Genomic DNA, 72,089 nt, shown 5'->3' with positions numbered 1-72,089 from the left:
GAGGAAAGTGTTAGACCGTGCTCGTGAAGTGAACTTGAGACGGAATCCTGAAAAGTGCAAATTCCGCCTAAATGAGGTGAGCTATGTTGGACATATTTTCACAAGCAAGGGACTACAACCTGACCCTGCTAAAACAAAAGCAATCACAGAAATGCTGCCGCCAGACAATGTTACTGCACTTCAGCGCTTCCTGGGTATGATCAACTATTTAGGAAAATTCATACCAAACCTCAGTGAGTTGTCTGCACCCCTGCGTGAGCTAACCTGTAAAAACACAGAGTGGTGCTGGTTTAAACAGCATCAGGATGCTTCCGAAGATCTGAAGCACAGGATTTCCAGTCCACCTACCTTGAAATACTATGACGTCCAGAAACCCGTCACACTCACCTGTGATGCTTCCCAGTTTGGACTCGGAGCTGCGTGTCTTCAAGAAGATGCACATGTCGCGTACGCTTCTCGCACTCTGACGCAAACAGAAGTGCGTTACACATAGATTGAAAAGAGCTTCTGGCTGTGGTATTCGCATGCACCAAATTCAATGACTACATATATGGTAAACAAATTCACATTGAAACGGACCACCAGCCATTGGTTACCATCCTTAACAAGCCTATCCACAGAGCTCCAGCAAGGCTGCAACGCATGATGCTACGATTGCAGAAATACAACTTCACAATCACATACAAGAAAGGAAAACATATGTTCGTTGCTGACACATTGTCACGTTCCCCCAGAGACTCACCAGACGAACACGCTGATGACAGAGCTGACTTCGAGGTCATGTCAATTCAACACATCTCATCTTCCAGACTGAAAGAGCTTTAAACTCACACAACACAAGATCCGACCCTTCAACGGCTCTGCAGTATTATCAAGTCAGGATGGCCCTCTAGCCAATCAAAGCTGCCAGCAGAAATTTGTGAGTATTTTCCGTTCAGGGATGAGCTCACCGTCGATGAAGATGTGCTCATGAAGGGGTCGAGAACAGTTGTTCCAGAATCATTGCGCAGCGAGTATATCACTATAATTCACAGAGGTCACCCCGGCCTTGATGCAACTAAACGCAGGGCCCGAGGCATTGTGTTCTGGCCTTCTCTTAACAAAGACTTTGAAAAGGAGGTACTGTCGTGCTCCGTCTGTAATAGTATGAAGCCCCATCAACAAAAAGAGCCTCTTCACTTACACGGCATCCCTGAACTTCCGTGGTCAAGTGTGGCTACAGATATATTTGAGTGTAATGGTCAACATTATCTCGTACTAGTTGGCTCCTTTTCAAGATGGTTCGAAATTGATCTGCTTTGTGACCTGTCCTCCAGTACAGTGATTACAAAACTCAAAAGGCACTTTGCAGTTCATGGGAGTCCACACAAAGTCTTTTCAGACAATGGTACCCAATTTTCAAGCCAACGGTTCAAAGAATTTGCTGCTGCCTGGGATTTTATACACACTACCAGTAGCCCTGAGTATCGACAAGCTAACGGGCTAGCCGAGAGGGCAGTGCGGAGTGTGTAGTGTATTTTCGTCCGTCATGGATCTGAGGAATCACACTGTCTCAGGGTTCTGTTTCCATAAGAAAGATTTTATTTTCAAGAGAAAATAAAACCGAGAAAGCTCTGCAGAACAGTCTGTCGAGTCTGTGTCGGTTCTCTATTTTATACAGTGCTTCTGAAGGCGTGCCCATGTTCAATACATTTCGTACATATGATTCTGTTTATCAACTCTTCTACTTTTATGGCTGTCTCCAGCTTGCTTTTAGGATGTAGAATTTATTTTAAGTGAAACGAGGAGGCCTAATCATATATTTTGTCTTATGTCAAAACAGTGTGTCCAACTTTACTATATGCTGTATTTTGGTAATGTGTGCACCAAGGAGGTCTGATCATATATTTTGTCTAATGTCCAAATAGAGTGTGCAGATGCACCATATACTATCCCCCTGCACTCTCTGCACATTCCATTCTCAGGCAGGCCTCTACATACAGTCAAATGCATGATTATAACAGTAGAATAACTTGATACATAAATGGCTAGAGTCACATTGATTATGCCTGATTAGTTTACATATTGACCAATAAAAATCTTCCACATTCTCCCCTTTGAGACTTAAAAGTCTCACATTTGATTATTTTTATTCAGAGTGCTACTCCACAATCAGTCATATTAGTTACACTACCTAGTGACTAAATAAGTCACATTGTATTATCACCAGTGACTAGATTATGAAATTCCACTCTGAGTGATTACTGGACCAAACATCTCATGTCAGCTGATTGTGAACTAAATTATTTTAGCTGTGGAAGGGCACATTTTGTGTAGGATAACATGAACCTTTGATGTTAGACTCTACTTAGCGTAGACCTGGTATCTAGATGTGTCTGAGTGGCGCCGATACAGGATGGCTGCCTCCGTGACGTGCTCTGCAGTTGTTTTTGTGTTTTTGTTAGTTTGTCCTGTCTTTAGTTATATTCCTGCAATCAGTTTCACCAGGGACGAATTGCTGGATATTCGGCAACACACATCTCCCGATATTTCACCGGTTTTCGACTATTCTGATGTTTTGCTGGACATTCTTGTCGGCGGAGCGGCTGCGCTGATCACACGCTTCAAGAGGACGCGCAGACGGGGAAAAAGAGCTGGCGCGCTCGTGAGACTCAGAAAACGCAGATTTCGAACGCCGTTGCCTAGCATCCATCTGGCAAATCTCCGCACTCTACCCAACAAAACGGACGAACTGCTTCTGCTCTCTCGGACAAATAAAGATTTCTCTCACTCTGCTGCTCTGTGTTTCACGGAAACTTGGCTGAATGACACCATACCGGACAGCGCGCTCCATCTGCCGGACTTTCAGCTGTTTAGAGCGGATCGCGACGCAGAATCAATGGGTAAATCGCGCGGCGGCGGGACATGCTTTTACATCAATGAACGGTGGTGTACAGATGTAACTGTGTTAAAGAAGACGTGCTGCTCAAATCTCGAAACGCTCTTCATTAACTGCAAGCCGTTCTATTCGCCGCGGGAGTTTCACTCGTTCATTCTGGTTAGTGTTTACATCCCTCCTCAAGCGCACGTGAGCTCACTGAGCGGATCACAGAGACAGAACAACAACACCCAGACTCTGTTTTAATCATTCTTGGGGACTTTAATAAAGCCAATCTCTCCCGTGAACTGCCAAAATACAGACAGCATGTTACATGTCCCACCAGAGACAGTAATATATTGGATCACTGTTACACAACAATAAAGGATGCATTTCACTCTGTTCCACGAGCAGCTTTGGGACGTTCTGATCACCTTCTGGTTCATCTTATACCGACCTACAAGCAGAAACTAAAATCAGCCAAACCTGTATTAAGGACTGTAAAAAGATGGACTAATGAAGCAGAGCAAGATTTACAATCTTGTTTTGACCTCACTGATTGGAGTGTTTTTGAAGCTGCTTCCACCGATCTGGATGAACTCACAGAGACCGTAACATCATATATCAGTTTCTGTGAGGATATGTGTATTCCTACCAAGACTCAACTAAATTACAACAATGACAAACCGTGGTTCACTGCAAAACTCAGACAGCTCCGTCAGGCCAAAGAAGATGCTTACGTGAAGGGGGACAATGTCGTGTATAAACAGGCTAAATACACACTGGAAAAGGAGATCAAAGTGGCAAAGAGGAATTATTCTGAAAAAATAAGGACTCAGTTCACTTCGAACGACTCCGCATCAGTGTGGAAAAGCCTTAAGAAGATCACCAATTACAAGACACCACCCCCCAGCACTGTGGAGAATCAACGACTGGCAGACGATCTGAATGAGTTTTACTGCAGGTTTGAAAGAGCACCCATCACCTGCCCTGAACACCTCCCCACACAACCATTCACACCATTCACAGCTCCTGCAACCCACCCTGAACACCTCTCCAATCAACCGCTCTCACCATTCACAACTCCTGCAACCAACCCTGAATGCCTCTCCAAACAACTGTTCACACCACTCACAACTCCTGCAACCCACCCTGAACACCTCTCCAATCAAGCGCTCTCACCATTCACACCTCCTGCATCCCCCCTCTCCCCCACACCTGCAATACAGATCAGCAAGGATGCGGTGCGCCAGGTCTTCCGGAAGCAGAAAAGGAAAAAAGCACCAGGCCCAGATTGCGTTACACCAGCCTGTCTGAAATCCTGTGCTGACCAGCTGGCCCCCATCTTCACAAAGATCTTCAACAGATCGCTGGAGCTGTGCGAAGTCCCTTCATGCTTCAAACGCTCCACCATCATCCCCATCCCCAAGAAACCCAAAATTACAGGACTAAATGACTACAGGCCTGTGGCTCTAACGTCTGTAGTCATGAAGTCATTTGAAAAACTGGTGCTGGCCCACCTGAAAGACATCACTGGACCCTTGCTAGATCCTCTTCAGTTTGCCTACAGAGCAAACAGGTCTGTGGACGATGCAGTAAACATCGGACTGCATTATGTTCTGCAACACCTAGACAGACCGGGGACTTATGGGAGGATCCTGTTTGTGGACTTCAGCTCTGCCTTCAACACGATCATCCCAAACCTCCTCTTGCCCAAACTAACTCAGCTCTCCGTGCCCACCTCCGTCTGTCAGTGGATCAACAGCTTCCTGACAGACAGGCAGCAGCTAGTGAGACTGGGAAAATACACATCCAGCACCCGTACAATCAGCACCGGAGCTCCCCAGGGCTGCGTTCTCTCCCCACTGCTCTTCTCCCTATACACTAATGACTGCACATCTAAGGACCCCTCTGTCAAGCTCCTGAAGTTTGCAGATGACACCACACTCATCGGCCTCATTCAGGACGGTGACGAGTCTGCTTACAGACAGGAGGTTAAAGAGCTGGCTGTCTGGTGCAGTCTCAACAACCTGGAGCTTAACACGCTCAAAACAGTGGAGATGATCGTGGACTTCAGGAGAAACCCCCCTGCACTCCCCCCACTCACCATCATGAACAGCACTGTGACTGCAGTGGAGTCATTCAGGTTCCTGGGCACCACTATCTCTCAGGACCTGAAGTGGGACATTCACATTGACTCCATTGTGAAAAAGGCCCAGCAGAGGTTGTACTTCCTTCGCCAGCTGAGGAAGTTTAACCTGCCACAGGATCTGCTGAAACAGTTCTACTCCACCATCATCGAATCCATCCTCTGCACTTCAGTAACTGTCTGGTTCAGCTCAGCTTCTAAATCTGACCTCAGAAGACTACAGACGGTAGTCCGGACTGCTGAGCGAATTATCGGTACAACCCTCCCATCTATTCAAGAACTGTACTTATCCAGAGTGAGCAAAAGGGCTGTTAAAATCACTCTGGACCCCTCACATCCAGCACACTCCCTCTTTGAACTGTTGCCATCTGGTCGACGCTACAGAGCACTGAGCACCAGAACGACCAGACACAGGAACAGTTTCTTCCCTCAGGCAATCCATCTTATGAACAGCTGATAATAACTGTGGGACACACTTTTTTATAACCTTTTTTGTAACTTTACTCTTTTTGTTCTTCGATTTAGTTACTAACGAGAGTTTATCATCACATAGATCAATTATTATTTAATGAACTTAAGCACATAATCTACTATATTTTAGGTGATTTATTCTGTGGCACTTTATAACAAATAAATCCAAAGGAAAGACAAAAGAAACATTGTCTTTGATTTCACACACACACATCAAAAAAACAAAACAAAAATCAAATCAAGGTTCTTATCTGATATGAAGTTCTGTCCTGAGAAAAAGATGAAGCTATGCAACCTAAAAAAAAAAAACATTGAGTGCGTTGAAATTGGTTTCCAAAAAAAAAAAACATTGAGTACGTTGAAATTCTCTCTTCTTTAGAATTGTCCTTTCAGACTGGAGAAAACAAAACAGACAAATCCACTCCACCACAAAAAAACCTTTTTAACCAATAGACTACCCAATTCACCCTAAGACGCATGGTAAATGAATAGTTCTTAACACTGAGCTTAAAACCCTAAGGTTTCTCAATGAATCCAAGTCTTCTAAGGTAGCCTGCAAAAAACATGTGCTCCCCCTAGCCCCAAACTGATTTTTTTTCATCAAGCACGGTGAGTAATGGCTTCTCCTATCATTGTTTCTTGCACCTCTTGCCACATGTATAGTTTATCTATCTCTGCTGATGAGGGATTCACATGTGATAAATGCAGGGAAATAGTTAGGCTGACAGAGAAGATTTCAGAATTAGAGAAACGCATCCAAACTTTAATTGAGGACAGTAAGAATGTTAGGGCTCTAGATACGGCTTTGGATGCGTCTAGCTCAGGGATTCCTGTACATTGTTCGGTTCCGGAAACAGAGCCCCAGCAGCAGGGCAACTGGGTGACGGTGAGGCAGCGTAGTCGTGGGTCAAAACACCGCTCTTCTGTTCCGATCAAAACATTAAACAGGTTCTCCCCACTCAGTGATGCACCCACTGAGAAACCTGATGAAAGTGCTCTAGTTATTGGTGATTCTATTGTACGGAACGTGAATATAGAGACACCAGCCACCATAGTCAAATGTTTACCGGGAGCCAGAGCGCCTGACATCTTGGCAAATTTAAAAGTGCTGGCTAATGCTAAACGTAAATACAGTAAGATTGTTATTCATGCCGGCGCTAATGATGTTCGACTTCGCCAGTCGGAGATCACTAAAAATAACATTAAAGAGGTGTGTGAACTTGCAAGCACGATGTCAGACACTGTAATATGCTCTGGTCCCCTCCCTGCTTACCGTGGTGATGAGATGCATAGCAGATTGTCATCACTCAATGGCTGGATGTCTAAGTGGTGCCCACAGAATAACATAGGTTTCATAGACAACTGGACGAGCTTTTGGGGCAGACCTGACCTGCTTAAAAGAGATGGTCTTCATCCCTCCTGGGGTGGCGCCACTCTTCTCTCTAGAAATTTGGCAAATAGTCTTAGTGTTTATACTTGACTAACTGGGGCCCAGGTCAGGAAGCAGACAGACTGGCTAAACCAACCGTCTGCTAGCCGCCTCCCGTCACAGAGGTCAGTTAATTCTCAGCACATAGAGACTTTTTCACCTAGATATCACACTATAGAGACTGTGTCTGTTCCCCGAACTAGAAAAAACAAAAAACGTCCAAACCAAGTTAAGATTAACAATTTAATTGAGGTTAACAAATAAAAAACAGAGGCAATATGGATAAACAAATGAAAAAGCTTGGCTTATTGAATATCAGATCCCTTTCTACAAAAACACTTTTTGTAAATAATATGATCACTGATCATAATATAGATGTACTCTGTTTGACAGAAACCTGGCTAAAACCTGATGATTACATTATTTTAAATGAGTCCACCCCCCAAGATTACTGTTATAAACATGAGCCGCGTCTAAAAGGCAAAGGTGGAGGTGTTGCTTCAATTTATAACAACGTTTTCAGGATCTCTCAGAGAGCAGGCTTCAAGTATAACTCATTTGAAGTAATGGTGCTTCATATAACATTATCCAGAGAAACAAATGTTAATGATAAATCCTCTGTTATGTTTGTACTGGCTACTGTATACAGGCCACCAGGGCACCATACAGACTTTATTAAAGAGTTTGGTGATTTTACATCCGAGTTAGTTCTGGCTGCAGATAAAGTCTTAATAGTTGGTGATTTTAATATCCATGTCGATAATGAAAAAGATGCATTGGGATTAGCATTTATAGACATTCTGAACTCTATTGGTGTTAGACAACACGTTTCAGGACCTACTCATTGTCGAAATCATACTCTAGATTTAATACTGTCACATGGAATTGATGTTGATGGTGTCGAAATTATTCAGCCAAGTGATGATATCTCAGATCATAATTTAGTTTTGTGCAAACTTCATATAGCCAAAATTGTAAATCCTACTTCTTGTTACAAGTATGGAAGAACCATCACTTCTAACACAAAAGACTGCTTTTTAAGTTATCTTCCTGATGTATCCAAGTTCCTTAGCATATCCAAAACTTCAGAACTTGATGATGTGACAGAAACTATGGACTCTCTCTTTTCTAGCACTTTAAATACAGTTGCTCCTTTACGCTTAAGGAAGGTTAAGGAAAACAGTTTGACACCATGGTATAATGAGCATACTCGCACCCTAAAGAGAGCAGGCCGAAAAATGGAGCGCAGCTGGAGGAAAACAAAACTAGAGGTATTTCGTATTGCTTGGCGGGAAAGTAACATATCCTACAGAAAAGCATTAAAAACTGCTAGATCCGATTACTTTTCTTCTCTTTTAGAAGAAAACAAACATAACCCCAGGTATTTATTCAATACAGTGGCTAAATTAACGAAAAATAAAGCCTCAACAAGTGTTGACATTTCCCAACATCACAGCAGTAATGACTTTATGAACTACTTTACTTCTAAAATCGATACTATTAGAGATAAAATTGCAACCATTCAGCCGTCAGCTACAGTATCACATCAGACAGTGCACTATAGACCCCCTGAGGAACAGTTCCACTCATTCTCTACTATAGGCGAGGAAGAATTGTATAAACTTGTTAAATCATCTAAACCAACAACATGTATGTTAGACCCTATACCATCTAAGCTCCTAAAAGAGGTGCTTTCAGAAGTCATAGATCCTCTTCTGACTATTATTAATTCCTCATTGTCATTAGGATATGTCCCCAAAACCTTCAAACTGGCTGTTATTAAGCCTCTCATCAAAAAACCACAGCTTGACCCCAAAGAACTAGTTAATTATAGACCAATCTCGAATCTCCCTTTTCTGTCCAAGATACTAGAAAAGGTGGTATCCTCACAATTATATTCCTTCTTAGAGAAAAATGGTATATGTGAGGATTTCCAGTCAGGATTTAGACCGTATCATAGTTCTGAGACTGCTCTCCTTAGAGTTACAAATGATCTGCTCTTATCATCTGATCGTGGGTGTATCTCTCTATTAGTTTTATTGGATCTTAGTGCTGCGTTTGACACAATTGACCACAACATTCTTTTGCATAGACTTGAACACTTTGTTGGCATTAATGGAAGGGCATTAGCATGGTTTAAATCGTACTTATATGACCGCCATCAGTTCGTAGCAGTGAATGAAGATGTATCCTATCGATCACAAGTGCAGTATGGAGTACCTCAAGGCTCAGTACTAGGGCCGCTACTCTTCACGCTTTATATGTTACCCTTGGGAGATATCATCAGGAAACATGGTGTTAGCTTTCACTGTTATGCTGATGATACTCAACTCTAAATTTCTTCGCAGCCCGGTGTAACACATCAATTTGAAAAACTAATGGATTGCATAGTCGATATAAAAAACTGGATGACGAGTAATTTCTTACTGCTAAATTCTGAAAAAACAGGTGTTAATTATAGGACCTAAAAACTCCGCTTGTAATAACCTAGAACACTGTCTAAGACTTGATGGTTGCTCTGTCAATTCTTCGTCATCAGTTAGGAACCTAGGTGTGCTATTTGATCGCAATCTTTCCTTAGAAAGCCACGTTTCTAGCATTTGTAAAACTGCATTTTTCCATCTCAAAAATATATCTAAATTACGGCCTGTGCTCTCAATGTCAAATGCAGAAATGTTAATCCATGCTTTTATGACCTCAAGGTTAGATTATTGTAATGCTTTATTGGGTGGTTGTTCTGCACGCTTAGTAAACAAACTACAGCTAGTCCAAAATGCAGCAGCAAGAGTTCTTACTAGAACCAGGAAGTATGACCATATTAGCCCGGTCCTGTCAACACTGCACTGGCTCCCTATCAAGCATCGCATAGATTTTAAAATATTGCTTATTACCTATAAAGCCCTGAATGGTTTAGCACCTCAGTATTTGAATGAGCTCCTTTTACATTATAATCCTCTACGTCCGCTACATTCTCAAAACTCAGGCAATTTGATAATACCTAGAATATCAAAATCAACCGCGGGCGGCAGATCCTTTTCCTATTTGGCTCCTAAACTCTGGAATAACCTACCTAACATTGTTCGGGAGGCAGACACACTCTTGCAGTTTAAATCTAGATTAAAGACCCATCTCTTTAACCTGGCATACACATAACATACTAATATGCTTTTATTATCCAAATCCGTTAAAGGATTTTTAGGCTGCATTAATTAAGTAAACCGGAACCGGAAACACTTCCCATAACACCCTATGTACTTGCTACATCATTAGAAGAATGGCATCTACGCTAATATTTGTCTGTTTCTCTCTTGTTCCGAGGTCACATGTAGGACCTCTACATCCCTTAAAGACAGCGGAGACCAGGACAACTAGAGCCCCAGATACAGATCCCCTGTAAAGACCTTGTCTCAGAGGAGCACCAGGACAAGACCACAGGAAACAGATGATTCTTCTGCACAATCTGACTTTGCTGCAGCCTGGAATTGAACTACTGGTTTCGTCTGGTCAGAGGAGAACTGGCCCCCCAACTGAGCCTGGTTTCTCCCAAGGTTTTTTTCTCCATTCTGTCACCGATGGAGTTTCGGTTCCTTGCCGCTGTCGCCTCTGGCTTGCTTAGTTGGGGACACTTCATCTACAGCGATATCGTTGACTTGATTGCAAATAAATGCACAGACACTGTTTGATTGAACGGAGATGACATGGCTGAGTTCGGTGGTGAACTGCCTTTGGCTGTCATTTTTTCATTATTGACACTGTTTTCCTAATGAATGTTGTTCAGTTGCTTTGACGCAATGTATTTTGTTTAAAGCGCTATATAAATAAAGGTGACTTTGACTTTGACTTTGACACACTACACTATTTATTTTATATACACTACACTTTTTATCCAACACACATACTTAGCGTACACGTAAATCTTTTGCACATAATATACATGTACATACTGGAACACACTACACTACTTATATTTATATTATATATACAAATACACTTATTTATCCAACACACATACTTAGCGTACAGTTAAAATTTTTCCACATAATATACATGTACATACATAAATGCTAATTTTAATATACCTGCCATACATTGTCAATTTGTATATTGTCAATCCTTACCCACCTATTTGTATTTTTTTGTATTTTTTATTCCTTATTGTGTTTTTTGTTCTGTCGCTGTTATGTTGCACTGCGGAGCTCTGTCACGAAAACAAATTCCTCGTATGTGTGAACATACCTGGCAATAAAGCTCATTCTGATTCTGATTCTGATTCCACACAGTTTCTAGATGTCATGCAGCTGGGCAACATCAGCCACCATAAAGCTTAGTTTAACACCACTGTATAAACCTCTTTTTCCTTCTTTCCTTTCTTTCTTCAAAATCGAATAGATTGATTTGTTTAGAATATTAGGCCTAGGTATTGGGCATTTGAGAGAGCCAATTATAATTTCTCAAATATCATGTGTTTGTCTAATTTAAAGTTTAGTCAACTACTTTTTTGTTATTGCTCATGAGCAACTCTGAGAATCGGATTGGAGATCTCTGCATAATCTAGGATCCATGGCCATCAACATTTCCATCTTGTTATCCCCAGTGATGACAGTATATGTGATTTCATGACTTTGGAAATAATTTTTTATTCATTGTTATTTTATTCAGTTTTACCTTAGAAAATGACCTTTAAACAAAATGGAGTGACCAATATTTCTATTTTCTCAAAGCTCCATGTTTATCTGATTGGTGAGTCAAGTACTCACTTCTGTCTGTCAAAATAATTTTTTCTTTAAGATATAAGGCTGGACTGGAACCTATTGAAAAGCAGATTGAGAGAGTTAGTTAAAACACTGAATCTAAAGAAGTGCTGTGAGACCAGTGAATAATCAAAATGAAAGCATAGTAAATAAGATAATTAAATAAAATAATTAACATTTGAAGCAGTCTCTATAGTGTTGATTGAATATGCAGCACCTGTGCACTGAAGGGATGGAAGTCCTTCTGGTGACATCATCAGCCTGGGTTGTTGCACTGGGTCGTCAGTCTGTGATGGCACTCAAAGACCTGATGTTGTGGTGTACGGTCTCCATTGTTTCTCTGCTTCTTCTCAGTCTGGCTTCTGGTTGCTTTCTGCCAGAGTTTTGCATCTCATAATGTTCTTTTCAACCTCAGGAAAAGTCTCAAGTGAAAGATTCACCTTTTCCTGCTTTGCTTCAGTCTTTCTCCATGCTGAAGATTGCTCTCCTCTTCCAGGAGGGTATAGCGTCCATCAGCCCCTCCCTCTTCTTCTCTCTGCAGCTGTGTTTGCTGTTTTGCCATTTCTCGATAGACTCCAGTTCATTGCTCTCCTTTGTCAAGGCGCTGTTCCAGAAGTCATCTGAAAGTTTAACACTCAAAGACTGCATTAATCAAATGTAGCTATGTAACTTCTGACCAAATTGTGTCTTAGCAGTCAGCTCTTTTTCTAATTTTCACTTTTCAACCTCTTCTTTCAGTGGTGCCTTAATAAAAACAAAATCATCTGGTTGAAAACAGCAGTTCTCTTATTCTATGTTAGTAAAGCAAGTTCTTCATTGCAGGAAAATAGCAAGCATTTATTTCTCTTCTTTGCAAGATGCAGAAATCAGCTGCCTTTATTATCTAAGTGTACTGCAATAAAACAAAATAAACCTTCCTTTTATAACAGCATGACATGCATATCGTAAAATAAAGACTTCAATCATAATTTTTCTTCTAAATGTTCATACATGATTCAGAATAATCTGGTATTGGTGAATTAATGCCTAACCAACATAAAATAATTCCTATTATTGTAAATAAAATAATTTAATTTAAATATTTAAGCAACTAGTTCCCTTCCTATTGTAAAATGCCTCTGGCTTTTGAATCAAAATGTCTATTAACTTGGTCACCCAATCTTGCTCTCATTCCGCATTGCACTACACAGGTAATTCTTTTTTATTTTTTATAACTCAAGCCCAATCTCTGAAACTCTGTAATGGATAAACTTTCATACTGTGTCCCAGGGATAACAAGATACAAATTTTAGATGTCTTCACATATTAGATATAAAGTTTTAAGCACATGCATCTTTTAAATTCATATATTAAGACAAGTTATGAAATAATAAATGCATATCTTATTTTAATTAATAGATTATTTTTATATTCTGCACAGTCCCTTTCTTGGAACATTTTTATTTCTTTTTTCTCTAAAACAACCTTCATACAGTTAACTTTATTGTTTTAGGGCTCCTGCACTCATCCTTTCTCAACACCAGCCACACCCGTCTCTGTAACCTAATCACTCTCAAGTGATGGTCCAGGAGGGGAGAGCACCTCTTGCTCCACCAGATATAGAGTCTATTTTCTCACACCAACACAGCCAGTCACACAGACACTTACATTAAAATGTACATAAATACAGAGTACTCTACACTCTCCTGAGTGACCTGTTAGCTCTACTCGCTCTTTCACTGATACACTTCCTCAACAAAGTAAAAATCAGTACTATACAGGATTTTCTGCCTTCCCTAAGGACTTTTTCCGCCTTTCCGTTCAGTCCTCTGTATCTTACATATCGAGGGCTTGGAACCAGAGGGGCGTAAGTGGCATTTGACAAACTTTACAGGAGAGCCAAAACAAAATTTTGACCACACTTCAATCAACTGTATTTATTAACCTTCAACCACAACATTGCAACCACTTACATACTTATACGAGTAAGTTCTTAAGAGAACATATTATAGCATATTAACACAATGAACATATTATAAAACCTTGCAAAATCTTAAAAATATGGCAAGAACATCAAATACGCCTTTTTGGCACCAAACATTTCCAATTCTTCTAAAGAAAAATAGGGCGTATCTGCTGATCAATGCAGAAATGATTGGTAAAAACATTGGTTAAAAACACTCTAACTTCATAACTTTTCATTTTATTTAAAATACTGTATACATAGTCATTTAATTTCATCATTTCAAACTGTTTAACATTTCATTTCTAACCGTTTAATTTCAATTCTCATTTATGAGTTCACATTCATGTCAAACAGTTTAACATTTAATTTCAAACAGTTTAATTTCTCTTGTTTATTACACATTTCACTTTTTAGTTCACTTTAGTTGAACTAAAAAGTTCACTCACTGCCCACTGTCAGAGTGTTATAGAACTCTACATAACAGTGGGGAATACTCCCATTGGTGCACAGGGTGAGTAGGTCTTTTTTCTTTAAGGCACTGATCCCTGGAGGACTTTCATACAATGAGCTGGGGTGTGTGGTTCTGGTGCCGCCTGTTGCCTGTTGTGCCACTGTCAGTTTTCGGAAGTTTGGGGCGGTGAAATCCTACTTGAAGAAAATTGTGTTTGGTTCATCTTTCGTGTAGCGGAACCATTTAATCTTCTGCCAATGAACTGATTGTCCCTCCTCATCTTTTGTTCTGTTTTTGAGTATGTGGTTGGAGAGGGACTTGAAGTCCAGAAAGTCCTTTTGTTCAAGTTCATGTATACTGTATGGGTCATTCCTTCTTGCCATTCTCACAAGTGTGTAGTAGCCATCAGGGGAGTAAATAGAAACTTTTCTTCTTGTAGTTTCCACTGCAGCATGCACACTATCACACTCCATCTGGCTGTGACCAGACTCCATGTATTTATGGTCAATAGTGGAGAGGGTCAGTGAGCTGACAGCACGCAGGCACATCGTGCTAAAGGCAGCATTCCTGTTCTGTCCACCACAAGTATCTGAATAAAGAACTGCATGTTTTACATGTTGACTAAGTTCTTTAAGGTACTTGTAAACACATGTGCTAATCTATGAAGATCCATGGCTGCCTTCCCCCTCATGCCACATGTGTGACGTTCGGGACCCAGTGAGACACAGGAAAAGAGAGATCCCATAGCAGTAGGTTTTATTAGGGTAATCCAAAGAGAAGTGAACAAGCAGGGGTCAAAACCAAAAATCCATCCGAACAAACAAACAAATAAATAAATGGACCGGCGGAGGATCAGGGGGATGGACGGAGGGCCAGGTCCTTAGAGGGAAACAGAGAGAAAGACAAAGACAAGGAACCCAGGAGGGAGGTGGACCGGCGGAGGATCAGGTGGAGGGAAGGAGGGCCAGGTCTATAGATGGAAACAGACAGAAGAGGAAAAAAACAACAACAACAAAACACAAGTTCAGGAAGGACATAACATGAAGCCCACCAGGTCGGAGCAGAAGTCACCGGTGACTTGACTTGACTCTGGAAGGTCAACGGTGACTAGCCCTGACTCTGGAAGGTCAACGGTGACTAGCCCTGACTCTGGAAGGTCAACGGTGACTAGCCCTGACTCTGGAAGTTCAGCGGTGACTAGCCCTGACTCTGGAGGGTCAACGGTGACTAGCCCTGACTCAGGAGGGTCAACGGTGACTAACCCTGACTCAGGAGGGTCCACGAGCACCTGACTTGACTCCGGAGGGTCCACGAGCACCTGACTCGACTCTGGAGGGTCCACGAGCACCTGACTCGACTCTGGAGGGTCCACGAGCACCTGACTCGAATCTGGAGGGTCCATGAGCACCTGACTCGACTCTGGAGGGTCAACGGGAACCTGAGTCGACTCTGGAGGGTCAACGGGAACCTGACTCGAGCACCTGACTCGACTCTGTAGGGTCAATGGGAACCTGAGTCGACTCTGGAGGGTCAACGGGAACCTGACTCTACTCTGGAGGGTCCACGAACACCTGACTCGACTCTGGAGGGTCCACGAGCACCTGACTCGACTCTGGAGAGTCCACGGGAACCTGACTCGACTCTGGAGGGTCCACGGGAACCTGACTCGACTCTGGAGGGTCAACGGGAACCTGACTCGACTCTGGAGGGTCCACGAGCACCTGACTCGACTCTGGAGGGTCCACGAGCACCTGACTCGACTCTGGAGGGTCCACGAGCACCTGACTCGACTCTGGAGGATCCACGAGCACCTGACTTGACTCTGGAGGGTCCACGAGCACCTGACTCGACTCTGGAGGGTCCACGGGAACCTGACTCGACTCTGGAGGGTCCACGGGAACCTGACTCGACTCTGGAGGGTCAACGGGAACCTGATTCGACTCTGGAGGGTCAACGGGAACCTGACTTGACTCTGGAGGGTCAACGGGAACCTGACTCGACTCTGGAGGGTCAACGGGAACCTGACTTGACTCTGGAGTGTCAACTGTGGCTGTCATTCTGTGCAGAGGCGCTGAACAAGCAGCCATCTTGTGCCATGACTCTGGACCGGCGGCCCTCTTGGGCCGTGGCGCTGGACCGGTGGTCATTTTAGGCAGTGGCGCTGGGCCGGCGGCCATCCTGGGCAGTGGCGTTGGGTTCGCGGCCATGTTGTGCTGTGGCGCTGGGCTGGCGGCCATCTTGTGCAGTGGCGCTGGGCTGGCGGCCATCTTGTGCAGTGGCACTGGACTTGCGGCCATCTTGTGCAGCGGCACTGGCTCGGCAGACGTGTGCCTCCTCTCCCCTCTCCCTCCGCAATGGTGAGACGGCGGCTCTGATCCATCCCTCACGAACCCAGGGTCGAAGGGGGGCCATGGTGGAGAGCGATGCCTGACCTACTCGCGACCACTCACTCCTCTGCGACCTCCCCTGGTCCCACGAAAAACGACCAGGCGGGTTCCCTCAAAACCACTCTTTCTGTCCCGCTTGGTGGCTGGGGAGGAAACATCAAAAAACATACCGCTGGATCTTAGTAGATGGAGTCCTTCTGTGACGTTCGGGACCCAGTGAGACACAGGAAAAGAGAGATCCAATAGCACTAGGTTTTATTAGGGTAATCCAAAGAGAAGTTTCGCCCAAAATGCCACTTTTAAAATTGTTTAATGGCTACAAAATGCCAAGCCCTCGATATACAGAGCGGTATCCGAAGGACTTTTCCTCTATAATACATCTGGCTCACGTGTATTGCTGTCCCTTATAGGCCCAGCCCACAATGAACACAGACCATTGCATGCAATGTATTTCTGCCTACACTATCCAGATTAAAATCAGGCCTTTTCCAAAAGTCCTTTCAGTAAACCAAATATGTATATGCAGTTTTTCTTCTGGAAATAAAACCCTCCATTTTTATTTATTTAATTAGTTCTAAATTTGGAAGAGCAGATTTTAAGTGACCTTACCACTCAGAACTGACCGGTCAACAACACACACTAATTATATAAGCAAAAATGCTTACCTTATTCTATGGTGGCCACCACTGTGTGTGTGTTGCTCATCAGTCAGCTCAAAAGCAGTCGTCCACTCTGCTGCTCCTTTCCAGTCCCATCTGGGTCGCCAAATGTAGTGTATTTTCGTCGGCCATGAATCTGAGGAATCACACTGTCTCAGGGTTTTGTTTCCATAAGAAAGATTTTATTCTCAAGAGAAAATAAAACCGAGAAAGCTCTGCAGAACAGTCTGTCGAGTCTGTGTCGGTTCTCTATTTTATACAGTGCTTCTGAAGGCGTGCCCATGTTCAATACATTTCATACATATGGTTCTGTTTATCAACTCTTCTACTTTTATGGCTGTCTCCAGCTTGCTTTTAGGATGTAGAATTTATTCTAAGTGAAACGAGGAGGCCTAATCATATATTTTGTCTTATGTCAAAACAGTGTGTCCAACTTTACTATATGCTGTATTTTGGTAACGTCTGCACCAAGGAGGTCTGATCATATATTTTGTCTAATGTCAAAACAGGACATGCAACTTTACTATATGCTGTATTTTGGTAATGTCTGCACCAAGGAGGTCTGATCATATATTTTGTCTAATGTCCAAATAGAGTGTGCAGATGCACCATATACTATCCCCCTGCACTCTCTGCACAATCCATTCTCAGGCAGGCCTCTACATACAGTCAAATGCATGATTATAACAGTAGAATAACTTGATACATAAATGGCTAGAGTCACATTGATTATGCCTGATTAGTTTACATATTGACCAATAAAAATCTTCCACAAGTGCAAAACATCTAATGGAGAAATCCAAAAGGGATGGCTCGGATGTGTTTCAAAACTTGCTCAACCTCAGAAATGTTCCACGCGATGAGACAGTGGGTTCGCCAGTGGAGAGATTAATGTCGAGGCAGACGCGCACAACTCTGCCAATCAGCAAGTTCATTCTGGTGCCAGCCTCAAAGGACAACGTTGCTGTCAAGACTCAACTCTCAAAAAAGAGACACTGTCAAAAGAGATACTACGACAAGTCCAGCAGAGCTCTCCGGCCACTCATACAAGGTGAGATAGTGAGACTTGCAACTTCTAAAGGCCATAACAGAATCGGACTCGTCAAACAGCTCTGTGATGAACCAAGGTCATATCTTGTGGAGACTGAAGGAAAAGAATACAGACGAAACCGAAGACATATCCTTCCTGTCGCGGAGCCACAGCCACAACGGTTCGAGCACAGCGATGTGACATTTCCCTTTGTCCAGACCCCCTCTGTTGAATCTAAGCACAAATACTCCACTCCAAGTGAAGTCAAAGAACAATGCACCCCACAAGGAGCCGAGAAGAAGCCGCTGAATGAACATTCAACAAGAATTCCTTCCACAATTCCATATGTGACCAGAGCAGGTCGCCTTTGCAAACCAAACCCTAAATACATGGAAAGAAGAAAAAAAGACAGGGGAAACAGTTTAGTTTAGTAACAAAATGTTCAATTTGTAAAGGTAGAGGTTATTTTAAAAAAAAAGAGGTTAAGTGTAAAAAGATTTTTTACTCTCAGCTTAACTAATCTGTTAAATGTGTTGCTTATAAAGATAAAGGCTTTGAGTTAACTTACAATTTAAGGAACTTCGTATGGAACTTTTCATTAAGGAATATCTGTCACAATTAAAGAAGGAGGATGTAGAACAGAGCGCTCTATAGCTTAAATCCAACAGACTAAGTTGTAAAAGCTGGTTTCTACGCATGCGCGAGTATGTGTTACGGTGATGGAGTTATATGCTTGTATGTTGAACTTCTGCATCTCCTCTAGTAAAGTTATATGTTCTTAAACGAACCTTTGCCTTGCCGCTCGTCATTCAACAAATATTTTAGCAAATATGAAACTAAATGCGCTTGTTTAATGGCTACAACAGTATAGTAGGCCTACATACTCTCTATTTGTGCAAATTTCTGCACATTAATTTAATTCTGAATTTTGCACACACAAGTTGAAAGGCATTTGTTCAAATCAAGTTTACGGATAATTGTGCATGCATTTATTAATCATTATGATACTAAAATCCTAACAAATAGGCTATGCTATGTACAAAAAAATCAGATGAGCCCATAACATGATCACATTTACACTTTAAGCATTTTCCTCCCATAGAAAACCATTAGGGCTATAAGAACGCTTACTGTGGCTTAATGCAGATTAGAATGTCCCCTTATTATGTCTTTTTGAAAATTTTCCCCTGAGTGAAACGATCGAGGCTAACAGCAATCTCTTTTTTTTTTTCATTCAGGCAATTAATTTTAGTGACACAGGAGGTGCCGGATCCAATAAAAAGGTTCCAATGTCGAAGGTGACGGAACATGTTCCGGCGTGTTCCGGCTCAAATTAAGCCCTGACTGTGGTGTAACTTGATTAGCAATAATTTCCATTTACATGGTTCCCTAAGAGATGAATGGCGAATCAGTAGACACAAATCCTTTATTACAATTAAAATATTTCTGTTGTGATATGATGCTGGCCCACATCAACGATGTGTTTAAGGTGTTTAATGAGATAACAGGATAATCTGATGCCCGAAGATAAGGGCCAGACAGACTCGAAGACTCCGGATGATGTTCGTGTGCTTCAAGATGCCCAAAATAACAGCTGTATGAAAGCCTCCTAACGCTCATCACTGATGCTGCTTACATTGAAATCTCTTTTAGACTGTTTTCTGAGCACACACATTACGTGTTCAGGCTTTTATCAACTTTTCCGTTAAAACTATCCGTCAGATTTGAACACGGCTTTCTCCCGCAGCTGATGCTCGCCTTGGATTTGGTCTGACGAAGGCAAAAGTAACGTTTCCTCTTTGCGTTTTTTTTGTCTCTAATGAAAGCCCAGAACCTCTGCTTGGTGTTCACTTTGTTTTGATTGTGACAAACTAGTTAACAGCTCGAATTTTGCCCCAAATGTAAGAGAAGGAAACACAAGCGTCAGCGAGCAGCACACACCGAGCGGGGCAGGTTGAGTCTACGAGGTTCTCATGTGTCATTTAAGACCGCAGCGCCGCTCGAGCGCTTTTCATTCAATGCTGAAACCAGACAGAGTTTTTCAGATCCGATCAGAGAGAGACAGAAAGAAATGGCAGAAACCGCCCCAGCCCCCGCTGCTGCCGCCCCGGCCAAAGCGCCCAAGAAGAAGTCCGCTGTGAAAGCCAAGAAAGCAGGTCCAGGCGTCGGCGAGCTGATCGTCAAGGCTGTGTCCGCATCCAAGAAACCCGCTGCCGCTAAGAAGCCCAAAACTTCAGCAGCGAAGAAGCCCGCCGCTAAGAAATCCCCGAAGAAGGTGAAGAAGCCCGCCGCTAAGAAATCCCCGAAGAAGGTGAAGAAACCCGCCGCTAAGAAGGCAGCGAAAGAGCCCCAAGAAGGCCAAGAAACCGGCGACTCCTAAGAAAGCAGCCAAGAGCCCAAAAAAGGCAAAGGCGGCCAAACCAAAAACGGCGAAACCTAAAGCAGCAAAACCTAAAGCCGCCAAGCCTAGAAAGTCAGCTCCCAAGAAGAAATACATCTAACGGTACTGTGTTTCTCAACGGCTCTTTTAAGAGCCAACCACTGACAAAGTAAAGAGCAAAACTCATGTTTCTGAATGATTTGTTATTTCTGGAATCAAATAGCCAAATATGTGACTCAACAAATTTAGTTTAGGTAAAACTCAAGTAATTAATTTGTATTCGCAAGAAATTGATTGAAAATTGCCAAAAAGCTTGTTAGATTTCAAAGCAAACAGTTATCACAGAACGACTAAGGATGTTGATTAACAGTACAGATTAGAATTTATACACAAACCATAATGCTGGAGAAACGTGGCAATTCAAACAACCCCACAAACAATAATGGCAGTGATAAAATTATAATATTACATTAATGGTAATAATACTCTACAGTATCAGATCTGGGGCCTCATTTATAAAGCGTGCGTACGCACAAAACGGGGCTGGAAACGTACGTACGCCAGTTCCCACGCAAAGGTTGTGATCTATAAAAAACAAACTTGACGGGAGAATGTGCGCACCTTTAAGCAAACTTTGAGCCGTGCGTACGCACATTCTGGAGACAAAGGGAATTGGCGACACCGATGGTGAGGTAGTGAACTGAAGTTAGATTGTAGAAAATAAATGTGAGAAGAACGATTATAAGAATTAATGACATTTAATTTTCACTCCATTTCATACGTTATATCCACATTATCATGAAGATTAAATCCAACAGTGTTATTTGTGCCGATTGTTTTAGGCTATATACATCTAGTAAAATCCAAACGTAATTCAAAATGTATTAAAAGTAAAATAAAATAATAATCAGCGCTGCCTTACAGTCACATTGTCCACAACGGGAGCACAGGAGGACATGGCGCGATACATGTGATAGCCTACAGAATAGCATGAAATACCCTTTTATTAGAGAACTGCAGAACACAGTGTAAAAAGGAAATATTTTCCTTAATATACATAGCCTATATCATAAAATGTCAAAGTCTGCAAATACAGTCATGAAGCACAATCGCTACTCATCATCGGTCCTAACTATTACGGTGTTCATTACAAAACCGTCAAGAAGCATGTGTTCACTATAACATCTTCGTCTTAAATTTTCGCCCACAAATTAATTAAGTGATTTTGTCAAGGTGTTAACGATCAGTCTATTTGCTAGAAACATATAAATTCTCCGGTGACCCGGGTATGTAATGCTTCATGATGGCACTCCTGGCACTGTTGGAGGATTACGCTAATGGCAGAATAAGGAGAGAACGAGTTTTCAGGGACCATGATGATTTCCTGGCCCATGATGATGACTGGCTAATAAGCCGATTTAGATTCCCTAGAGCTGTGCTCTTGGATCTATGTGCTGAATTGGGTCCAGTATTAGAGAGGGCAACACGCCGGAACCATGCCATCCCAGTCCAAATACAAGTCCTCACCACTCTGGGGTTCTTGGCAACCGGCTGTTTCCAGCGGGAATTGGCAGACAGGTAAATTAATAATATAAAAAAACTATAAGTAATCCTCAAATTTGTCTCTAAGACCTTTTTGTATATGAAATAATTCTATTGGAATCTATCATCTCACCCTATAGGTCTGGTATATCACAGCCGTCCCTGAGTGCCATAATATCTGTCGTTTTAAATGGTATACTTAATATGGTTAGTCGATACATCAGGTTCCCCTACACTGTGCGAGAACAGGCCGAAATTAAAACGCAATTTGCAGCAATGTCTGGTTTCCCAAATGTAATCGGCGCAATTGACTGCACTCATGTTGCTATAAGGGCACCATCTGAAAATGAATTTGCTTATGTTAATAGAAAGCATGTGCATTCTATTGATGTGCAAATCATATGTGACTCCAACATGACCCTCACAAACATTGTGGCACGCTGGCCTGGTTCAACACATGATTCCTTTATCTTGACACATAGCAGTGTAGGGAACAGACTAAATGCAGGCGCAGTACGTGATGGCTGGCTTCTTGGTGAGTTTAACAATATTAAAAAGTTGAAACTGTAACAATTTTGTTTTTAATATAATTATAACCTGCAGGCGACAGTGGCTACCCCCTGAGACGCTGGCTCCTCACCCCATTTTTAAACCCGCAGAGCGCAGAGGAAACTCATTATAACGAGGTCCACTCTCGTGCCCGCGCAGTTGTGGAGCGTGCCATCGGCATCCTGAAATGCAGATGGCGTGCTCTGGATGCCTCGGGTGGCAGACTTTTATACCATCCAGCAAAAGTGTGCAAGATTGTCAGGGCGTGTGGTGTTTTGCACAATATAGCACTGAGAAACGGTATTCCTCTCCCTCCTGATCTCCCTCTACCCCAGCATTACGACCCCGAGCCACAGCCCCCTGGCCGACAAGAGGGATATCAACGAGGTGCAAGAATCCGTGAGGATGTCATGCGGCGTTTGTAAAGAAAGACAAAACTCAAGGTTCATGTTTTAACTGCATCTTTTAATGATTGTGCAATTTCTTGCATCTCTTCTCTCATCTGCCGTAGCTCATCTGCAACCCTGTTGACAGCGTTTATTGTCTCTCGCTGTAACTGCAGGACTGCGTCAGTGAGTACCCGACCACTTTTGGACGTGCCAGACGCAGAAGGGGCACTGCTTTGAGCCGGACGCTGTGCATCTGCATCTGAGAACCCCTCACCCTGAACCTCCTGTTCATTTACAGCTTCAGACTCCGGAAGGACTGGAGGACAAACAATTGGCAACATTTATCCATTTATCACCCCACACACTCAAATGTACAGCGTTAATGGTTAAAAATCGGTTTAACCTTGCTCCTCTGTGGTTTCAGTCACGTCAGTGTCTCCCTCCTTTTCCGACACAATACCACACACGCTGACCTCCCCAATTATAGCCGCGATTTTGCTGTCCACTGATTTGAGATCAGCTGTACATGGGCCCCCACCAGTTGCAGCCACGCTCTGGCGGTGGGAGGACAGTTTTCTCTTTGCCTCCACCTTGAATGAATGAGAATCTTTATTTCACATATTTTGCATACTGTAAGCACATGTAAATAAAACTTTTTGAAAATCAATATTGCTATTTATATAGGTATATAGCCTAATAAAACACAAATGTAATATGTTGGTAAAAAAAAAATTTGTATACCTTCAGGTCGGACCATTTTTTCTTTAATTCTGCAACTGTCCGTTCTGTCCCACTGACACAATTGACGGCAGAAGCAATACTTTGCCACTCGCACTGCTTCTTTTTATTAGTGACCCCACTGCTATGGCCACCAAATAACACAGTTTTCCGAGCCTCCACCTCCCCTACAAGTGTTTCAATCTCAGTATCTGAGAAATTACGTTTTTTTCCTCTTTTCTCACCTGTCGCCATTATTAAAATTAGGCTAACAGAAATGCACGTTTTCACTTTCTTGGATTAATTAATTGGCGGGTCGCATGCCAGTTTTCCAGGTATATATGGGATTCCACTCTCATTTACATGCTGATCAGCAATCATGAGGTGATTTGCATTGACTATTTATGGTTAAAAATGGGCGTGTACAGGGCGGGATATGAGGCTGGTTCACGTACGCACATCTGCGGGTGATCTGTGATTTATAAAGGGAACATTGCTTACAGGTGTGCGTACGCACGGTTTTATAAATCGGAATATTTTTTGGCGTACGCCATTTTTGGCTTTTGGGCGCACGTAAACTTTTAGTAAAGATCCTACGCATAGTTTTATAAATGAGACCCCTGGTCAGTGTGAACAATAGTGTGTAAAATGTGTAGCACTTTTGGTAGGAACAGCGTATATATCCATTGTTGTACTTATTTGAATTTTCTATCAAACATTTCAGTGATTCAATATCTGGATACATTATAGGTTTATCTCTGTAAAGCTGCTTTGAAACAATCTACATTGTTAAAAATGCTATATAAATGAGGATGACTTGATCTAATCTCTTCTGTCTAGTCAATACATGTGATCGTTCCAAAAAGGGGGTTGGGCTTTTGAGGGAAGTTCAGTGATTGGTTTAAAACATATCACAGTGTAAACCAATGGGCGACTGGCACTCGCGTTTAAAGCTATATGAGCCTACACTGATCTCCATTCTGTTTATCTTCGTCAGGGTATTATTCTGTTTTAAATTCTGATTTTAACAATGAGTGGTAGAGGTAAAACCGGGGGAAAGGATCGCGCTAAGACCAAGAGTCGCTCTTCCAGGGCGGGACTGCAGTTCCCCGTCGGCCGTGTTCACAGGCTTCTCCGCAAAGGCAACTATGCCCAGCGCATCAGTGCCGGAGCTCCGGTGTATTTGGCCGCTGTGTTCGAGTATCTGACCGCAGAGATCCTGGAGTTGGCTGGAAACGCCGCTCGGGACAACAAGAAGACCCGCATCATCCCTCGACACCTGCAGCTGGCGGTGCGAAATGACGAGGAGCTGAACAAGCTTCTGGTTGGCGTGACCATCGCTCAGGGTGGTGTATTACCCAACATTCAGGCCGTGCTGCTGCCCAAGAAGACCGAGAAGCCCGCGAAGGCCAAGTAGACTGACCGAAGCTTCTCCTCAAACCAAAGGCTCTTTTAAGAGCCACACAATTCCCCAAGAAAGAGTGATTTCATTTATCGTTTTTTTTTAAATTTTCTATTGAAGTCCCTTCGATAGATCGAATAATAAAGTTGTTGCAGAATGCACATGAATTGACTAGTTATTGTAATACACAATGCTGACATAAAAAAAGAAGTTTGTTTGTCTGAGACTCCATTATACTTTTTTTTTCTTAATTTGACTAGAAATTCACATGGTCCCCAAATATTTTTTTTGAAAGTAAAGCATTTTCTAACTAACCACTACACTTTGTGAGGGTTTAATTATGGCATTATGAAAATGTAGTTTTATTGGCACTGCTAAAAACATTTAAGCTGATATATTGATAATAAAATAAATGTAATACAAAATTGTGATGATATAAGTATCACTTGTGTAAGTTTTTTTCTACATTATTCAAACTGTACGTCCACTAGTTTTTAAGACACATTAAAAATCACCTATTTTGGTTTACAAATTTAAAACTGATTTCGACTTATGTATTTTCGTGGATACAGAGAAAAAGCAAAGTACGTTTGGGCGGGAACAGACGCCAGACAATAACCAATCAAATGCATCTGAAGCAAAGCCATCCAATGAGCGCATGGCAGCCCTGGGCTTAAATACACGCTGTGTTATATTATAACCAGTATTCATTTCTTTCATCTTGTTCACAATCACCACTGATATCCTGAGAAACAATGGCGAGAACTAAGCAGACCGCTCGTAAGTCCACCGGAGGAAAAGCCCCGAGGAAGCAGCTGGCCACTAAAGCTGCCCGTAAGAGCGCTCCGGCTACCGGTGGCGTTAAGAAGCCTCATTGCTACAGGCCCGGTACCGTGGCGCAGAGAGAGATTCGCCGGTACCAGAAATCCACTGAACTGCTGATTCGCAAACTGCCCTTCCAGTGCCTGGTGAGTAGTGATGGGAAGTTCGGATCATTTTACCGACTCGGACTTTTGAGTCTCGTTCAGCAAAATGAACAAATCTTTTTTTGAGTAATTTCGTTCATTTCGTTCATTTTAGCAAAATGTAATGAAAATGTTACGTGTTACTTCCCCAACACACCTAGTACTTACGCAAACGTGGATCACACTAAAAACAATCCAAAACTAAAATGCTATAAGATACAGAAAAAAAAATTCATTCTTTACCTGGGTCTTCAGTCTGTGATTAGCTCACCTCACCTCTTATCTGACAAGAAGTCCTCGGGTTTAAGTCATTCCTTAATCACGTGACAGCCCCATACGCAAAACTAACGCAGTCTTGAGCCGGAAAGAGAATTGATTAGTTCATCTCATGAGTCTTTCGGGTCGAGTTTGACTGGTTCCTTAATCATGTGACAGCCCCATACGCAAAACTAACGCAGTCTTGAGCCGGAAAGAGAATTGATTAGTTCATCTCATGAGTCTTTCGGGTCTCGGGTCGAGTTTGACTCGTTCCTTAATCATGTGACAGCCCCATACGCAAAACTAACGCAGTCTTGAGCCGGAAAGAGAATTGATTAGTTCATCTCATGAATCTTTCGGGTCGAGTTTGACTGGTTCCTTAATCATGTGACAGCCCCATACGCAAAACTAACGCAGTCTTGAGCCGGAAAGAGAATTGATTAGTTTATCTCATGATAAACCCCTTGCACTGAGGCTAATCAACGACTTGCTAACGACCTGAATGAGTTTTATTGTAGATTTGAAACCCCCAACACCCACTCTGACCATCTCCCTACACAACCATTAACACCTCCTGCAATCCCCCTCTCCATACCTCCTGCTCTTCAAATCTGTGAAGATGATGTGCGCCAGGTCTTCAAGAAAAAACAAAAGAAGAAAAGCACCAGGCCCAGATGGCGTTACACCAGCCTGTCTGAAAACCTGTGCTGACCAGCTGGCCCCCATCTTTTCACAGATCTTCAACAGATCTCTGGAGTTGTGTGAAGTGCCTTCCTGCTTCAAACGCTCCACCATAATCCCCATTCCAAAGAAACCCAAGATAACAGGACTTAACGACTACAGACCTGTGGCTCTAACGTCTGTCGTCATGAAGTCGTTTGAAAAACTGGTTCTGGCTTATCTGAAGGACATCACTGGACCCTTACTGGACCCCCTGCAGTTTGCGTACCGAGCAAACAGGTCCGTGGATGATGCAATCAACATGGCATTGCACTTCATCCTGCAACATCTGGACAAAACAGGGACTTATGTGAGGATCCTGTTTGTGGACTTTAGTTCGGCTTTCAACACCATCATCCCAACAACCCTCCAGACCAAACTGACCCAGCTCTCTGTTCCTAGCTCTATCTGTCAGTGGATCACCAGCTTTCTGACAGATAGGCAACAGTTAGTGAGACTGGGGAAATTCATGTCAAACAGCTGCTCCACCAACACTGGTGCCCCTCAGGGATGTGTTCTCTCCCCTCTGCTCTTCTCCCTGTACACCAACGACTGCACCTCTAAAGACCCCTCTGTCAAGCTCCTGAAGTTTGCAGACGACACTACAGTCATCGGCCTCATCCAGGACGGTGACGAGTCTGCTTACAGACAGGAGGTTGAGCAGCTGGCTGTCTGGTGCAGTCTTAACAACCTGGAGCTGAACACGCTCAAAACAGTGGAGATGACTGTGGACTTTAGGAGAAACCCCCCTGCACTTTCCCCACTCACCATCATGAACAGCACTGTGGCTGCAGTGGAGTCATTCAGATTCCTGGGAACCACCATCTCTCAGGACCTGAAGTGGGACAATCACATTGGCTCCATTGTGAAAAAAGCCCAACAAAGGTTGTACTTCCTTCGCCAGCTGAGGAAGTTTAACCTGCCACAGGAGCTGCTGAAACAGTTCTACTCAGCCGTCATTGAGTCAGTCCTGTGTACTTCAATTACTGTCTGGTTTGGTTCAGCTACAAAATCAGATATCAGAAGACTAAAGAGAACTGTTCGGACTGCTGAAAGGATTATTGGTGCTCCCCTGCCCACCCTCCAAGAACTGTACACATCCAGAGTGAGGAAAAGGACTCAGAAAATCACTCTGGATCCCTCACATCCAAGTCACCCCATCTTTGAACTTTTGCCATCTGGCCGGCGCCTCAGAGCCGCAAATACAAGAACAGCAAGGCACAAGAATAGTTTCTTCCCCCAGGCAATCTACCTCATGAACAGTTAAATGTTTCCCACTTAAACTTATGCTTATGCAAAAATGTGCAATATCCTTATATTTATTTGTTACCCCTCCATCCTAGAACATTCCTGCATCTCACTCAATCCTATTCCATTATCATTTATAGCACAATTGTTTATACACTTATTTATTTGCCAATTTGTAATTCTCCCGTAATTTTTATTTTTTATTATTATTATTTTTTTTTTTTCTGTGTGTTGTTGTGTGTCTGTTTACTGGAAGCTTATGTCACTAAAACAAATTCCTTGTATGCGCAAGCATACTTGGCAATAAAGCTCTTTCTGATTCTGATTCTGATTCTGATCTGATTCATGAGTCTTTCGGGTCTCGGGTCGAGTTTGACTCGTTCCTTAATCACGTGACAGCCCCATACGCAAAACTAACGCAGTCTTGAGCCGGAAAGAGAATTGATTAGTTCATCTCATGAGTCTTTCGGGTCTCGGGTCGAGTTTGACTCGTTCCTTAATCATGTGACAGCCCCATACGCAAAACTAACGCAGTCTTGAGCCGGAAAGAGAATTGATTAGTTCATCTCATGAATCTTTCGGGTCGAGTTTGACTGGTTCCTTAATCATGTGACAGCCCCATACGCAAAACTAACGCAGTCTTGAGCCGGAAAGAGAATTGATTAGTTTATCTCATGAGTCTTTCGGGTCTCGGGTCGAGTTTGACTCGTTCCTTAATCACGTGACAGCCCCATACGCAAAACTAACGCAGTCTTGAGCCGGAAAGAGAATTGATTAGTTTATCTCATGAGTCTTTCGGGTCTCGGGTCGAGTTTGACTCGTTCCTTAATCACGTGACAGCCCCATACGCAAAACTAACGCAGTCTTGAGCCGGAAAAAGAATTGATTAGTTTATCTCATGAGTCTTTCGGGTCTTGGGTCGAGTTTGACTCATTCCTTAATCACCAATACGCAAAACTAACGCAGTCTTGAGCCGGAAAGAGAATTGATTAGTTTATCTCATGAGTCTTTCGGGTCTCGGGTCGAGTTTGACTCGTTCCTTAATCACGTGACAGCCCCATACGCAAAACTAACGCAGTCTTGAGCCGGAAAGAGAATTGATTAGTTCATCTCATGAGTCTTTCGGGTCTCGGGTCGAGTTTGACTCGTTCCTTAATCACGTGACAGCCCCATACGCAAAACTAACGCAGTCTTGAGCCGGAAAGAGAATTGATTAGTTCATCTCATGAGTCTTTCGGGTCTCTGGTCGAGTTTGACTCGTTCCTTAATCACGTGACAGCCCCATACGCAAAACTAACGCAGTCTTGAGCCGGAAAGAGAATTGATTAGTTCATCTCATGAGTCTTTCGGGTCTCGAGTCGAGTTTGACTCGTTCCTTAATCACGTGACAGCCCCATACGCAAAACTAACGCAGTCTTGAGCCGGAAAGAGAATTGATTAGTTCATCTCATGAGTCTTTCGGGTCTCGGGTCAAGCTTGACTCGTTCCTTAATCATGTGACAACCCCATATGCAAAACTAACGCAGTCTTGAGCCGGAAAGAGAATTGATTAGTTCATCTCATGAGTCTTTCGGGTCTCGGGTCGAGCTTGACTCGTTCCTTAATCACGTGACAGCCCCATATGCAAAACTTTTCCACACAATTCCCCAAGAAAGAGTGATTTCATTTATCGTTTTTTTTTAATTTTCTATTGAAGTCCCTTCGATAGATCGAATAATAAAGTTGTTGCAGAATGCACATGAATTGACTAGTTATTGTAATACACAATGCTGACATAAAAAAAGAAGTTTGTTTGTCTGAGACTCCATTATACTTTTTTTTTCTTAATTTGACTAGAAATTCACATGGTCCCCAAATATTTTTTTTGAAAGTAAAGCATTTTCTAACTAACCACTACACTTTGTGAGGGTTTAATTATGGCATTATGAAAATGTAGTTTTATTGGCACTGCTAAAAACATTTAAGCTGATATATTGATAATAAAATAAATGTAATACAAAATTGTGATAAGTATCACTTGTGTAAGTTTTTTTCTACATTATTCAAACTGTACGTCCACTAGTTTTTAAGACACATTAAAAATCACCTATTTTGGTTTACAAATTTAAAACTGATTTCGACTTATGTATTTTCGTGGATACAGAGAAAAAGCAAAGTACATTTGGGCGGGAACAGACGCCAGACAATAACCAATCAAATGCATCTGAAGCAAAGCCATCCAATGAGCGCATGGCAGCCCTGGGCTTAAATACACGCTGTGTTATATTATAACCAGTATTCATTTCTTTCGTCTTGTTCACAATCACCACTGATATCCTGAGAAACAATGGCGAGAACTAAGCAGACCGCTCGTAAGTCCACCGAAGGAAAAGCCCCGAGGAAGCAGCTGGCCACTAAAGCCGCCCGTAAGAGCGCTCCGGCTACCGGTGGCGTTAAGAAGCCTCATCGCTACAGGCCCGGTACCGTGGCGCAGAGAGAGATTCGCCGGTACCAGAAATCCACTGAACTGCTGATTCGCAAACTGCCCTTCCAGCGCCTGGTGAGTAGTGATGGGAAGTTCGGATCATTTTACCGACTCGGACTTTTGAGTCTCGTTCAGCAAAATGAACAAATCTTTTTTTGAGTAATTTAGTTCATTTCGTTCATTTTAGCAAAATGTAATGAAAATGTTACGTGTTACTTCCCCAACACACCTAGTACTTACGCAAACGTGGATCACACTAAAAACAATCCAAAACTAAAATGCTATAAGATACAGAAAAAAAAATTCATTCTTTACCTGGGTCTTCAGTCTGTGATTAGCTCACCTCACCTCTTATCTGACAAGAAGTCCTCGGGTTTAAGTCATTCCTTAATCACGTGACAGCCCCATACGCAAAACTAACGCAGTCTTGAGCCGGAAAGAGAATTGATTAGTTCATCTCATGAGTCTTTCGGGTCGAGTTTGACTGGTTCCTTAATCATGTGACAGCCCCATACGCAAAACTAACGCAGTCTTGAGCCGGAAAGAGAATTGATTAGTTCATCTCATGAGTCTTTCGGGTCTCGGGTCGAGTTTGACTCGTTCCTTAATCATGTGACAGCCCCATACGCAAAACTAACGCAGTCTTGAGCCGGAAAGAGAATTGATTAGTTCATCTCATGAGTCTTTCGGGTCGAGTTTGACTGGTTCCTTAATCATGTGACAGCCCCATACGCAAAACTAACGCAGTCTTGAGCCGGAAAGAGAATTGATTAGTTTATCTCATGAGTCTTTCGGGTCTCGGGTCGAGTTTGACTCGTTCCTTAATCACGTGACAGCCCCATACGCAAAACTAACGCAGTCTTGAGCCGGAAAGAGAATTGATTAGTTTATCTCATGAGTCTTTCGGGTCTCGGGTCGAGTTTGACTCGTTCCTTAATCACCAATACGCAAAACTAACGCAGTCTTGAGCCGGAAAGAGAATTGATTAGTTTATCTCATGAGTCTTTCGGGTCTCGGGTCGAGTTTGACTCGTTCCTTAATCACGTGACAGCCCCATACGCAAAACTAACGCAGTCTTGAGCCGGAAAGAGAATTGATTAGTTCATTTCATGAGTCTTTCGGGTCTCGGGTCGAGTTTGACTCGTTCCTTAATCACGTGACAGCCCCATACGCAAAACTAACGCAGTCTTGAGCCGGAAAGAGAATTGATTAGTTCATCTCATGAGTCTTTCGGGTCTCGGGTTGAGTTTGACTCGTTCCTTAATCACGTGACAGCCCCATACGCAAAACTAACGCAGTCTTGAGCCGGAAAGAGAATTGATTAGTTCATCTCATGAGTCTTTCGGGTCTCTGGTTGAGTTTGACTCGTTCCTTAATCACGTGACAGCCCCATACGCAAAACTAACGCAGTCTTGAGCCGGAAAGAGAATTGATTAGTTCATCTCATGAGTCTTTCGGGTCTCGGGTCGAGTTTGACTCGTTCCTTAATTACGTGACAGACCCATAGGCAAAACTAACGCAGTCTTGAGCCGGAAAGAGAATTGATTAGTTCATCTCATGAGTCTTTCGGGTCTCGAGTCGAGTTTGACTCGTTCCTTAATCACGTGACAGCCCCATACGCAAAACTAACGCAGTCTTGAGCCGGAAAGAGAATTGATTAGTTCATCTCATGAGTCTTTCGGGTCTCGGGTCGAGCTTGACTCGTTCCTTAATCATGTGACAACCCCATATGCAAAACTAACGCAGTCTTGAGCCGGAAAGAGAATTGATTAGTTCATCTCATGAGACTTTCGGGTCTCGGGTCGAGTTTGACTCGTTCCTTAATCACGTGACAGCCCTATACGCAAAACTAACGCAGTCTTGAGCCGGAAAGAGAATTGATTAGTTCATCTCATGAGTCTTTCGGGTCGAGTTTGACTGGTTCCTTAATCATGTGACAGCCCCATACGCAAAACTAACGCCGTCTTGAGCCGGAAAGAGAATTGATTAGTTCATCTCATGAGTCTTTCGGGTCGAGTTTGACTCGTTCCTTAATCATGTGACAGCCCCATACGCAAAACTAACGCAGTCTTGAGCCGGAAAGAGAATTGATTAGTTCATCTCATGAATCTTTCGGGTCTCGGGTCGAGTTTGACTCGTTCCTTAATCACGTGACAGCCCCATACGCAAAAGTGATGCAGTCTTGAGCCGGAAAGAGAATTGATTAGTTCATCTCATGAATCTTTCGGGTCTCGGGTCGAGTTTGACTCGTTCCTTAATCACGTGACAGCACCATACGTAAAACTAACGCAGTCTTGATCCGGAAAGAGAATTGATTAGTTCATCTCATGAGTCTTTCGGGTCTCGGGTCGAGTTTGACTCGTTCCTTAATCACGTGACAGCCCCATACGCAAAACTAACGCAGTCTTGAGCCGGAAAGAGAATTGATTAGTTCATCTCATGAGTCTTTCGGGTCGAGTTTGACTCGTTCCTTAATCACGTGACAGACCCATACGCAAAACTAACGCAGTCTTGAACCGGAAAGAGAATTGATTAGTTCATCTCATGAGTCTTTCGGGTCTCGGGTCGAGTTTGACTCATTCCTTAATCACGTGACAGCCCCATACGCAAAACTAACACAGTCTTGAGCCGGAAAGAGAATTGATTAGTTCATCTCATGAGTCTTTCGGGTCTCGGGTCGAGTTTGACTCGTTCCTTAATCACGTGACAGCCCCATACGCAAAACTAACGCAGTCTTGAGCCGGAAAGAGAATTGATTAGTTCATCTCATGAGTCTTTCGGGTCTCGGGTCGAGTTTGACTCGTTCCTTAATCACGTGACAGCCCCATACGCAAAAGTGATGCAGTCTTGAGCCGGAAAGAGAATTGATTAGTTCATCTCATGAGTCTTTCGGGTCTCGGGTCGAGCTTGACTCGTTCCTTAATCACGTGACAGCCCCATATGCAAAACTTTTCCACACAATTCCCCAAGAAAGAGTGATTTCATTTATCGTTTTTTTTTTAATTTTCTATTGAAGTCCCTTCGATAGATCGAATAATAAAGTTGTTGCAGAATGCACATGAATTGACTAGTTATTGTAATACACAATGCTGACATAAAAAAAGAAGTTTGTTTGTCTGAGACTCCATTATACTTTTTTTTTCTTAATTTGACTAGAAATTCACATGGTCCCCAAATATTTTTTTTGAAAGTAAAGCATTTTCTAACTAACCACTACACTTTGTGAGGGTTTAATTATGGCATTATGAAAATGTAGTTTTATTGGCACTGCTAAAAACATTTAAGCTGATATATTGATAATAAAATAAATGTAATACAAAATTGTGATGATATAAGTATCACTTGTGTAAGTTTTTTTCTACATTATTCAAACTGTACGTCCACTAGTTTTTAAGACACATTAAAAATCACCTATTTTGGTTTACAAATTTAAAACTGATTTCGACTTATGTATTTTCGTGGATACAGAGAAAAAGCAAAGTACATTTGGGCGGGAACAGACGCCAGACAATAACCAATCAAATGCATCTGAAGCAAAGCCATCCAATGAGCGCATGGCAGCCCTGGGCTTAAATACACGCTGTGTTATATTATAACCAGTATTCATTTCTTTCGTCTTGTTCACAATCACCACTGATATCCTGAGAAACAATGGCGAGAACTAAGCAGACCGCTCGTAAGTCCACCGAAGGAAAAGCCCCGAGGAAGCAGCTGGCCACTAAAGCCGCCCGTAAGAGCGCTCCGGCTACCGGTGGCGTTAAGAAGCCTCATCGCTACAGGCCCGGTACCGTGGCGCAGAGAGAGATTCGCCGGTACCAGAAATCCACTGAACTGCTGATTCGCAAACTGCCCTTCCAGCACCTGGTGAGTAGTGATGGGAAGTTCGGATCATTTTACCGACTCGGACTTTTGAGTCTCGTTCAGCAAAATGAACAAATCTTTTTTTGAGTAATTTCGTTCATTTCGTTCATTTTAGCAAAATGTAATGAAAATGTTACGTGTTACTTCCCCAACACACCTAGTACTTACGCAAACGTGGATCACACTAAAAACAATCCAAAACTAAAATGCTATAAGATACAGAAAAAAAAAATTCATTCTTTACCTGGGTCTTCAGTCTGTGATTAGCTCACCTCACCTCTTATCTGACAAGAAGTCCTCGGGTTTAAGTCATTCCTTAATCACGTGACAGCCCCATACGCAAAACTAACGCAGTCTTGAGCCGGAAAGAGAATTGATTAGTTCATCTCATGAGTCTTTCGGGTCGAGTTTGACTGGTTCCTTAATCATGTGACAGCCCCATACGCAAAACTAACGCAGTCTTGAGCCGGAAAGAGAATTGATTAGTTCATCTCATGAGTCTTTCGGGTCTCGGGTCGAGTTTGACTCATTCCTTAATCATGTGACAGCCCCATACGCAAAACTAACGCAGTCTTGAGCCAAAAATTGAATTGATTAGTTCATCTCATGAGTCTTTCGGGTCGAGTTTGACTGGTTCCTTAATCATGTGACAGCCCCATACGCAAAACTAACGCAGTCTTGAGCCGGAAAGAGAATTGATTAGTTTATCTCATGAGTCTTTCGGGTCTCGGGTCGAGTTTGACTCGTTCCTTAATCACGTGACAGCCCCATACGCAAAACTAACGCAGTCTTGAGCCGGAAAGAGAATTGATTAGTTTATCTCATGAGTCTTTCGGGTCTCGGGTCGAGTTTGACTCGTTCCTTAATCACGTGACAGCCCCATACGCAAAACTAACGCAGTCTTGAGCCGGAAAAAGAATTGATTAGTTTATCTCATGAGTCTTTCGGGTCTCGGGTCGAGTTTGACTCGTTCCTTAATCACCAATACGCAAAACTAACGCAGTCTTGAGCCGGAAAGATAATTGATTAGTTTATCTCATGAGTCTTTCGGGTCTCGGGTCGAGTTTGACTCGTTCCTTAATCACGTGACAGCCCCATACGCAAAACTAACGCAGTCTTGAGCCGGAAAGAGAATTGATTAGTTCATTTCATGAGTCTTTCGGGTCTCGGGTCGAGTTTGACTCGTTCCTTAATCACGTGACAGCCCCATACGCAAAACTAACGCAGTCTTGAGCCGGAAAGAGAATTGATTAGTTCATCTCATGAGTCTTTCGGGTCTCGGGTCGAGTTTGACTCGTTCCTTAATCACGTGACAGCCCCATACGCAAAACTAACGCAGTCTTGAGCCGGAAAGAGAATTGATTAGTTCATCTCATCAGTCTTTCGGGTCTCTGGTCGAGTTTGACTCGTTCCTTAATCACGTGACAGCCCCATACGCAAAACTAACGCAGTCTTGAGCAGGAAAGAGAATTGATTAGTTCATCTCATGAGTCTTTCGGGTCTCGGGTCGAGTTTGACTCGTTCCTTAATTACGTGACAGACCCATAGGCAAAACTAACGCAGTCTTGAGCCGGAAAGAGAATTGATTAGTTCATCTCATGAGTCTTTCGGGTCTCGAGTCGAGTTTGACTCGTTCCTTAATCATGTGACAGCCCCATACGCAAAACTAACGCAGTCTTGAGCCGGAAAGAGAATTGATTAGTTCATCTCATGAGTCTTTCGGGTCTCGGGTCGAGCTTGACTCGTTCCTTAATCATGTGACAGCCCCATATGCAAAACTAACGCAGTCTTGAGCCGGAAAGAGAATTGATTAGTTCATCTCATGAGTCTTTCGGGTCTCGGGTCGAGCTTGACTCGTTCCTTAATCACGTGACAGCCCCATATGCAAAACTAACGCAGTCTTGAGCCGGAAAGAGAATTGATTAGTTCATCTCATGAGTCTATCGGGTCTCGGGTCGAGTTTGACTCGTTCCTTAATCACGTGACAGCCCCATACGCAAAACTGACGCAGTCTTGAGCCGGAAAGAGAATTGATTAGTTCATCTCATGAGACTTTCGGGTCTCGGGTCGAGTTTGACTCGTTCCTTAATCACGTGACAGCCCTATACGCAAAACTAACGCAGTCTTGAGCCGGAAAGAGAATTGATTAGTTCATCTCATGAGTCTTTCGGGTCTCGGGTCGAGTTTGACTCTTTCCTTAATCACGTGACAGCACCATACGCAAAACTAACGCAGTCTTGAGCCGGAAAGATAATTGATTAGTTCATCTCATGAGTCTTTCGGGTCTCGGGTCGAGTTTGACTCGTTCCTTAATCACGTGACAGCCCCATACGCAAAACTAACGCAGTCTTGAGCCGGAAAGAGAATTGATTAGTTCATCTCATGAGTCTTTCGGGTCTCGAGTCGAGTTTGACTCGTTCCTTAATCACGTGACAGCCCCATACGCAAAACTAACGCAGTCTTGAGCCGGAAAGAGAATTGATTAGTTCATCTCATGAGTCTTTGACGCTATAGAGTTTGGCCTAGAGACCCCAAAGTTGGTAAGGTCACTAATAATGGGCATCTCTAGAAGTGTGCCAAATTTCATCATTTTTTCCATGTTCCCTTCATAGGGCTGCCATAGACTCCCATTGGACGAAAATAATAATTATAATAAAGAAAACGTACAGATACAATAGGGGCTACAGCCCTCTGGGCTTGGCCCCTAATAAGAAGAAAACTAACAGATACAATAGGTGCCACAGCCCCTTCGGGGCTTGGCCCCTAAATACTAGAGGCTATTGGAAATTTAATGCAGACTTGTTGAATCATACTGAATTTTGTACATATATTAAAAAAATAATTGCTGAATTCAAAGTAAAAAAGATTCCAAGTGGTATTAAATGGGAATATTTAAAACATAAATTAAGAGAATATTCAATGACCTTTAGCAAAAATCTGATGAAAAAGAAACGTAAAAAAGAATTCCAGTTAATACAAGATATTAATAAATGCTGTTGTCAACCTAACATGTCAGATGAAGATAAAGAAAAACTTATTAAGCTTCATTCCATTCTAGATAATTCTATATTAAAAAGGCAAAAGGGGCATATGTGAGATCCAGAGCTAAGTGGCTGGAAGAGGGGGAAAAAATAGCTCAAACTTCATTAATTTGGAGAAAAGACGACAAGAAAAAAATTCGATCAGTAGTTTAATTGTGGAGCAAGTAGAACAATTAAATCATAACTTAATAGTAAAAGAGGTGTTTAAATTTTACTCCAATTTGTATTCCTCTTCTTTTTCCTCTGTTAATTCTAGGTAAACCTGGTAAATCACCGGGTCCTGATGGGTTAACAACAGATTTTTATCATTTTTTTTGGGATGACCTAAAATATCTTTTATTTGAAGCCTTACAAGAGTGTATAAATAATATTGAATTATTGCCAACTATGAAACAAGGGCTTATAATTTTGATACCAAAGCCAGGAAAAGATAAAAGGATATTAGATAATTTACGCCCCATAACACTACTTAATACTGATTACAAACTGTTTACTAAAGCACTGGCTTCCAGATTAAAAACAGGAATATCACAAATTATTAGTGTGACCCAATCAGGATTCTTAAAGGATAGGTCAATTCATAATAATATCAGGTTAGTTTTTGATTTGATTGAATATGGTCATTTAATTGAAGAGGATGGATTAATTTTATTTCTGGATTTCTATAAGGCCTTTGACATGGTGGAGCATTCTTTTATTTTTTCAAACTCTTAAACACTTTGGTTTTGGTCCTAAATTTATTAGTATTGTTGGAATGCTTTATAAAGACATAAACAGTTCTGTAGCTCTCACTCAAGGTACATGTCCAAGATTCGAGGTTAGAAGAGGCATCAGGCAAGGTTGTGGATGTTCTCCTTTATTATTTATTATGGTAGCAGAAATGTTGTCTATTTTACTCAAAATGGGAACCATATCTGGCATTGATTTTGAAGGTAATAATTTTATTGTCAGTCAATTTGCTGATGACACTACTCTTTTTTTTAAGAAATGAACAGCAAATATCCCTAGCAATTCAATTAATTAAGTTTTTTTTCAGAAGCTTCAGGTTTAAAGCTAAATATGTCAAAATGTGAGTTATTGGCCATTCACGACCATCCTAATGTAACATTATACAATATCCCAGTGAAAAATGAAGTCAAATATTTAGGTATCTGGTTATCTAAGAGGACGGATAATTTAGAACATTTAAATTTTGATAAAACCTTGGATAATTGTAAATTAATAATGAATACTTGGCTACAGAGAGACATAACAATTTTTGGAAGAATTTTATTGACAAAAGTAGAGAATCTTTCTAGATTCATCTATCCATGTTTCTCTTTATCAGTTTCTGCAAAAAGGATATATGGATATATCCTTATGGATATATATATATATATGGAAAATGAAAAGTCATTATATTCGTAAAAGTGATATGATTAAAGATTATGAAGAAGGAGGTCTTAAAACGATTGACTTTGATATTATGAATGGGGTCATTAAACTTAGATGGTTGCAGTCTTTCATTAATGATAAGTCCTCTTTCTGGTTTGAGATTCCTACTATCGTATTCAATAAATGTGGTTGCTTAAGTTTTCTGCTGCAATGTGACTTTGAACTTTCCAAACTCCGTGTAACACTTTCTGCTTTCCATCAACAAGTATTATTATACTGGAAATTGATTTTCAAGCATAACTTTAGCCCTCATAATATGTCAATCTGGAACAACAGATGTATAACTGTGAACAGAAAATCTTTGTTTATTGATGAGTGGTGGCAGAAGGGCATATGGTCGCTAACACATGTAGTGGACAATGGGGGAAACATACTGAGCCATGTTGCTTTTTGTGGTAAATACAATATAAGTTGCTCCTCTAAAATGTATGAAAAAATTATCAAGAATATTCCATTACAGATGCTTAAATTAGTAAGTGAACATCTGAAATATTCAAGTATAATACCTAAACTACAAGAACTTATTATAGAAAATGTACGCTTTGTTGACAGAAAATGTTCAAACAAATTCTTAAGAGACTGTTTAGTACATCAATGTTTCCCAGGACCGGTATTAAGGAATTATATTTTTCGTCATTATGAAAAGGAAGAAGTGTGTAAGTGTTACGGTTGCTGGGAGAAAAAAGGGACCCAAGAGCAGATTCGCAGTTTGCCAAATTTATTAAACAAAAACAGGCAATAGTCCAAAACAAAGGCAATAGTCCAAAACAAACGCTGGCAATCAGCAACCAGGTAAGGAATCCAAAACTGAATTGTGTACGGGAACTGGGTACACCAAAAAGACAAAAAAAAAACAAGATTAAATAAACAAACAGGGCATGAAAACTAGGCACAGCTAGAGCAAGATAGTTTTAAGGGCAGTAGTGAAACGGATGGTAGCCAAGACACACTGACAGAGAAGCACAGAAAGAGAGAAGCATAAGTATAGAAGACAATCAATGTGAAATTGAGAGACAGGTGTGTGTGAGCTGGAACACTAATTAGGATAAGGTGCAGCTGTGAAGGCAGAGTGAGTGGAATTAACCACTTAAGACATAACACAACAGAAGGCCTGATGATCAAACCAGTGTCCTGACAGTAAGATTAGGACCAATTTTCTTTCATTTCCTGTTAATCCTAAATGTAAAGAGGTGCACTTTAAAATTCTGAATCATATATATCCAACAAAATAATTTTTAAGAATGAGATTTAATGTTGGGGATTCAAATTTATGTCAAATATGTAAGGTAGAGATAGAAACGGCTGAACACTTGTTTTTTCAGTGCAGTTTGGTAAACAAATTTTGGAATGATGCATTGAGATGGATGCAACAAAGAATACCTGTAAGGTTGATACTGTCGTGGGAATTTATTACATTTGGGCTATTAATAAAGGATAAAAAGGTATCTTATGTAATTAATAATGTGTTGCTTTTGTTGAAATTTTATATACACAAATGTACATTTTTCAAAATCCCTCCAAAATCAGTGTTTTTTAAGGAGGAATTTAAAGTATATTTGGAGACCGTGAGAAGGATGAAAAGTCCTAAAGCAGTGTATTTGTACTCCTTATCGGAAGACTTTGATTTTGTTAATTGATTATTGTCCTACTCCCCTACTTTATATATTTATTTGTTCTTTTTTTTTTTTTTTTTGTATTATTATTATTTTTTTTATTTTCACCTTGGCTTCAATTTTTACTTGCCTGCTGATGAGAATATGTATATTGTGATGTAATATCTGTATGTACGCTCAGGTTTGTTTGTAAATCTGAAACTACGAATGCCTTTTTTGTTAATGTTCTATAAATATGTCAATAAAAAAAAAAAAAGCTCAAAAAAAAAAAAAAATCGATGGATTTAGAGAGCAGAACTTTGATTTCTGGTAGTTTGTAGTCAATAAATGAATTGATTTACAATATGTATATAATACACTGATATGTGAATGTAGTATGTGTTTGTAGTTACAGAAATATTATTTTTAAAAGATAAAAATCTGCTAGTATTTAATGTTTATAGTGGTCAACCAGCGTTGCCTGCCGTTTGTTAACATATTTCTGGCTAACGTTACCTTGGTTAAAGACCGTGTTTCAGTTGTTTTGAAGTATTTCAAATATTTCATTTAGGTTCGCGTTTAAAGTCTGTAGAGAGAATGGTGTCATCTTAGCGGCCTCTAATTTATTAACAAATGATCGTTCCGACGGAAGCGAATCAATGAACAATAACTTTAGCTGGAAAATAACTTTATTAAAGAACCGCTATAAAGCCAAAACAATCTCTGTTACCATACAATATACGTGTATCTCTGTAAAGCTGCTTTGAAACAATCTAAAAGCGCTATATAAATGAAGATGACTTGACTTTACTATTTTTTGTTCTTAAACTAGAATGTTATTTAAAGGTATCAAGTAATGTTATACTATGGTTTCACAAGGACAGAGACTTGCATGTAACAGGTAATTGTCTTATGAATAAAATGTAGAATTTATTAAATGAAATTTCATTAATCTTAATGTTTACAATGATTATGCACCCCATGCACTTATTACTGTATAAATTAATACATAATATATTAATGTATAATATTACATATTCAAACAAAACATGATTATACACACACATTATTTCATTAGTGTCCATGTGCATTATTTACTTTTGACATAATTTGATAAATTTATGACCTACATTTCTTTAATCTATAAAATCTATTTATTTATGTTTATAATCTATAGTCAATAGTTTATGTCTATCTATTAATTTATTTATTTATTTGGTTATTTTATTATAGTAATTACAGTATACTGCATCGTCCAGAGGAGCCTTAATGATGAGTGAAAAGGGTTGTAGATCTCTCTCAAATACTGGTATAAACTGCTTTCAAGTGGGTAGGTTGGTTCACTTTCCATGTCAGGTGAATTTAAACACTTAGAAATGTTTACAGCTGAAACTTGTTTAAATTTCAAAAAGTCAAAGTTCATGACTCAAAAATATACATCAGTTTATATATATATATATATATATATATATATATATATATATATATATATATATACTATTGCATTGATTTAGCACAATGGGATTTATACATGTCTAATAAACTGCACATCAAGCATGTTGTCTGTCATTTCCTCTGTGTTGTTCTTGTGGTGTCTGACAGAGAGGAGAAAATAGTCAGTGCAGGGAGTCTTCATGATCCACTGAATCCCTTTGAGCTTCTTGTGTTGAAAGAGATAAAGGAGACAAAAACGGGACAAATTATATACAGTAGTATTACATGTTGTGGTATTTAGTATTATTCCCCATTTAGTCTAGTGTGATTTGTTTTTTTAAATGGCTTGCTGCTTTTAAGCATTGTTTTTAATCTCACAAATAAACTTCCTGAAACATAATATAGACATCCTAGTCAACAGAAACACAATGTCTAAAAAACTCCACCCATATGTTTTTGTTACTCAAAAATGCAATCTAAAATAAGGATTTTGTTGTTGTTGTTGTTGTTATTGCACATTTAATGAGGAATGAAACGGATATTCTCATTTTATCACTTCCACCTATCACTATCACACTCCCTAATGTTATATTTAACACCTGTTTAGAAGCATTTACCTCTTATTACACAACAAAGGATAAAACTGCATTAATAGAACGGGTTTAGGCTATTCGTGGTTTGTTATGCGCTACTAACGTTATCCAATGACCTATCTTTTATCTGATAACGTCCCCTAAAACTACTAATTTAGAGAGCAATAATCAACTAGCATGCTTTAATACAAGTAAATTTGATTCAGATGTACTGATAATATACAAACGTATTCTTTAAACGTCTTACCTTTTATAAAAGTCCATCACAAACGGTCTGTTCTACCGCGCTGCTGCTACTTCCGGGAACTATTTAGAGGCTCCACGAGCCGCCATTACTGTAAAAAAAGCGTTCCATTGTAGTCAATGGAGTTGTCGCAACTCTCTCTCTCTCTATGGCTCTGGTTCTTCCCTAGTGAAATTAGCATAGAGCAGCGCATAAAGCCCGCCTGCAGTGATTCAGCTTTATTGAGTTTCTCTGACTGAATCATCATGCCTGAACCAGCGAAGTCCGCACCCAACAAGGGCTCGAAGAAGGCCGTCACTAAAACCGCCGGCAAGGGCGGAAAGAAGCGCAGGAAGTCCAGGAAGGAGAGCTACGTCATCTACGTGTACAAAGTGCTGAAGCAGGTTCACCCTGACACCGGGATCTCTTCGAAGACGATGGGCATCATGAACTCTTTCGTCAACGACATCTTCGAGCGCATCGCCGGTGAGTCGTCTCGTCTCGCTCACACCATCAACAAGCTCAACAAGCGCTCCACCATCACTTCCCAAGAGATCCAGACCGCCGTGCGTCTGCTGCGAGAAGGAGGTCTCTGCGGAACAAAAAGAGGCTTTTCCCAATTTCTGGGCGTCTTCAAACTGAAATAGGTGTTTTTCCATCTCTTTCTCTGATTTGCTCAAATTGAGTGGGCGATTCCCAAATGCATTTTTCCCATTAACCCAAGTGTAGCAAGTGACGCGGAAATTAAGCACAAGCACCGTTTGCTAATGAGAGATCGCCTATATATGAATGTAAGTGTATTGTTGCCAATTTGTTTTTGATTAATTTGTGTTACTTTTCTAGCTTGCTACCCCACTAAGTTATTAAAAGCTCCAAACAATTTACTTTTAGTCACAACAATCTAGGATCATGCATTATTAGCCTACATGTTCTATTCTCACTGATATAGGCCGTCCAGTGTAGATAATGATAGCTTGCTTAACTTTCCTGTCACACATTTTTAGTCAATTTAGGAACCAATTCAATTAAATAATTAACTAAATTACAATTGTTAATCGAGTTTAACCAGGTAGTTACCTTGTCAGTTTAGAATGCTATAAACTGTTTTAGTAAAATGTTGTGGAAAGAATGTGTCTTAAATAGAAATGTGTGGATATTTTATCTTTGTGCTATTTCAGCACATAACAGTTCAGCGGAGAGGTAAAGATCCTCAACCACAGCGCTGCCGTGAAGATGCTAATTTATTCACATGCCCTTTCTGCTCATGTGACACATACAAGCCATGCCAGTATCATCAAATAATGACCCATATAGCTGGACATAAACTAAGATCTGTTGAACATGGAGGTAAGTGTGTAAGCACCGCTTCAAAAAATGTCTATAAAGATGTATCTAAACGTGTAAAAGGTTTAAAACGTGTATTAACAATTAAATATTTTTAACCTCCATTTTAGATTATGTTATATACAGCTGTGGCCTTGGCTGTGGTCAAAAGGCCAAACATTTTCACTGCTGTCAGTGTCCACAGACCTACATAAATAAAGGTGCCTTAAAAGAGCATCTTTGCAAAAAACACCCCATATCTGCTTTTACTGCTGATCTACAACCACAAGAGACATCTTTTCAGCAACCAGTCGCTCGTCCAGCACAAGAGACATCTTTACAGCAACCAGTCGCTCGTCCAGCACAAGAGACATCTTTACAGCAACCAGTCGCTCGTCCAGCACAGGAGACATCTTTACAGCAACCAGTCGCTCGTCCACCACAAGAGACATCTTTTCAGCAACCAGTCACTCGTCCAGCACAAGAAATATCTTTACAGCAACCAGTGGCTCGTCCAGCACAAGAGACATCTTTACAGCAACCAGTCGCTCGTCCAGCACAAGAGACATCTTTACAGCAACCAGTCGCTCGTCCAGCACAAGAGACCTCTTTACAGCAACCAGTCGCTCGTCCGGCACAAGAGACATCTTTACAGCAACCAGTCGCTCGTCCGGCACAAGAGACATCTTTACAGCAACCAGTCGCTCGTCCAGCACAAGAGACATCTTTACAGCAACCAGTCGCTCGTCCAGCACAAGAGACATCTTTACAGCAACCAGTCGCTCGTCCAGCACAAGAGACATCTGTACAGCAACCAGTCGCTCGTCCAGCACAAGAGACATCTTTTCAGCAACCAGTCGCTCGTCCAGCACAAGAGACATCTTTACAGCAACCAGTCGCTCGTCCAGCACAAGAGACATCTTTACAGCAACCAGTGGCTCGTCCAGCACAAGAGACCTCTTTACAGCAACCAGTCGCTCGTCCAGCACAAGAGACATCTTTACAGCAACCAGTGGCTCGTCCAGCACAAGAGACATCTTTTCAGCAACCAGTCGCTCGTCCAGCACAAGAGACATCTTTTCAGCAACCAGTCGCTCGTCCAGCACAAGAGACATCTTTACAGCAACCAGTCGCTCATCCAGCACAAGAGACATCTTTACAGCAACCAGTCGCTCGTCCAGCACAAGAAACATCTTTACAGCAACCAGTCGCTCGTCCAGCACAAGAGACATCTTTACAGCAACCAGTCGCTCGTCCAGCACAAGAGACATCTTTACAGCAACCAGTCGCTCGTCCAGCACAAGAGACATCTTTACAGCAACCAGTCGCTCGTCCAGCACAAGAGACATCTTTACAGCAACCAGTCGCTCGTCCAGCACAAGAGACATCTTTACAGTAACCAGTCGCTCGTCCAGCACAAGAGACATCTTTACAGTAACCAGTCGCTCGTCCAGCACAAGAGACATCTTTACAGCAACCAGTGGCTCGTCCAGCACAAGAGACATCTTTACAGCAACCAGTCGCTCGTCCTGCACAAGAGACATCTTTACAGCAACCAGTCGCTCGTCCAGCACAAGAGACATCTTTACAGCAACCAGTCGCTCGTCCTGCACAAGAGACATCTTTACAGCAACCAGTCGCTCGTCCAGCACAAGAGACATCTTTACAGCAACCAGTCGCTCGTCCAGCACAAGAAACCTCTTTACAGCAACCAGTGGCTCGTCCAGCACAAGAGACATCTTTTCAGCAACCAGTCGCTCGTCCAGCACAAGAGACATCTTTACAGCAACCAGTCGCTCGTCCAGCACAAGAGACATCTTTACAGCAACCAGTCGCTCGTCCAGCACAAGAGACATCTTTACAGCAACCAGTCGCTCGTCCAGCACAAGAGACATCTTTACAGCAACCAGTCGCTCGTCCAGCACAAGAGACATCTTTACAGCAACCAGTCGCTCGTCCAGCACAAGAGACATCTTTACAGCAACCAGTCGCTCGTCCAGCACAAGAGACATCTTTACAGCAACCAGTCGCTCGTCCAGCACAAGAGACATCTTTACAGCAACCAGTGGCTCGTCCAGCACAAGAGACATCTTTACAGCAACCAGTCGCTCGTCCAGCACAAGAGACATCTTTACAGCAACCAGTCGCTCGTCCAGCACAAGAGACATCTTTACAGCAACCAGTCGCTCGTCCAGCACAAGAGACATCTTTACAGCAACCAGTCGCTCGTCCAGCACAAGAGACCTCTTTACAGCAACCAGTTGCTCGTCCAGCACAAGAGACATCTTTACAGCAACCAGTCGCTCGTCCAGCACAAGAGACCTCTTTACAGCAACCAGTTGCTCGTCCAGTAGAATCAGCAGCTCCACTAGTGATTAAGAGAAAGAAAATGACTGTGAGTTGCCCTCACTGTGGATTAAGTCTGAATTCAAAAAATTTAAAAAAACACATTGAGCGTAAACATGAAGCCATAAATCCCATAACTTCAACTTCTCATCTACCAGCACAGTGTGTTGATAAAAAGAATGGGAGATATGTAGTGGCTAAAATGTTTCGTGGGCCCTGTATCCCCATTCATGTGGCAAATGTGTGGCTCATCACAGAAGGTTATGTGTGAAATGGATGTCTGCAACACATGTGCTGAAATGGCACAAAGGAGTGACCTTTTGGTAACACCGTGTGTTCATCTAAGGTCAGTAGACTACTCCAGTGCTATTGCACCTAATGAAGATTTATCAGAAGATGTGTTAACTGAGATGGTTGAGCAAAAATGGTTTGGTGACACAAGGAAAAACCAATGCCTTAAACAGCGAGATCAGGCTAAAAGTAAAGGTGCCACCTTTGCTAGCCTTGTTACTATTGGAGGCCCTGACTACAAGTATTATATATCCGTATATGAGCCAAAGGTTTCACATTACAGTAGATTGGGCAGAGTCTTGGTTAATTACAATTCCAAGACAAACACTTGGCATTATCCTTGTCTCAAAGGTAGAAAATCATGCCTGCATAAGAGTATTGGAAAATGGTGTCTCTTTCAAATGAAGCGGCAGCTCTTCACAACGCTGCCACAATCTGAGGCAGTGAGTGAACCATCACAACATGAGGACGTCATGATGTCTGGCCAACAGTGGGAATATCTTCCAAAGGGTGAAGGCCTGAAGCAGATGGTACAATATATTTACCATAATAAAAAGCTTCCTGAGACACTATCAGATGTTTCTAACGAAGATGTAAAGGAGGAAGATATTCCTAAACATCTTATTCCTGAGGAGGAGTTCTGCTCTCAGTGCCCTGGACCTGTTCGCCTCAGTGCTCCTATCCTCATCACCAGAAATGCTAAAGTTGCAATGCTCACTGGTGTAGTGACTGGTAGGCATTGTTGGTTTGTCAGTTGTTACATATATATGTGAATATTCATTAAGACCTTGGTTCTTGTTACTGTGCAGTATTTTTTTTTTAATTTAGTTTGCATTTGCTACAGTATTTGGGGCAGTGTAGGTTAAAGTATGCAGTACATTATAATTGCCATGTGATCATTTTACATGTCCTATTAATGTCTGTTTTTTTTTTTACCTCATCAGGCATATCCACATATTGCAAAAAATGCAGTAATTGTGGCATGTTTTACCGATACCAGGACTGGATGCATGGGCTTCACAATTTTAATGATCAACTGCTGCTAACCGTCTTTCTGTGCATTTTCATAAGGAATTCTGTGCAGGTTTTGTTTCTTAAGTTAGTTGTTTGTTAAATGGAAACGACATTAGTCTTAAGGCTTTATCCTGAATTAACACTGACACATGTTCTTATGTTTATTCCCACTAAGGCTCATGTGTCAGTTGGAAGAGTGCGTTCCATTTTGCAAAGGACGTCACATGTGCCTTACCCAAAGGACTCAGAGTTTTTTCATGCATATTTACATTTTGAGGCACTGACCCACCATGATTATAACTTTTCATGTCTAAAATGCGGTCATCATCCTCCAGTTGTTGTGATGGATTTACACAGAAAGGGAGTGTTCAGCATGCCAGGTAAAAAAGTCACACGTTTATTTATTTCATTTTCTAGTTTGCAGCTAAATTGTGTAAATGTAATTTATTTTCTTTATCCAGTCAGTGACATAAGTGAACCACATGAAACCTACAATGGTGAGGTGAATTCAGACGACTTCTGGGAGACTCTTTCAATGGAGAGGATTGCCGCTGGCTTGTTGAAAAGTAAGTTTATTACTATAGCTTTTTTAATTAAACATTATGAACAAGAATTTAAACAACTAAATAAGTCAGTCTCTTATGAATACTTTTGAGTTCTTCACATCATGCAGATCCGCTGTGTGCAGCTGGATGAATGAGGCAAAATATATCTGTTGCCATTATTTAGAATAGGGTAAAGAGTTTATTGCAAATGACCATTAACTATTTTTATTAAAAAAAACTTCCAAGCAAAAGTCCCATTTCATGAGTTTGAATTGCTTCTTTGTTTCCTGTATGATCTTAGCTGGGGACAGAAATCCTTACAATATAAAACCCAATTTTGAATACTGGGCCCCCTGATCGGCAGATACACACGCAAGGCACCAATTGTGTTAAATACAGAGTGGCAAAAAGTGCACAGCACAAGTGCACAAGACCTCATCACTGAAATGGACATAACCGAGGAAAGACTAAGTGATGAATTAATGAAGCTAAAGGTATTTTACACCTTAAACAACTCAACTTACATTTTGCAATTAAAAATGATGGCAAGAAGATAAACAAAAAAATTCATTATCATATAGGTCTAAATTAGTTGTTACCTTCAAGTCATGCCTAGCACTGACATACAAATAACTAGTTTTACAGTGGCAATGATAATTGTAATGCTAGTATCAAATATATTTGTGATCCAACAACAGTTTGCTGACATTCGAGAACTTTGCAAGGCCTGTGGAGTTGGTACTCAAGGATCAAAGACTGATCTTCTATCCAGACTGAGAGGACAGATGCAAACCAGAACTGCATATGACAAAATATTTCAGAAAGTTTGGGGAGCATCAGGTATTTGTTGTGCTCAGAGTTAAAAAGCACATATTCTGAAAGTTCCATTCCATTTACTTAATAAACTATTCTTTTCAGGTGTATGGGCAGTCATTTTATGCCCTTGTGGTGTGGTTTACAGTGTGAAATGTCTCATCCGTGCTGAAAGTCCTAGAGACTTTTCTGACATGTTGTTCTCTTGGAAACACATGCCAAACATCTGTATTTATGATTTTGCCAGAGGTCTGGCCACCCATGCCAATGTTCGGAGACCAGAAGCAATGCCATTTGCACCATTTGACGGGCGGCTTGCAGAGGATACAGAAGACAATCTGAGGGCTGCACTGAGTGGAACCCTTACTGTTAGCCTACCTTGGCTGAATGAAAAGAAGTTGGATGAAGATGTCAGTTGCCATCCAGTGACTGGATCCTCAGATCACTATGCCCTTCATGACAAATTCCACGAGTCTAATTCTGAGGATGTGCGAGACTCACTCAGAAAGATCCAGCTTGTTCCAGAGTTGGCTGGTAGTGTTAACACACAAGCCGCAGAACAGCTTTTTTCTGGAATGCGGAAGAATAACTACTTCCTGAATATGATGTCTCCCACCATTCACATGTTTTTTGTCAGAAATATTTTGCACATTCAGAATGAGAAAAACAAATCAAAGCTGAAAAAAATCCAAAAGTGCCACTCAAAAACTACTGTGAATCTCCAAAAAGATTCGCTTGGACGTCTGGTTGTAGGCAAGTTCAATATATGTATACTTTGAATCGTAATTTTTATATGGCTATGCACAGTTAAAATATGTCAATTTGTCTTTAGATAAGGAGAACAGGGGTCCTGAAAGAACCAGACTACACCTGATTAAACCTACTAAAGCTTGCGTAAACTGGTAATCTAACTGCACTCCTCCATTATGATTCAATTTGACATTTTTATTTAAACTTACATTTATGCATTTATCAGACACTCTTGTCCTTAGCAACTTACAATAGAGGAACGTAAGTAATACAGTATGTCAAAGATCCAGCGATATTCATTGTGCGCAATGCCAGGTCTATTAGAAAGATGGATAGATTTGCACTAGGAACAGGTAACTTTTCAATAATTTAACATTTCTAATCTCATGACAGGTGACTCAAGCTATTTCAGTAAGTAAGGATGATGAAGTGGCATATGTGGGCTCTACAGTAATAAAACAGAAAGACTTTACAACTCTGACAGAACTTTCTGAGGTTGAAGGAAGTGTAAGAAACGCTGGCATTAAAGATATTAAACAAACCATATTAAAACCCTGAAAGTCCTATTTAAAGTAGATTTGATATCCACCCCCTCCCCACAGATGCTGAATTCCTGCTTTTGTGTTCTGCAACGGATTGCCCTCTCACAGGTTTAACCTCAAAGTCTAAAAAGCAGAAATGAAGGCATTTAGATAAAATACTCAAAACAAACATTTTCCCTTTTTGTTTCCAGAATGTGGACATCTATCCAGTTAACAGCCATGTCATTGTGACCTGGTTACCTCCTATTTGTGCAAATCCACTGGACAGCTTACCTGTATGTACGATTTAAGTTTTAAGCAGGTCTGGAATGTCTTCAATATGTTGCATACATTTAAGTCACTTTTGTGTCAAATATTTTCCCTATACATATAGCCTGAAATTAGCAGCAAGGATACTGTGGTCTTTCCATCTTATGTGCCAGGACACTGGATGCTGTGTGTGAGGCTGCTTAGATGTTGAATTACTTTAACCAACCATTTGTCGTACAAAGTGGAAAAAGCTACATGTTGCATGTTATTCCTTGATGATATGCATTCTCTAACAACTTAACACATGGTAAAATTTTTCAGATCATGAAGCCAAAATTGAGTGAATTGTATTTTCTCATATACAGGTTTTGCCTTGAATGCTAAAAAATTATGTTCTATGGTTCAGCCTGGTTCTACATTCAGTTCTGTTTTTTTTTTCTGTCCTGTTCTTTTTTTCCTATTTCTATTGACTTTGTTCTCATCCTATAAAATTTAAGAAATGCAAAATTAAAAAAATATTTACCAAAATGTTGTGCATATTTGCAATGAGAAGAAAGCCGTGGAAAAGGTAAAGGTTGGACAGTTCCCGTTAAACCTGCCTTTACTATTTTCTGTAAAAAAAAAAAAAAAAAAAAATTCTCCCTATCAAATTTAGTTTTGCAGGGTAGTTCTTTAAAACCCTGTATACTGTTTAGCTGTATGTAGGAAAAATCTGAACTTATTTTTTTTTCTTCTTCTTTCAAATGTGTTTTGACAGAGAAATTGCTCTCAGCCTCTGTCCTGGGCCATGGACTGAGTTCTTCTCTGAGGACCTTGAGGTATGTTGTATTTTGCACTAAAGGTAATATAGTGTCTAGTGATAAAGGCTGTAGAATAAAGAAATGATTTCAGATTGCTTTGTGGTTACAAATCCTTAATTTATACATTGTATTGTACACACATTTATACCTATGTCTAGGATGTTCTTCGACAAGACTTGTCTTGTAGCTGTGGAGTCTTCACACTAATGGTAGGAGTAATAGTTATTTTGGTTCTGCATTAATACTTCATTCATCTTACAGTATGCTCTCTATATTACCCTGGGTTGAGCGTTTGACTTCTCAGAGGTGGATTTACCAACCATATTAAAATATATATTCCGTAAGTTTGCAATTTATTTGTTTTGATAAACTTGTGCTTTTCCAAACTATAGTCAGACATGCCAAGTATTAGAAGATGGCGGTCTGCCCTTTTGCTGGAGCTGTTCCCACCAAGGTATGCATTTCCCCGCTGGTATTTATCCCGTTGGATGGCCAAATGTATTTACAACTGGTGATATTTAAAAAAAAAAAAAAAAAGTGAAAGTGACATTCAGCCAAGTATGGTAACCCATACTCAGAATTTGTGCTCTGCATTTAACCCATCCGAAGTGCACACACACAGAGCAGTGAACACACACACACACTGTGAGCACACACCCGGAGCAGTGGGCAGCCATTTATGCTGCGGCGCCCGGGGAGCAGTTGGGGGTTCAATGCCTTGCTCAAGGGCACCTAAGTCGTGGTATTGAAGGTGGAGAGAGAACTGTACATGCACTCCCCCCACCCACAATTCCTGCCGGCCCGGGACTCGAACTCACAACCTTTCGATTGGGAGTCCGACTCTCTAACCATTAGGCCACGACTTCCCTTCAATTTTAAATTGATCTTACCTGCATGCAGTCAATCTCGATATTGTTTTCGCTATTTGTCTTGATATTGAATAATGTATTTTTTTGTCACAAATTCATCAAGATCATTCACGAAAAGCCAGCAAAGAAAAAAGAGGCGAATCGGGGCTGACAAGAGACAAGACACTGGTATTGTTTACTTTGTTTGAGGGGCTCCATTATTGATTACAAATGTTGTTTGTTTGTTTGTTTTCCCCAAATTACTGCTGTTCTATTGTCTCTTCCTTGTAGTTGCAACCAGTGACACACCCCTGAACATACAGCAGGCATGTATTTGCCATTTAATTCAATCTTTAAACTGCAGTTGGATTATTATGACCACAACTTTTGTTCCTCCACAGCTTCCTCTGCTAGTTCTTCGAGCAATCTTGCTGGAAGTTGTGGTTCATGATGGTGATGTTGCAATCCGCACCCTTGCACATGGAAAGTGTCCGACGAGAGGCTCACTTTCGGTGGTTGGACAGTAGGTTTTATTGTCTTATTACCCTTCCCATTTTTCCTGATATCATTGTTATGTAAATGGCAGCTCTGTTTGTTTCTTTCACAATTGACATGTAACAGTGGTCAGTACATTGTTGCACTTTAAAGCCAGTTGCCTGTGAATGAGATCAGCAGAATTTTTTTTACACATTTATCAGGTGTGGTGAACTGGAAGGCATTTAGTGAGAACTTCAGATCCCTGTACAGGATTCCTTCCTCAATATCCAGATGCCTCCAGCGTGACAGCTTGTACAAGCATTATGGAGCAGGCTACAGAGGGAGAGGACAAAGAGGCGTGTTGCAGGGGTTTTACTCCTCTGATGACTTCGAGGGATATTGTGGAAGCGGCTGGAGAAAACATTTAATGTTTCAGATTAGATTCAATTATTTTCTTTTGTTATTACTCTCCTTTTAGAAAATATTGTTCTTAAAATAAGAATTAGTTTAGTTTTGTAGCTATGCAATCAATAAAGTGATACTAACAGGTTTTTATTTCTTGAATATTAATTTATATACTTTTTAGTTTATTTTAATTACACTCAACTAAGAATATTGCATTTAAAATAATTATTTGTTTTAAGTGTTATAAGTTTGTGGCTACGTGGTCAATAAAATTAAGTTTTTGGAGTCATCGTTTCAGGTCAACATATTTTCTTTATTATAATCAATTTCACAAGGTCAGCTAAATATCAGTAATGCATATAAATCATTGATTCAGAGAGAGAGAGAGAGAGAATTGAATTTGAATTTTAACACACCTTTATTTCAACTACCCTAAACTAAAACAATCAGTTCCTACCTACAAGAGTACAAAAATACATACACATTCCAATATATCAAATATACAAATAAATATCCATAAAAAAACTCATTCCAAAATACATGCAAACTGTAAACTCTCATTAATTATTTCACACAGAGCCCCCTTATAACACCAAATCAATTCAAAAGACATAAGATCCCCCATAGCATTATAATACCGAAAATCTATTAAAATTCTGGATTTTAGGCTAAGAAACACAATTTGCAAATTAACACTTGAGTTGCGTTCAATTCTTATTTTTCTAGTGTCATATATTGCCTTCTTCGCTTAACCCAATAAAAAGTTCAGTAATTGGCAACAAAATCGACGTCTCCGGATGTATTTAAATCCACAAATAAACATTTCCAAAGAAAAAATCTTGTCAAAGCGACCAAATAATTTCTTTAAAACCTGAAACAATGGTACAAGCCTGAAAAGCATGAAAAATGTTCTCCTTCTGAAAACAAAAAGGGCATTCATCGCTAGTATCATGGTTTATAACTGAAACAAAAGCGTTCACAGCAATCGCTCCATGAAGGATCCTCCATTGTAAGTCACCCACTTTTTTTGACACAGGTGATTTATATAATGCTCGCCATTCTGGCTTGACATCTTCCCCTAGATGGAGGGCAGAACGCCAAGGCGTATCAACTCTTTTATGCAAAAACTTCTTATTCAGAGTTTTGACACAGTTTTTGTAGTACATATTTCCAGACACTGGATTAGGACCCATTAACTACAACAAATTGGGTTGTAAGAAAACACCTTCACATTCTTCAAAATCAGTCAACAGATACAAATCAGGAAAAGGGTCATTACAATCTGGAGTAATTGACCCTTCAGTATAATCTTCCAGCAGTTTAACTTCTTCTGACGTAAGTGCTGACTTCCATTTTTCAAGTAATTTGGCTGTTACGCGTTTCGATTTTAACCCCAAGTGTCTGATGACTGCATCAACATTCTCAAAGTCCAGTCCAGCCAGTTTAAATAATTGTCCAAGTGTTAAAACTCCAGCATTAAGAAGAATATCACAAATTCCAGGGAGTATTTTTTCATTTAATATGTCCAAGCGTGACCCATAAACCAGAGGTTCTTGTAGCAGCCAATGAAGAGAAGTTACAGAGCTGGGTCTCTGCACCTTGAACAAAGACCAAACTTTAAATAGGTTCCGATAAAAAATTGGCAACTTAGAGAAGTCCATCTTTTGCGGATTCAACCAGAACAAAGATCTCTCAAAGTTTAGACCTCTGAAATCTCGCAAAATAACACAAGCAGCGTGTTTCCAGTTTGAGTCCACTGGTCCAGTCAACAACCTTTGAGCAAACTGAAGTCTAAAGGCTGCTATTCTGCTTTGTATGTGCATTAAACCATGTCCTCCTTCTTCTTTGGGTAAATATAGAACAGATTTCGGCACCCAATGCATCCTGTCCCCAAAAAAAATCTACTAACATAGATTGTATTCTTGGCAGTAAATCTCGTGGAGGATCCACACAATTAAAACGATGCCATAGAGCAGATGCAATCAAATTGTTTATGATCAATACTCGACCTTTATATGACATTTTAGGGAGCAAAAATGTCCATTTATTAAGGCGACCTTTAAACTTCTCCACAATCCCTTCAAAATTCTTTTTCATAAACATTTCATCCCCTAAAAACACTCCCAAATATTGTAACCCTTCTTGGTCCAGGATAAACCTTCCGGAAGTTTTGGTTCCATATTGACCCAGCTTCCAGCCAATATTGCTTTGCTCTTGGACCAATTTACTTTTGTAGCAGAAATGTTTTGAAAATTTTTCAGGATCTCCAACAGCACATTTACATCTCTCTGTCCATTAACTAAAATAGCAACGTCATCAGCATATGCCGATAACTTAAAATCATTTTTACAACATGGGACATGTACTCCAGACACTTGTGCTCTTAATTTATTTAAAAGGGGCTCTATAGCCAAAGTATACAGCATTCCAGACAAAGCACAGCCTTGCCTGATACCTCTCAACACTTTAAAAGGGGCACACAAATTTCCATAAATTTTTTAAAATACTTTCAACATCATTGTACAACACTTTTATCAAAGAAATAAAGTCATTGCTAAAACCAAAAGCTGTTAAGACATTCCATAAGTACAAGTGTTCCACTCTGTCAAACGCTTTTTCGTGGTCGATGGACACAAGACCAAAGTTCAGTTTTAGGTTTTTACCTATAGCTAAAATATCCCTAATAAAAATTTGTCTCCCTGGAACACAGAGTACGTCTGATCGGGATGAATAATTTGACTTATAACTTCACTTAATCTACTCGCCAGAACTTTGGAAAGTAATTTAGTATCTGTACATAACAAGATCACAGGTCTCCAATTTTTTTATCTCATTTAGATCACCTTTCTTTGGCAATAATGTGAGAATACTTCTTCTACAACTTAAAGGAAGTTGTCCATTGACCAAACTATCATTTATTACGTGCAATAAATCTGGGCTCACCTCTGTCCTAAACGTCTTATAGAATTCTACTGGTAGCCCATCTATTCCAGGTACTTTACCACCTTCCATACTTTGAAGCGCCTTTTCTAATTCCTCTAAAGTGACAGCTTTACTTCAAGTTCAACATTTACTTCTTCAGATACTTGAGGCAGATTTTCAAAAGAACTCTCATCCTGCATATCATCAAGTGTTAATTCACTCTCATATAATTTTTCATAAAAATGAACTGCCCTGTTTCTGATTTCAAAAGGATCTGACAACACATCTCCGGTCTCAGAACGTAAAGTATGTATAAGCCTTTTTTGCCCATTTTTCTTTTCTAAATTGAAGAAGAACTTAGAAGGTGCATCCATCAACTCAATATTCTGAAATCTTGACCTGACGAGAGCTCCTTGTGCAGTTACATCTAACAAGTCATTTAAAACATTCTTTTTCTCTCTAAAACGCTTGATAGCAGTCAACTCTCCAGTGACATCAGCAAGTTCTTGTAACGCTTTTAGTTCTTTTTCTAACATTTCAATTGCACTTTTTCTTTCTCGTGTGGCATTAAAGGTATAATGTTGGCATAACTGTCTCACTTGTGTTTTTGCAAAATCCCACCACTGCTGTACAGATTGAAAGGAGGATTTTTTTGATCTAAAATCAATCCAGAAATCTTTAAAAATACCTTTAAAAAAAGATCACATAACAGATTTTTATTCAAGTGCCAATAAGCACTTTTTGGCTTAATAGAGCCCACTGTCACATCCCATTTTACAAGACTATGGTCAGAAAAACCAACTGGGATAATAGAACATCCCCTAAAAAGATTAAGTTGGTGTTTATATCCATAAAATCTATCCAACCTCGCTAGAGATACCAGATTATCTCGAACATGCATCCAAGTATTCAGGGTTTCTGCAGGTTTCACAAAGTCAAATTTAAGACTTTTTAAGACCATTATGAATGAAATTTAAGACCTATATCACGAAAAAAAACGTACAAAGGAAACGCAGAGTCTCAAAATTACTTGCAAACTAAATTAATTTATTCAAACTGAACATAGTACTGAAGACAGCTTAGATGCATTGTTGAAATACAGAAGAAAAAAAAAATACAAACATCTTGACGTGAGTTTGCGCAAGCGTGAGTGTGCACTACATTGATCTCAGCTCTTCTCCCTTGGCCAGAATCTCCTCATCAATGTTCTTGAGATCAGCTGATTTTTCCTTGCTTGCCCTCCTCAGAGCATTTGACTTGGTTATTAGCTGAGCCATCTGACTGCCAGCCTTGCCCTCAGCCTCCTCTGCAAATTTGTCTGCATCTCTGAAAAGACTTTCAGCAACTGTTTGCATAGTGTTTTTTGAGTTCCTCCAAGTAATTCTCTGCTACCTTTCTCTTTTGGCCCTGTACAAGGGACTCTTTCTTCTTCCTCTCTGTCTCAAGGTAAAGACGGTACCTGGTCCTGGCTGATGCTACCGAACTCAAGAGTTCTTTTGTCAGGGGGACTTTGGCAACACCCCCGTGTCGAGTGACATAGTCGCATAGCAGCCTATGTGCTACTAAAGTGTCCTCTTGCATGTTGCAGGTTTCAATCTCTTTATTGACAGAAAAGCCTCTCTCAACAGTGGCCTGTCCATGAGACAAAATCAGAAGCTTCTGACAAAAAGCAAAAAGCTCCGGGTAGTTTCCAAGGAAACAGCTCAAGAAGATGTCAAGCCTCTTTTGCATCGGTGTAAGGGTGACGAACTCCTCACTTCTGCACTCAACAGACAGGAAGGCTTTAAATTGTTGGAGAATGACATCCCCTGAAACAAAAAAGTGAAAACAATATATTGATAAATCATTGCAATACATCATTACAATATATCAACAATCTGTAATGGTTATAATGAGCAGAATCACTACTGTAGATTTGTTTATAATGGTAGACAATGTCAAAGCCTATTTCAAAACCAAGTCTGCCTCTGCACACAAAACAGGTGCTTAACCGTGAATATGACAAAAGTAACAGATCCGCACTCCAAAATGTAATCCTGACTAGAAAAATAGAAAAAAAGAAGTGCACACAACAAAAGATAAGTCTACTGAAAAGGAGAACCAAAAAAGGTCTGGTAACCAGACAGTTTCTGGTCTCATTGACTTCCATAGTATTTTTTTTCCTACTATGGAAGTCAATGAGACCAGAAACTGTCTGGTTACTGATATTCTTCTAAATATCTTCCTTTCTGTTCAGAAGAAAGAAATTCATACAGGTTTGAAACAACATGAGGGTGATTATATGATGACAGAATTTTAACTTTAAAGTGGAGTATCCCTTTAAGAAATAAGCTTCTCAGAATAAAATAGTGGTCAAATACTGAAACTTGAGTCTTATATAATGATGTATAGTTTGTCAAGGTATAATATTCAATCTGATAGTAACTTTGAACTAAATAAAAAATCGCTTCAGTGCTACGTCGCACTGGCAAAAGTTAACAGGTTAAGAAAAAATGGGTAACAAAACAATCCACTTAATACAACAGAAAATATCACTCTAATCACCCTTTTGCTAATGAAAAAAAATTATAAACAAAGCCGTAACAGTAAAAATGTTTGCTAAAATAAAACATTTACTTACTTTCACATGTTTCATCAAGTCCTCGGCTGTTGCATGCCCCATGAACTGGGATCCCAGGTATCTTGACTGCACCTGCCCGCCCTCCCAAAAACGTATGTGCAGGTCCAGCTGTTTTGTTTCGGTGGTGCGATTCAGACTTTCGTCGAACATCAGCACAAACGGTCCCGTGATTTTGGAAATTAGTTCTCTTTTTATAAAACCCGCTATTCCAAAGCGCGTAAAGTAGTTTCATCTTTCCCGCACCTGAAGGATTTAGCTATCTCAGAGTCCGGAAACATCGTTTGAAACAATTCCCCGATTTCCTCATTCGCACTGTAGGACTGGTGTCTAGTCACCGTGTGGAGAACCCAAAGCACCTCCGCTTTTAGTGTTGGCTCTGATCCAAAAGCGACACGGAGGTCGATTGGGGGAGTTGCGGAGCTACTGTGTGGGCCTCGCCTAGGAAGTGTAGAAGTAGTGCTGGAGCCGTCAGATTCTTGCAAGAACTGGCTGATGGCTGTCGTTTGCTGGAGACCCTTAACAGCAGTTAGATGTTTATCACTTTTTGCATGAGACTCCAGCGCCCGTACACCCAACGTTCCCAATTTAATTGCTTTCTTGCATAAGATGCAGTAGGCTTCAAATACATTGTTTGGAACTGACTTTAACCAAGCACTAAATTCAGATTTTTCAAGCCAAGTATCGCCAAACTTGCACTTCCCCATAGCTGAATAAAATCCGTTTATACATCTGTCTGTGGTATCCAAGGGGCCGTTTACACCTGGCCACTTCATGCGTTTTCTCAGATCGGATAGCTATCCGATCGTGAAAAGACCAGGTGTAAATGCCCTCCGAAACGCATTTGAGACGGATTTGAATCCGATCGCTCAAACCACTTCAGGAGGTGGTCTGGGCCGCATTCCAGAAAACCACATATGTAAATTGTACTCCTCCCCAAAATGCTAAAAAATAAATGTGTGAGCGCGTGTTATAGGCTATATGTAATGTTATAGCCAGATATGAATACGCTACTGGAACACGCATCACCGCAGATGAGAACCTGAGCATATATTCATTAAACCAGCGCGCAAACTATCGCAAATCAAAGTGAAAGTAAGTCACAGACGCTTAACACACAATCATCATCATTAAAAGTAAAGAAATGAAATGATATTACCATGGCTGTTGCCGCTCTCTCTTATTGCGGTCTTTGATTTTGAAATTTTAGCTGATGATCAATAAAATGCAGCTCATATCTGTTGCTTTCGGTGACGTGCACTCCATTAAATCTGCATATAGCGCGGGAATTGAAGATCGGATTTAATTCTGTTTCGCAAAAACACATTCATGTGACCAGGTGTAAATGGAATCGTTTTGATAAATCAGATAGCTATCCGATCTGAGAAAACGCATGAAGTGGCCAGGTGTAAACAGCCCCCAAGAGACTTGCGCCAATAACATGAAAGCTCAAAGCTGATTGGTTGTTGCATATTGGTCTATTTTGTAGTCGTAATACAGCCAATTATATTTGGACTAGCGAAATAAGGAACTACAACACCACGGGTTAAATGAAAAAAACATTCCAAAGCGCTACGGGAGCATTTCAATGAGATTTACATGGACGTAGGAAAATTAAGACCTGTTTAAAATGATTTAAGACCTAGAACACAATACTATAGCAAATTTAAGACTTTTTAAGGCCTTAAATTGTGATTTTGACTTTTTAAGACCCCGCGGAAACCTTGTACATTGTAAAAGTCCTCTCCTAAAATGTCCCAAAATGATTTGTAAAATTCAGCAGGCAGACCATCGAAAAGTTCAGCATAAAAGTCCACTGCAATTTTCCTCATTTCGCTAGGATTTGATGTTAATATGCCATTGTCCTTCCGAAGGTAAAACATATTTTTTCTCTTTACTACTTTATGTTGCAAGTTAAAAAAGAACTTTGTAGGGGCATCCATTTCCTTAATGGAAGATATCCTTGCTCTAATTAAGGCACCTTTTACTCTTTCCTCTAACAGTGTTTTCAACTCCAATCTCTTTTTCTTTAAATCCGTAGTCATGCCCGAAACATTCAAATCAATTACATTTTCTATTTCATTAATATCTTTCTCCAAACTCTCAATATTTCTCTTTACAATCACAGTATTATTATAAGAAAACTGCGGACAAAAAATCTTAATTTGGACTTTTCCTACCTCCCACCATTGAATAACATTTTCAAAATGATCCTTTTCTACTTTCCAACTCTCCCAAAACCTTTTAAACTTTTCACAAAATAACTTATCCTGTACCAGTTTGACATTAAAATGGCAATACGATTTTGAATGTGGCAAGCTTTTAGTATTAAAATCAATAGTCACTATATGATGGTCAGAAAACCCACAAGGAGATATACCAACATTCATGACTCTATTACTGTCTGATTTACTTACATATATCTATCCAGTCTTGCTCCCTTCACAATAGAATCCAAAATTTAAACCCATGTGTATTGTTTTGTTAAGTGATTCTTATTTCTCCACACATCATTCAGTTCTAGTTCTTGTGTTATCCTGAGGAGCAGATTACTAGACTATAAGTGAGGTTCTTGCCCATTCCTATCCAAAACAAAATCAGTAGTACAATTCCAATCTCCTCCCATTATTACACACATTTTTCCATCATCATATTTTCTTATTGCACTGCTTAATTTTTCAAATAATTCTAATCTTTGTGAACCTAAATTTGGAGCATATACATTAATGAAAATAAATTTTAATTCTTTAATTTCTACTATTGCTATTAAAACTCTACCTTTTTCTAATTCAATAGTGGATAGGATCTTTAGATCCAAATGTTTGGAAAAGATAATCGCTACTCCTGCGCTTAAATTTGTTCCATGACTCAGAATACATTCACCTTCCCACCATCTATACAATTCAGTTTCATTTTGATTGTCTGAATGTGTTTCCTGTAAAAACATAACATTGATGTCCTTCAGATGAACATATTCTGATATCACTGCTCTCTTATTCCTATCTCTCCCTCCATTAATGTTTAAAGATCCTATTCTCAAAATATCCATAAAAAGATAAAAGGAAAGAAAGAGACAGAAAAAACAGAAAGCACTGCAAAGACACCCTTGATGTGTATCTCATTTCGCAAAATCAATTGGCTTACTTTTAACTGGGGTTTTCCCCTTTCTAAGTTTAGTGAGAACCTTTTTTAAGCGAAACCTCTTTCGCGTGTTCAGTTTTTCTTCTCCTACCATCTTTTGCCAATATAAAACTGAAAACTCAAATTTCTTTGCATCAGGAAAGAAATTCTTCACATCAGCAACCTTTCCAAAAGTCTCATCCAAAAACGAAATAATCTCCTCCAACGAGTAAACCTGATCACACCCTAACGTTACGGTTGAACCACTGATGGCAGGTGGACTATTCTGACGATGTCTTTCATACTTTTCTGACAGATCTGAAGTATCAGATAGAACACCATCCTCATCATCGGTCTCATTTGTTTCTTCAACTATTTGTTGTATTTGTTCTTTAGGCTCACATGAATTTATCTCTCTGACACTTCTTTGATCCTCATTCCTACCAGATTTGGTCACTCCACAATCTCTGCTTGTCTGACCTTTATCCCTTAAATCAACGCTTATCTCAGACATCTGAACTTCAACCTCACCTTCATCTATTCGTTCATTCTCAACAGATGTCTCGTCGTCCTTCCTCACACTCTCAGCAGAGACCCCCTCTTCATTCCTTACCTTCTCCTTAGTAATTTCCTCATCATTCCTTACAATTTCAGCATTAACCACAACAACCTGATCTCCATGTGGATCTATTTGCACGGCAGTTTCACTTCCACTTGGGCCTGCCTCTGTTTTATTGGGACATGATAACCGTACGTGCCCGAAACCATTGCATTCAAAGCAACGCATCTCACCTGCGCTCGCATATAACATGTACGACTTGCCTTCATACATGCATCGAAACGACACATTAAGAGTCTGTGAGTTTAAAAACATAAACACGTGCCGCCTAAACGACAGCACATGTTTCAAAGCTGCATTTTTGCAGCCAAGTGGAACCATTTTGTTTCCACTCGCAAGTGCGACGCCATCTCCGTCCCCGACTCGACAATACTCGACTATAACACGTACAAAATCCGAAAATGTAACACACTAAAACCAAACTAGTTTTGTGAAATTACATACATAGAAATAGAAATCCTCCCAATAGGCTCCCAACAATAGTTAAGAAGCGGTGTTCACATTTCCCTCTCACCGTGATCACCCTTCCACACCCTACCGCTTCCCAGCATGCACTGAGAGAGAGAGACAGAAGAGACAGAAGTTTTACCTTCTGAATACAAACTTCTGAATATTGTATTTTATTAAAGAGTTTTAATCTTGATATTCTCTGTGCAGTATTCTGATATTCAGTAAGTTTATGCATAATCATAAGACTGAATTCTCAATTCTACTATGCTTTAATCTTGAACAGATTGTTATTTATTGTGTTTTATAGTTGTAAGCGTGATTGGACTCACCATGTACAGTGATGTTTCGAGGACGCCGTTTCTCTCCAGATTCACACTCACACCAGTACACTCCAGTGTCAGACGTGCTGAGAGAGTCCATTACACATCCAGATCCTGTTTGATTTGCACAAGTGTGTGTGTCTTTGTCTGTGTATCTTCTCACTGTCCATCCAGCAGAGTTACTCTGATCCTCACAGCTCAGAGAGAGAGAGTCAGATGAGAAGTGTTGACTTCTGCTGGGATTGAGGACCAGAGACACTGAAGCAGAAACTCCTGAAAAGAGGAAAATCTCCATCAAGACTGACAGCACAGAGACTGCAGTGAAACACAGATCCAGATGAGCACAAGCATAAACCCTCACCAGTGATCTGCTGTTGTGTGTGTAATATCGTCCTCTCTCTGCTCTGCACGTATGTGCTGTAGAGCAGGACTGAGAGTGTAAGATCCTCCAGATGATCATGATCTCTGAACCAGCTGAACGCCTGAAACCTCACAGGTCAGAGTCACTGATTCTCCTTCAGTCAGCCACGGCTGTGGAGACACTCGCACTGATGCCTGAGCTTCAGCTGAACAACACATCACGAGTTACAGAGCCGTAGAGAAACTGATGGAGAAGCTGATCACAGCAAACACACACTCACCTGAGACAGTCAGTGTAACAGCATCACTGCGCTGAGAGCTTTGAGTGTGTATCTGTCCTGTACAGGTGTATTTACCGCTGTGAGAGAGATCAACACTGCTGATGTTCAGCTCTTGTGTTGAGGTTCGGCTGACAGGGTTTTTATATTGGTTGTTGGTTCCCTCTATTTCCCATCTGTATGTCCACTCAGTGTCTCCTCCCCACTTTATATCACATCTGAGAGTGACTGTTTCTCCTCTAAACACTCGTTCATCCGGTCGTACCGTCACCACAGCTTTAGGACTCTCTGTACAAACACAGATTATTGCATTTATAGTTTCAGAAGTTGTGTAGATATTGTCTCTGATCTGTATTTGTTGCATCACACCACAGTCTCTCTCACCTGTAACATTTACCCACAGTGCATCACTGTATTGTGTGTAATAGACTGGTTTCCCTCTTCCAGCTCTACACCAGTACTGGCCTCCATCAGACTCTGAATCAATCTTCAGGCTGTAGTTTGTTTCTGTCTTCTCTGTCTCAGGGTTCAGTGTGTGTTTGTACCAGTAAGAGTCCCAGTTTCCAGTGGGCGGATCCATGCGACAGGTCAAAGTCACTGTGTTTCCAGTCAGTGCAGCTCCTGCAGGATCTGATGTGAGTTCAGGCTTCGGCTTTAGATCTGCAGGAGAACAACAACAGATTCAGATCCTCGAGACTCAAATAAATGAGCATTTAAATGACTAAAATAATTGCTTCAGTCTTCTTCTTGGAACAGATGTGGCTGATACAGAAGTGCATAAGAAAAGAGTTGAGCTCCACATTACCCCTTCACTGTCACCCCTCTTTATCACATAGACATGAACATCACTATCCAAACTTAAATAGTTGCAATTCAAGAATGATCTGGAATATAGACCTATGGCTGCTCTTGTTTTAAAGAAGACATTTGGAAGATTATTGTAGAAGTGAAAATTATGAAAGTGAAACAGAAAAAAAAGTTATAGAAGTTTTAGCTTATGAAAACGTATAATGTAAACAATTATTTAACATATATATTGTACAAAACATGTTTTACTTTAAAACTGCAAGAAAATCAAAGCCAAGTTGTGTTCCAGAATCTTAGGTTGATATCTCGAAAAAATTAGTTTTCAGTGAGATTTAGTTTGGGCGCAGTACCAAACCCTTTCACTAGAGGACAGCCAAGCTCTATTAATGACCATATAAGGACGCCTGCATTTCCATACATGTTTAGAGTGATCTGAACCATATATTTCCATAATGTTCATACAGTTTATGAAATAGAGATCTATTGAGAAGTAGTATGGGCGGTTTAGCAGGATTTGATTTGAACCTCTAATAAACGCATAAGAAACACGCATGTGCATTACAGCTCGCGCCGCATACATATCAAGAAACCATCATTTGTTTCATTATATTTAAAACCTTTTCAGACCTTTTTTCCACATAAATTTTAATTGTTTTTTATCTTTTGAACTGTTGGACTGAAACAAGTTTATACCAATCTTTCTTGATTTTTCATGTTCATAACTATTTCAAAATAAAGGCCTGAACATGCCTGATTTGTGTTAAATATTCTAGTTGCAAATTGATAAATTACGGCTCCTCTGTCATTTATTTTGAAAATCAGTCAGCAAGCTTTCAAATTATATATATATCAATGTCAATATTATTTTAGGTTTTTACTAAAATATTATTGTTTAAAATATATGATGGCAAACGTCCTGCCTGTGTATGGAGCTATTCTTGTGCCAATAAAAATGAACGTAACTTTTCAAGAAACTAATGAAAATATAAATTGAAACTAAAAAAATTATCTCTAAAACTGAAAAAAAGAATAAATCGCAGGCAAATTTTTTGACTTCGTTTTTAATACACTGCATGTTTTGCTAACTATTTCACATATTTAATCGCTGATCTGAACTTACAAATGCGCTTAAAGAGTTTTCATTTACGCTTCTGAAGTTTTCGTTTACGCTCCCTGAGTTTTCGTTCGCCGTTCTGACACATTTCTCTCGTGGGGGCGGGGCTAGTAGCAGTGTGTTCTTATTGGTTACTGAGCTTTTGATTGATGGGTTCGTGACCTGGAAGTGAAGACGTCAGTGGTGTGTTTATGTGTGGATGTGAGCGTCTGTAATCGCAGCTTTCTATTTCATTTTAGTGATATTAAGTTTATATCTGTACTGCTACACTATATTGTTGAGATGATTTCTTATAGAAGGAATAGCACAGACGAGTGATATTTATCATTAGTCATTGTCGCTATATCAATCAGGAGGATACTGGATAACGTTAACCTACTTGTGGTAAGTCTGATTTTTTTTAATACTATACTAATACTATTTATATTACAGTACTGGCTTTTTTCAGGTAGAGAGGCATTTTAGAGCTCAGAGAGAGCCCATAACATTATACAGCTGTCAGCTGAGCTGTGTTGTCTTGATTTAACTGTTAGCCCAATCATTACATGACTTGATTATCTACATTCGGTTACAGTCTTCGATTATATCATATTTCCCCCCAGCCACCCCAAACATCATTGGGCTAGAGTACTGTACAGAAGCCTATCTGTAGTGTATCAGTCAATTACTAATGCCAAAGGACCATAGTGCTGTCTGCCTGATTCAACTTTGGCAATGTAAAGCCTTTTTTACCATGCCAATAAAGCTATTTAAACCTGAATTTCTCAATTGCTGATTAATTTGCGATGCAGACTTTTTGAAAGAGGAGAGACACGACTTGACCACAGACCACTTCTCTGTTCATAATAATAAACACTCAATTATTTTGAAGTATCGCCCTGGTTGCAATATTTATTCGGATTACCTTTGTGTGATAAAGATGACTGATAAAGCTATTATATGTATCTAGTATGAGTAACAAATAGCTTTTTCTGTGTCCATATTTGACTAATAATAATGAAAAAAGTGCACTTCAAATTAACATTTCTGAGAAAAATGTTAAATCTTTAATAGTCTTTAATAATAAATATATGTCCAAATTAAAACCTTAATACATGCAAGTAATTAAGACTGAAAACATCCAGCAACTAGGGAATGCACAGCCATATGTTTATATATAGGGCTATTCAGCCATCTACTGGTTACACAACAGTATTACAGATGATAAATGCTTCATGTCTCCCGAGGTAAATAGTACTGTAAAATCCCTTAAATATAAATATAATAAATATTTTAAGTCTGCAACTTGTTACTGTATGGGGATTTCAAAGCAGTTTGTATTGTTAGATTATAATACATTTCCTCTCTCATTTTCCAGGAGTGGAGCAACTTTTCCATAAACAAAATTCTGATGCTGACACAGAGGATGGAGTGATAGTACCAGAGATCCACTGTCCCTATCAGACAATAATCTTACTTTGTTCAGACACACCACCTTTGAATGACTGGGATCTTGATCTTCAGACGCCTGATTTATTTTATTTTAATATAAACTAGCAAATATTTTAATTTCCTCTAGATTAAAACAAACACAGTTCACAAGAGGTTGCACTTTATTCAAAAGTTTATAAAAATCACTTCCGACCAACTGTCTTGCATACATGGGTTACAATCCACTTGTATTATGGACTCACAGAGATGGATTATTTCCTTAAATATCTTTGTCTATGTTTATGTGAAGAAGCAAGTCATATATATCTGGGTTGGCATAAAGGTGAGTAAATGATGAGAGAATCCTATTTTTTTGGGTGGACTATCCTTGTACTGCTTGTGTCCAGTCACTGCTTTGTTACTTGTACTGCAACAGGAACTGCTCAAAGAATCATTGCAACATTTAAAATGTATATGAATTTTTAAAATGTATTCTGTATTTGTAATTGTGCATTTTGTATAGTAATGTATATCATGAGAATACTGTGCATTACATGTATATTATGCAGTGAATGTTTTGTGGATTCTGGTCTTTCCTGTCACAACATAATTGCATCCAAGACCTTCACTTCGATACTTGTGTATATGCTTTAGTGACAGTAAAGAATGTACATTTATTTGAATTCATATTTTCAATTACATTTATTTAACTGGTTGTATAAGTCACGATTGAAACGGTTGATGATTGTTAAAATCTATTTACAATTTTAAATGTTAGAAGGAGGAATTAATTAAAATAACTAAATACAATTATCAATTTTTAAAAAATGACAACAAGAATATTCTTTCCCTTTGAGGTCTGTATCTGACAGCAGGCCACGATTGTAATTTTCATATCGTTAAAATTACTCTTATTTAAGCGATCATTAATTTTGATGGTGTAAATGTATATCATGCTAACAATGAGTAGTGTGATGGCCATGGTTGCCAACCTTGATTACATGGTTGAGGTTTGACTTTCTTGACGGCTGAATATATCACACACGTTTGCTAGTATTCTCTTTATAACAGCTGAACCTAATCAGAGCCTTACATGCAAAATAATCATCAGGAATAAACAAATATTCTCCGAAAACATTGGACACTACAATATTTTAAGTATTATATACAGACAGTACTTTAATGTGCAATTACACCTGAATAGACTGAATAGATCTCTTGTGCTCCTAAAAATCTTCTGCCAACTAAGTAGTAGCAGCAGGTAAATACATATAAACTTAAAAAACAAACATAACTTAATATCACTAAAATGAAATAGAAAGCTGCGATTACAGACGCTCACATCCACACATAAACACACCACTGACGTCTTCACTTCCTGGTCACGAACCCATCAATCAAAAGCTCAGTAACCAATGAAAACACACTGCTACTAGCCCCGCCCCCACGAGAGAAATGTGTCAGAACGGCGAACGAAAACTCAGGGAGCGTAAACGAAAACTTCAGAAGCGTAAATGAAAACTCTGGAAGCGCATTTGTAAGTTCAGATCAGCGATTGAAATATGTGAAATAGTTGTATAATGTATTAAAAACGAAGTCAAAAAATTTGCCTGCAATTTATTCTTTTTCAGTTTTAGAGATAATTTTTTTAGTTTCAATTTATATTTTCATTAGTTTCTTGAAAAGCTACGTTCATTTTTATTGGCACAAAAATAGCTCCATACCTGTGGGTCACATGGCCCTGCAGTCTCTCGATTGGTTGTGTGATCATGATCATGTAGAGAGAGTTTAAGGGGCTGTTTACACCTGGCCACTTCATGCGTTTTCTCAGATCGGATAGCTATCTGATTTATCAAAACGATTCCATTTACACCTGGTCACATGAATGTGTTTTTGCGAAACAGAATTAAATCCGATCTTCAATTCCCGCGCTATATGCAGATTTAATGGAGTGCACGTCACCGAAAGCAACAGATATGAGCTGCATTTTATTGATCATCAGCTAAAATTTCAAAATCAAAGACCGCAATAAGAGAGAGCGGCAACAGCCATGGTAATATCATTTAATTTCTTTACTATTAATGATGATGATTGTGTGTTAAGCGTCTGTGACTTACTTTCACTTTGATTTGCGATACTTTGCGCGTTGGCTTAATCCATATGCTCAGCTTCTCATCTGCGGTGATGCGTGTTCCAGTAGCGTATTCATATCTGGCTATATCATTATATAAAGCCTATTACACGCGCTCACACGTTTATTTATTTTTTGCATTTTTGCAAGGAGTAGAATTTACAATTTCATATGTGGTTTGTGGTAGATTTTTTCCCTAAACCTAACTATCGGGCTCTATCTATTGGTTCCCGTCTTCGACGTCCCCACTCTATAGATCACCAGCTTTTCTGACTCGATTTCCCTAAACTAGTTTTCCTTCCTAAACTAGCTTCCTGCGCAGGAATAAATTGACAAACAGACCTGCAAATGTCCTTTAAATGCTTTAATCACGGCCAGGAGATCTTCCCGAGCAGTTCTCAGGGAATCTCTCCCAAGAAGCAAGGCCGGAGGATCTCAGACAAATTCCATTTAGAATCCCACTGTAAGGACGAAGTAGAGGCAGTCGGATCCATCTGCAGGACTTTATTGAAGCAGGTATCAAACCAAGGATGCACAGAGCATAAAACACTAAGGTAGCACGAAGCAACATGCAGCGTGGTAAAACAACACTTCACAGAGAAACACAGAACCAGGCAGTCCAGATAAAGGGGGGATAATGATTAACAGGTGGATATGATGATGCTGATGAGAAAACCAGACAGGGCTGGAAACTAATGATAGCAGAAGGGATGGGAATTGCAGTCCTAGAACTCAGGTGACAAGGAGCGCATGAGACCGGAGAGAGGTGAAGGCGTGCGCTCAGTGACAGGCGCGCGCTCCGTGACGGAGCCCCCACCCTGCGAGCGGCTCCGGAAGCGAGGACCTGAACGACGGCGGGGTCTTCCACGGGGTCTTGGAGCGGGACGATCTGGGTGAGTGTGATGGTAGGTGGTAAGAAGAGCAGGGTCCAGGACGTCCTGAGACCTGACCCAGGAACGTTCCCCAGGGCCATAGCCCTCCCAGTCAATAAAGTATTGCAGTACCCCGCCGCGACGTCTGGAGTCCAGGATGTCTCGTACCCGGTATGCCTCCTCGCCTCCGACCTCAATTGGGGGAGCCTGCACGGAACCGATCCCCTCCTGAGCCTCCTCTCTCCTAGGAGCGGCAGCGGGTCTGAAAAGACACATATGAAAGGTGGGTGAGATTCTATAATGTGCTGGGAGAGCCAAACGAAATGAGACCGGAGTGATCTGTCGAAGAATCTTGAAGGGCTCAATGAAGCGAGGGGACAACTTCTTGCTTGGGAGCCTTAAACGCAGATCACGGGTGGAGAGCCACACCCACTGTCCAGGCCTATACCGCGGACCCTCACATCTCCTACGATCCGCATGACGTTGAAAGTGGCGGATGGCACGTCGCAGATGGACATGAGCGGTATTCCAAGTGGCCTCGCTGCGTTGCAACCACGTATCCACTGCAGGGAGGTCTGACGGCTCTCCTGACCACGGGAAGAGAGGGGGTTGGAAACCTAAGACACATTGGAAGGGCGTTAGACCAGTGGCAGGCTTTACCAGGGAATTTTGGGCGTACTCCGCCCAAACCAAGAATCGGCTCCAGTCCTGTTGGTTCTTGTAACAGTATGTCCGTAGAAACCGAATGAGGTCCTGGTTCGCCCGTTCAGCCTGACCGTTAGACTGCGGGTGGTATCCAGAGGTGAGGCTGATGTTGATATTGAGTTTGGAGCAAAGTCCCCTCCATACACGGGAAGTGAACTGAGGGCCACGGTCGGAGACAATGTCCTCGGGGAGACCAAACAGACGTAATACGTGATTGAGAAGTTCCTCCGCAGTCTGCATGGCAGTGGGTAGACCCTTAAGGGGAATGAAACGACAGGACTTGGAGAAGCGATCCACGACTGACAGCACTTTGGTGAATCCCTGAGACGGAGGTAAATCCATTACGAAATCCAAAGCGATGTGGGACCACGGGCGCTGAGGAACTGGAAGTGGCTGTAAGAGACCGGCAGGTTTAAGGTGGGAAGATTTGACAGTGTTACAGGTGGAACATTGATGGATGAATTTGATAACATCAGCCCAGAGTGTGGACCACCAGAAGCGGTTGGAGACTAACTGTACAGTAGCAGTGATACCTGGGTGTCCCGCGCTGGGTGTGCAGTGAATCCATTGAAGCACCCCCTCACGGAGCTCGAGAGGCACGAAAAGGCGGTCCACAGGACACTCGGCCGGTACAGGAAGAGCTTGTTGAGCCTCAGTGACCTCAGAGATAATATCCCACTGCACAGGTGCCACGATCAGAGTGGGAGGTAGGATGGGTTCTGGCTTGGTGATTTCGTTGAAATCCTCGAACTGACGAGACAGAGCATCAGCCTTCCCGTTCTTGGACCCAGGTCTGTATGTGATCCTGAAATTGAAACGGGAGAAAAACAGTGACCAGCGAGCCTGGCGAGCATTCAAACGCTTGGCAGACCTGATGTATTCAAGGTTTCGGTGGTCTGTGAGGACGGTGAAAGGTTGACGTGCCCCCTCCAGCCAGTGCCTCCATTCCTCCAGGGCAGCCTTCATGGCTAGAAGCTCCCGGTCTCCCACATCATAATTGCGCTCTGCCGAGCTTAACTT

General features: G+C 40.7%; 2 protein-coding genes, 1 long non-coding RNA gene and 1 pseudogene across 4 annotated transcripts; all 4 read left to right on the top strand.

The window, feature by feature from the left end:
- Positions 1-18,518: 18,518 nt before the first annotated feature.
- Positions 18,519-25,123, top strand: LOC132131866 (histone H2A, sperm-like). Its single transcript, XM_059543997.1, has 2 exons — positions 18,519-18,549; positions 24,750-25,123. The coding sequence occupies exons 1-2, from the start codon at positions 18,519-18,521 to the stop codon at positions 25,121-25,123; spliced, it is 405 nt and encodes a 134-aa protein (XP_059399980.1).
- An 18,084-nt stretch (positions 25,124-43,207) lies between these two features.
- Positions 43,208-43,588, top strand: LOC132131865 (histone H2B-like). Its single transcript, XM_059543995.1, has one exon. The coding sequence runs from the start codon at positions 43,208-43,210 to the stop codon at positions 43,586-43,588; it is 381 nt and encodes a 126-aa protein (XP_059399978.1).
- A 4,240-nt stretch (positions 43,589-47,828) lies between these two features.
- Positions 47,829-50,179, top strand: LOC132131864 (uncharacterized; annotated as a pseudogene).
- Positions 50,180-50,416: 237 nt separating this feature from the next.
- On the top strand, positions 50,417-52,939 carry LOC132131251 (uncharacterized). Of its 2 annotated transcripts, XR_009428860.1 has the most exons (10): positions 50,417-50,530; positions 50,626-50,673; positions 50,757-50,840; positions 50,939-51,004; positions 51,572-51,632; positions 51,773-51,823; positions 51,876-51,920; positions 52,007-52,068; positions 52,587-52,651; positions 52,754-52,939. It is a non-coding gene; the product is annotated as an uncharacterized LOC132131251 (long non-coding RNA). The 2 variants fall into 2 exon arrangements; XR_009428861.1 differs by lacking the exon at positions 50,939-51,004.
- Positions 52,940-72,089: the final 19,150 nt, after the last annotated feature.

This window comes from Carassius carassius, chromosome 48 (assembly GCF_963082965.1).
Source record: "Carassius carassius chromosome 48, fCarCar2.1, whole genome shotgun sequence".
NCBI classification, from domain to species: Eukaryota; Metazoa; Chordata; class Actinopteri; order Cypriniformes; family Cyprinidae; genus Carassius; species Carassius carassius.
This window is presented reverse-complemented; position numbering and strand designations above follow the sequence as displayed.

Excerpts from the sequence above, each read along its gene's own strand:
- LOC132131865 (XM_059543995.1), top strand. The coding sequence starts at position 43,208 with ATGCCTGAACCAGCGAAGTCCGCACCCAACAAGGGCTCGAAGAAGGCC.
- LOC132131866 (XM_059543997.1), top strand. The coding sequence starts at position 18,519 with ATGGAAAGAAGAAAAAAAGACAGGGGAAACA. Across the intron at positions 18,550-24,749 it reads AAAAAAAGACAGGGGAAACA|GTAAAACCGGGGGAAAGGAT; the intron begins GTTTAGTTTAGT and ends TGAGTGGTAGAG.